The sequence below is a fragment of the Canis aureus genome, chromosome 3, assembly GCF_053574225.1.
Source record: "Canis aureus isolate CA01 chromosome 3, VMU_Caureus_v.1.0, whole genome shotgun sequence".
NCBI classification, from domain to species: Eukaryota; Metazoa; Chordata; class Mammalia; order Carnivora; family Canidae; genus Canis; species Canis aureus.
In genome coordinates this window covers 82817815-82889903 of record NC_135613.1, presented here as the reverse complement: position 1 = coordinate 82889903, position 72089 = coordinate 82817815, and the positions used below count along the sequence as shown (strand labels likewise).

The window sequence follows — 72089 nt, the reverse complement described above, 5'->3', positions numbered from 1 at the left end:
TGTCAGTTTGTTTTGTTTCTTAAATTCCAGATATGAATGAAATCATACTCTATCTGTCTTTGTCTGACTGACTTATTCCACTTAGCATTATACTCTCTAGCTCCAGCCATGTTGCAAATGGCGAGACTTCATTCTTTTTTATGGCTGAATAATATTATATATACAAATCATATTATATGTATATATTATATATCACACAAAGTTGCTCATCATCACTTATCTTCAGGGAAATGCAAATCAAAACTACAATGAGATATCACCTCACATAAATGTCGGGATGGCTAAAATTAATAGTACAAGAAACAACAGGTGCTGGTGAGGATGTGGAGACAAAGGAACCAGCCCTTATGGACTGTTGGTGGGAATGCAAACTGGTACAGCCACTGTGGAAAACAGGACAGAGGCTACGATTCAGCATTCACACCACTGGGTAGTTACCTAAAGAATACAAAATCATGGGACCCCTGGGTGGCTCTGTGGTTGGGCATCTGCCTTTGGCACTCAGCGTGGTCCCAGAGTCCTGGGATTGAGTCCCACATCGGGCTCCCTGCAGGGAGCCTGTTCTCCCTCTGCCTATGTCTCTGGTCTCTGCCTCTCTCTGTGTGTCTCTCATGAATAAATAAATAAAATCTAAAAAAAAAAAAAAGAATGCAAAAACACTAATTCCAAGGGATACATACACCCCTATGTTTAGAGCAGCATCATTTACGACAGCCAAGAGATGGAAGCAGCCTAAGAATCTATCAATTGATGAATGGATAAAGAAGAGGTGGCATATATAGGCAATGGCTTGTTTCTTTTAAACATTTAAAGTTTTACAGAAGGTAACTAGATAAGAATTTGTTTTGAAATAATCCCACTTGCTGCAGTATGGTGAATGGATTGGAGGGCTGGCCAGAGACCAGCAGGTAGTACCTGGAGCTGTCCTCAGTTCAGGAACAGAACGTACATCTTGTGAGCTTTGCCAACCAATTCCTTGTGAAGAGAAAATCAATGGGCCTTTAGATATTATGACTCTTCAAGTGAAGTGGGTGAGGGGCAGTCTAAGGACTCAGGTCCTCAGAAAAGAGTCTGTTAGTTGACTTTGCAGCATAGGGCCATTTGGAAAGGAAAATGTTAATAAGGTATGGATGGGACAGGGTTCTAATCAGGGAAAGTTTCAAGAGAATATGAAGAAGTTTGGGCTGCTCAGGGTCCTATTATATTAGATAATTTAGAATCTACACGTTAGCCTTATGTATTAATTAATTTGTTTTGCAGGTTTCAATTCTGCTTATGACAGCTCCCCCACCCCTTTAAAAAAAAATGAAAGTGAGTAGAGTACAAGAGGCAGTCATTAAACTGGTTTCCTTATTTTAAAATGATTTCTTTGGGTCCAAAGTGACCAAGATGTAAGGCCATTAAGGTTCTTGGAAAGTTGTCATTGATCAATGAAGTTTCTATATTATGCTTGCACAGGTCACATTGAGTGGCACAATGTAATCCATTCTAAAAACTTGATAAGAGATAATCTAATTTTTTCTTACAGCCTAATAGGACAGAGGATAGGGATTTAGAAGGCTTTTTATATTAAAAGAGTTCTCTTAAAGCTTTCTCTTGACTGAAAATAAGCAAAAAATGATGCAATGGAGTTCCAAATAACTCGATAATACAAAATCTCTCATATGATAAAATCTTGTTGGGATTATTAATAATAATGATAGCTAAGATTTATTGAATGCTAATTACATCTAAACTCCATGTCTCCATATGTCATCTTCACAATAAATTTATAATATAAGCCTTATTGTCTTTACATTTTACAAAGAGGCAAACTAAGATACAGAAACATCAAATTTGCCTCGAATCATTTGCCTCAATTATTATATGAGTTGGGTGTTATATGGAGCTGGTATATCAGCCATGTCAGTGTGTTATGGGAGCTCATGTGCTCCATTTCTCCTAGATTCATATTTTTCTCCCTTTACTCTGGCAAGCACAAGGTGAGTTACCCCACTGAGGCTCATAAGTGAGTGTTCTTTTGAACTGAAATAGTGTTGAGTAGACTTCCTGTATAACTATGGCCCCAGAAAGAGTTTTGGTGTATCCTTGAAGTTCTGCTTTCCAGGTTGTTTCTAAGCCAAGCAATCTCATGGCATTCTCTTGCTCATCAACGTGATACCATGCCTGAACCTCACGTAATGTACAAATATACACATGGGCAACAGATGAGCTCCAGCCATCAACCTGAGCTCTCAAAAACTTTCCTCAGGCAGCAAAGACAAATATCTCATATGGAACATTCCCCATTGAGAGACTAAAACTCTTTTTGCTTTATCCTCTTGTTGGTTTCTGGTGCAATGTGTACAGTTCACCTGCAGACTACCTATCTTCTAATTGAAATGATTCCAGGTTATCTATTTATTTGAACATTTAGACTGATATGATACTCATTTCAGTAACAAAAAAGGAAGAATCATTCTGAAAGTCACGTGAGTATGTGGTGATGGGAAGGAGAACACTGAGTTTAGTCAACCAGGACAATTAACTGAAAAAGAGACTTGGGGCAGAGAGAGACACTGCCCATCGAAATGCGCGAGACTGTCAAGGACTTCAGTATACCTCCCTCTTCTTGGGAAGGAGTTTAATTAAATACCCCTACATAATTGAATTTTGGCTAAAAACATTTAAAAGTTACAAGAAAATCCCCAAAGATTTGGAAATCCAAGACAGGCAAAGTTATAGCCACGTTAAAAGCACCCTCATGGATTGAACTTCTAACATGAGTCCACCCAAGAGATGAAAGTCATAGCATCTTTTCCAAGGCCACAGCCGAGTGCAGGCTCTGAGCCCATTTGTGCTGGGGGCTGCTACCTCCTTCTCCTAATCATTCACTCAGTTAGCCTATTCATCCATCATTCTAGAGATCAAGCAAATGTCTATCAGAAGTTTGGTCTTTGTCCCAGGAGAGCCCTTTTATGCTCTCTTCTTTCCCTCCCCACCACCCTCCCTCAGCTCCCTAACCTTCATGGACCTCCATGAATATTTTCCCATATTTTATTCCCTGCCACCATCCATGATGAGCCAGTCTCCTTGGCACTCATTCCATTTGGACAAAGGGCACTGTGGCCTAAGACTACTCGGTGATACACATTCCAGGGCTCACCTTCAACGCCACATCCACTACTCTTGCCTGGCCTGCTGGGCTATACTGGGGAGGTTACCTTCAAGGTAGGGGACTTAAGAGGCTGCAGCTTTGGTTTCATGTTCACATTACTGCTACCCTCCTGTCTCTTCTTGTCCCAGTCTAAGTTTCATTTCTGTTTTCTTTCTTTGCCTCTGGTTGGGGAATTGCTCTATGTAGTCAAAGGCCGTTTTGGTTTCTCATAATGAAAAGATGTAGTGCTGGACAAAAGGTGGATAAACTTTCAGGGAACTGCTGAGACATTGGGACAAGTCTCTTCTAATTCTATCACTGCCCATCTCACTTATAGATGGAAAATTGCTCTGTAGAGGGATAGTATCATGAGATTCACTTTATTAACACAAGTCCATCTCAGGAGCCCTAGTTGATGGTGGAAGTGGCTAAAATAGATGCCCAGTTCTAAGGGACCAAAAAATCAGAAAAGCTGAGCATAAGTTATTGAGGAATCTGCTAAGGCAAAGGGAAGAAAGGGGAAAATTATTTATGTCAATAGCGTGGCAATGCATTGTGTTAGGACTTCATCTAAAACTAATTAATACTCAGTCTAACATACTTTATCCTGTCAGTTACCCTGTCTGCAGGCTTCTCTTCCATCAGCTAATGGCTTGGTGATCCAGTGACTCTCAGTCTGGGGTTGAGGGGTTTATGCCACAAAGAACAGTGGAAAGGAGCAAATCACTAGAAAGAGATAAAAATGGGGGCATTGGAAGCACAGGGACTTCCTAGAAACGTCCCACAATTCTTTGACTCAAGAGAATTTTTATCGAATTCTTGAGCCAGGCCTATTGGAACTTTTATAGGATGTGTGTAACAGAAAGAGCCCAAAGCTCAGATCTGCAGCCACAGGCTGTGCCTCCAACTCTTTGGATCCCTAGGCAAAGACAAGTGATAATAGCTTGCTTTCAGGTGCTGAGCACTGCATTCCAGAGAGGTAAGCCGGATGTGTCTATTCCTGTCCCTGGTCTAAAGTGCAATTCCTTATTGATCCCCTTATAATCATTCATTTATTTACTTATTCATTCGACAAATATTTACTGATTACCTACTCTGTGCCAGACACTACTTTGGGTTCCACTGCTAGAATGGTAAATAAGACAAAGTCCCACCTCTTAAGAAGCATTTTGTGCTACACTGCTGCTGGCTTGACATTTATACAGCAACTTTCATATAGATTTGTCAACATCCATGTGGATGCCCTTGGCAGAATGGTTTTCCCCAAGCTCCAGCCACTCTTTCCTCACATTGGAAACTCTTTGTTGTCCAACTCTTCCCTGGTTCCCACTGCATAGCACCTAGCCTCTTTCCACAGCTGCTCCAACCAGTCATCTCTCTGACTGCTCTCCCCATCTGTTAGGTGGCTCTTGCTCTTCCTCTGTGCCATTGTTCCTGCCCAAGATTTATGTTTATAACCGACCAGTGCATCTCATCCATAGCATTCCACCTGCCCAGTTACACTGAAAACTTTCTGAATGCGGGGTCTAAGTCTTTTAATTCTTATGTATTGTTCTTGATCAACGAATCTAATAATGTAGCACAACTAATGTAGTCATAGAGGCAGGATCCCACTGCTACTCCCTTGCATTATGATATTTTCGCAGTCAGCTCTTCTGCTCATCAAGATCTGCCTAATAACTCCGTTTTGCTTCTTGCTTTCTCCTGGTAATTCTCAAATATCTGTACTTATTCACCACTGTATCCCCTGCATGCAGCAGAGTACCTGGCACTATAATGGGAACTTACTACGTTTCTTGATTCCCAGTGGACTGACTGATTGGCTGAGACAGAAGTAGCAATCTGCCCCGTCTGATGTGTGGCCAGTGTTTAGGAATATTGTGCTACATACAAGAATTCTGGGGCCTGCTTACTGAGTTATGCAAATGCCTATTGACTTATTCAGAGAAGCTGATGTTGGAGAAAAGACAGCTACCGAGGTACAGAGTGATGCTCAACAGGAGAGTCAGATGGTACCTGGTGCCCTCTGGAATGATTTGCTTTGCCTGAAGGGCCCAGATTGTGAATTTTTACATTTGACTTATAAAAACCAGAGAGGTGGAGGAAAGAGGAGGGGAGGGCGAGACAAACATGCTACACTGCTGGCTTGGAAGATTAAAGAAGAAACCACAAACAAAGGAATGCAAGTAACTTCTAAAATCTGGAAAAAGAAAGGAAACAGATTCTCCCTTAGAGCTTCCAGTGGGAATGAGGCCCTGCCAACACATTGGTTTTAGGACTTCTAATCTCCAGAATCATAAGATATTAAATTTGTTTTTGTTTGAATCACTAACTTTTGGTGATTTGTAATAGCAGCAATAGGAAATGAATATAAGGTAGCAGGGCCCAGGGAAGCCAGAGAGTTCTGAAACAATCTTAGGGTCTGGCAAAACACACATATAACCCAAAATGTCATATTAGAGTAGAACTGGATTGTTTCAGAAGAGGAGGGGATCCCTGCTATATAAGGCACAAATCGAGGTGCCAATTTTTCTAAATATCTGTAGGAAAAAAATTACTCTTGAGACAGAAGAGTAGAGAGCTTAAAACCCCATGCTAATTTTGACCACATAGACCTTGTCCTAAAAACCCCAAAAAAGACTTGAATGTGGGAGGGAGATTGAGCACGTAGTTTATATTCTCAAAATGAAAATTAAAGGAGGTACACAGATTCAGACCTACAAATACAGAGAATGAACTGGTAGTTGTTAGAGGGAAAGGGGTTTGGGGTGAGCCAAATGAGTGAAGGGGAGTGGGAGACACAACTTCCAGTTGTAAAATGAATAAATCATGGGGTAAAAGGCACAGCACAGAAAATATAGTCAGTGGTATTGTAATAGCATTGTATGGGTTCAGGTGGTAGCTACCCTTGTGGTGAACATAGCATAATGTATAGAATTGTCATATCACCATGTTGTGCACCAAAAACAATGTAATGTGTATCATCTATCCTCAAATTTAAAAAAAACAATAAAAATGTAAAATTTTAAAAAGGAGGTAGAGTGGGATCTATAAACAACTCTTTATGGGATATGATATGATACGTTCTTTTTTTTTTAAAATTTATTTGAGAGAGAGTGAGAGCAAGACCAGGAGGGCAGAGGAAGAGGCCGAGATCATTCAAAGCAGAATCTGCACCGAGCGCAGAGCCCAACTCGGAGCTCAATCTCAAGACCCTGAGATCAAGACCTGAGCCGAAACCAAGAGTCTGGCACTCAACCGACTGTGCCACCTCATTTGTTCCTTAAATCTCTCTTCCGTGGCTGTTATGGTATCTGGGCTAAAGGATTCTCTCCAATCTCCATAGTTTTGATATTGTTTACAGTATATCCCTTCTATAAAAATGTACTGTATTCAAACATTCAAAGTGCATAGACATCCGTTAAATAATGGAGGGTGATTTTCTTTATTAAAATAAAATCATGTGGTTCCTATGACTAGGTCTCCAAAATGCTATTTGATTGATACAATATCCAGTAAATGAGTTCCCAGCAGGAGCTGCTTCATCTCAAGCCCAGTGGGAAGTCCCTGAACCTCACTTAAAAGGGATATAGCAAATAGAGCCCAGAGCCAACAGGTTTGTTTAATTGACCCTGTTTCTATATAGCTCACATTCTTTTTTCTTTCTTTCTTTCTTTCTTTCTTTCTTTCTTTCTTTCTTTCTTTCTTTCTTTCTTCTTTCTTTCTTTCTTTCTTTCTTTCTTTCTTTCTTTCTTTCTTTCTTTTTCTTTTTTTTTTTTAGCTCAGTTTCCTTTCTATCCTTCCAGCCTCCCTTCAGGCAGTCCTGACAGTCACTACCCAGGAGTCCTGAGCTAACTTTACTTACATGTTTTTCTAAACACTTTACTGTTTAGGAGAGTTTTCATTTCACAGCAAAATAGAGCAGAAGGTACAGAGATTTCCCCCCATAGGAGTAGCCTGGACCGTTATCAACATCCCCCACCAGAGGGGTTCATTTGTTAGAACTAATGAACCTACATTGACACATCATTATTACCCAAAGTTCCTAGTTTACATTAGTGTTCATTCTCAGTGTTGTACGTTCTACTGGCTTGGACATATAATAACATGTATCCATTGTGATGGTATCATATAGAGTATTTCCACTGCCCTAAAAATGTTCTGTGGCTCATCCCTCACTTCTCTTGGCCTCTGGTAACCACTGATCTTTTATTGTCTCCACTTCCAGGATTCCTATAGTTAGAATCATATAACATGTAGCCTTTACAAACTGACTTCTTTCATTTAGTCACATGCATTTGGGGCTCCTCCACGTTCTTTCCTAGCCTGATAGCTTTCTTTCTTGTGCTGAGTAACGTTTCATTGTCTAGGTGTACTATGGTTTATTACCCATTCATCTACTGAAGTACAACTTGGTTGCATCCAGGTTTTGACAATTATGAACAATGCTGCTGAAAACATCCGTGTACGTATTTTTGTGTGAGCATGTTTCAACTCCCTTGGGTAAATACCAAGGAGCCTGATGGCGGCATCATATGGTAAGGGCACATTTAGTTTTGTAAGAGACTGTCAAACTGCATCCCAAAGTGGCTGTACCCTTTTATGTTCCCACCAGCAACGCATGAGAGTTCTTGTCGCATCAGGATTTGGTCTTGTCAGTGTTTTAGATTTTGGCCATTGTAACAGGTGTGCAGTGGTTTCCTATATGTTTTTGCCTTTACACCATAAACTTTTTAATGGTAGGGACTGTGTCTTGTCTTCTTTTGTATCCTAAATCATAAAGATAAGAAAAAATAAATCCTAAAGTCTGCTCAGCCTAATCTACTATGTTATTACCTGTGTGGTGATTTCCAAATTATTTTATATAGAAATTAATGCATTATGCACATAACCATTAACATGTAACCCCCTTGAGGGCAGGGACCTTCAAGTCATCTTTCTTAGAAGAAAGATGGAAGACCACTGTAGGCCCTTGGACGTGGAGAGAGAGGGCTCCTCTGTCAAAGAGTGGCCTTCTCCTCATTGGAGGTGCACGTAGCTGTTATGCAGACTACGCAGGCGCTGGGGGCAGGTGTTCCATGAGGTGGCCCCAAAACTCCATCCAACATCGTAATTCTATGACCTTTGTTGTTCAAGTGGCACCCTCCGAGAAGTTCTATCCTGCCAGGTCTTTGTTTATAAATGATACCAAAAGAATGCGAGATCCAGTGTGATCTGGAGAAAACCTGCCTTCAAATTCATCTCTTTCTGTTGCCCATCTTCGATGCTGTGTCTGGTCATAATAAAAAAACTCACTGTTCCTGTCATATAATCTGATCTCCTCCACCTTTAGGCTGGACTCATTGAGCAGAATGCAAACTTTTGGTCTGTCTTCACAGGCTGCCCCTCCCTGCTTCTTTCAGGACTCACCTTAGATACTATATCTTCTACGAAGCTCTTCCTGACCATACACGACCGTTCTAAGTTCCCATCATTTTCTGAGCTTCTCATGGTCACACCTTAATTTACTGTTCATTTGTGTTTGTCCAGGAGCCTGCAAGCTTCTGAAGGGCAGAGAGAGTCTTGTTCCTTCTCAATCCCCAGTCACCAGCATTACTACCTCGCCTATAGTAAATGTTCCATAAGCATTTATGGAACACATGCTTAAATACTTAAATTTAATGAATGAATGATTGAATGTGCAAATACATCAATTTAGTGCTCAACTTAAGCCCAGTTTTTAGCTCTACATCAATAATAGTTTAACAGATATGGAGAGAGAGAGAGAGAGAGAGAGAGAATTACGATTGAGAGCATTGTGTGCTGAGTTATAATTTCCTATTTTCATTCATAAAGGCCCACAGTTAAGCCTTCGGCTCACAGGCAGGAGGCCTGGGTGAAAGTGTCTGCACAGAAGCCTTGCCTTTTTCCTGAGTGAAGCTCCATAGCAGGAGCTTGGAAGAGTGTAAGAGCCTCTCTGCTCCCCCAGCACTGACTCCATGCCTGGACAAGGTGGGCAGCTTTCTCTGCCTGGTCTGGTTTTACAGGTCCCAGAATTTTGCTGGCAATTAATCTCTTCTGTCAGCATGCCCTTAGGCATATTACCTCTGCAACTAAAATCCAGGCCTTTCCCCATAGTAAGACTGTGTCTCCAGAAGTTCACATTTTGAACACAAAGCAGGGACCTAAAATGTTGTCACAATCAAGGTTTAAGGAAAATGGATTTGTCAGGCCTGGTTCCTATCGCCAGAGAACTGTGCCCTCCCAGAATGGATGACAGAGAGATTCTTGGGGAAGCATCTGATGTCAGGAGCTGTTTGGGCCTGAAGTATTGAAAACAGCTAGAGATGGAAGGTGCCTGTGTGAAACTCTGTGTTGTGTGAAGAAGCTCAAAGTCTCAGGTGTTCCCTGGGGAAGAAGGGAGAAAGTGAATGAGGACAAACCAACATCTCGGTTTTGTCATGGTGTGGTCCCGCTGACCCCCAAGATCGACTTTCCAAGTTGGGACACATTTTTCTTGGTATGTACAGGTTATGACAAAATATCTTGGTTTCTCTGTTTTCTTGTGAAGGTGTAAAGCTCTCTGTCTTCAGGGCGTGTCTCACCCCGTTGCCACAATTTAGAAGTGTAACATTCTGTCTGCACTTTTGAAAATAGAGTGAAGTTTTGTGGCTACATATTTTCTCCCAATTGTGTGTAAAGCAAACAAAAAAATACAGACTCAATGTTATGCAGGAAAGGCTTGAAGCAAACAAAAAACTATTGACCCACAGAGATTACTAATACGATATGGACACACAGTTTATTTCCACCAAGATGGGAAAAGCTCTGCTAAATCCTGCTCTGTGAAATATTTCACTCTTCTACCAGGAAGTTTCTTCCTGCTGCTTGGCATTGGAGGCACTGTCAATGGACATTTTTCTCTTAAAGCAGAAATGTTGATGAGATGTCAGGTCTTCATAATTAATAACCACAAATGATTGAAGCATCATCTCCATAAACTCCATGGAATTTACATTCCCTGTGAATTTCTGGGTTTATTGCCTCAGTTGTTAGGCTTACTTAATCATCCCCAAGAGTCCCTGCTACCTGTCTGTTCACTCATCTATGCCAACCAGACTTGAGAATTTGAGGAAGACATAATTTTCCTGTTGCTGACCTCATGCTCTGTTTCACTTACAGGAGTAGACTCAAAGTGATGGTTCTCATCAATCATTTGCTCTCCCATGGAACTTACTGGAAGATCAAGAAATGTTGCCTCTAATGTCTACTACAGAGTGAAAAATGTGCTTTTTATATTCTACTGTAACTATAACATACAGATAAAAAAAGTGACTAACTCTAGCTAAATTTTGAAAAAGGCACTTCAAAGCCTTTCAAGTACGTTCACACGTACTTTCTCCTTTGATTCCTCTAAGTTTGTAAAACAGCGCTGACTCCATTTCAGATATGAGAAAATGGAGGCCCCCCAAAAGTGAAGCAGCATGCACAAGGCCACACAGCTCACAGGGACTGAGCTGAAACCAAAACTTGACTGTAGATGGTATGCTTTTCTCACTCTTACAAGTAAGGGAGATAAAAGTGGGTTGGCCACCCAAGTGTTTATTATGATGCATTTCAGAATACCAGGCCAAAAATCAAAGAAACAACCCGCTCCCCCCTAAAGATCAAAGCATCCCCAAACACAAACCCCCAGAAAGAAGGAATTTTTTTTTTTTTCCTTCAAGGAGGCAAATAGAGATGGAGACCTGGCTGATTTCACATGGTAGTAGCACTTACCTCTGACTGGCCTCACGATCTCCCAGCTCTTCCTAAACCAAGGCTCTGGGGGCACTAATTAATCAGGCTTAAGGTCCTGGAATGTGTCTATTCTCCTATACCCACTGATTGCTGATTTAAAGATGTGAATCCACTTGATTATCTAACAGTTAAGGAGAAGCAAATCTAAATTTCAATGACACAGAGACGAGAGCCCAAGGTGACACCTAAGACTATAAGTGGCAATTAATTAGACAGATAGCATCTTACATTTGGAAGGGACCTTGCAGGTCTAATCCAATCTGGCTCCTCATATAGTAATCCTCCCACAGCAAGACTTCGCTCTAGGGATTGGAATTTCTGTGTGTCTTGCAGCAGCCATTGCACTATTACTAACTGGGATCTTGTGAGTAGTAGGTCTTGCCTCCATGGGATTGAATTCTATCCCAGTTTTTGACCCAGTTCTGCTCTCTGGCACCATAATGAATATGGTTACTTATGCATTTACACCCTCTTCCCAATATGTGAATTCAGCCCTCATGGCTTTCTTGAAACATCTCCTCTCTAGCAAAATACACTCAGCTTCTCCCACACTTTCCAATTCACTATTTTTAGGCCCTTTCTAGTTTCTTGCTTGGAACAACCCCTACCTATCCACTCATCCATCCGCCTTTTTACTGACATGTCCACGGCTGGATGGTGTCTGTTTCCCTACTTATCCTGACCCAATATTAACATACTTTCAATACCTTTACTGGTCATAAGCTCCATAGCAATGGGGCTATATATATGGTGGTTGGAGATAGCATCGTTCCCTCAGCTCTGTAACCCACTGGAGTTTACCAAATGAGAACTGGTTTTCTTCATGTAATTTACCTCAGAAGCCACACCACCAGCAAGGGGGCCAGAACCAGTTGTCAATGTACAGGCCACAACTAGTACACAATTGTCTCTTTGAACCAATTTTTGCTTCAATAAGCTTTTTATCTATCTAGTATTGCATCTCTTAAAATACAGAGGAAAAAAAAACAGGTAAGAGACTAGTTCGCTAGCAACTTTGACAAATAGCCTTTGAGGCAGACTGAGTGACATTCGGAAAGTTGGTAAAAGCCACCAGAGTCAAAGCAACTTCTCAAAAAAAAAAAAAAAAATTGTGGCTATGCTATGCTCAACCAGGCCACACCTGTTTTGAGAAACCACCAAGTGTTCTACAGATAAACAGAGATGCCAGTTCTGACAGTCTCTAAGGCAACCAGATACCGATCATCATCACACATGTGAGAGGCAGCAGTGACAAACATGAAGCCTCGTTCTCTCATCTACTCAATGGTGTGGCAGCAGATGGAGACAACTCTGCCTAGGGAGCCCATCACACATCCAAGTTCAGACTCTAAGGTCTAACTGTAGTGGGGAGAATCCTGCAGTTGGGGAAATAGCTGAAGGATCTGACCCCACCCCCTAAGCAGGCACCCTTTCACCTAAGGTGGACTTCAACATGGACTTCTGGGCAAAAAAGACAAAGAAGTAGCTCCTGTCAGTGTTCCCATTTGCTCACTTGCAAAATAAACAAAATGGGTATGTGGTTAGAATCTTGAGGGTGTAAGCTTGGTGAGAAGTCAGTGAATTTGGACACAAAGAGATCATTTATCTAATTTGGCTCCGTAGTGAATAGATTGGATTTTACTTAAGAAATCACCATCAAAATGCACCCAGGTCCCTCTTTTCTGAGCATTTATATCTATTAGAGATGTATGATATCACACTTTCTCATTTTGTGACATTTCCAACTTGTGATATTTTAACAAGAATGATGCAAATGAGCATTTTGCAAGAATTTGGCAGATGCAGGATAGATCCAGGAGTTGGCATGGGTGCTCATATGCTGCTTTCGAAATCATTTCATTGTGGTTACTTATGCCTGGGTTTTCTTGATCCCTAGACTTTGTGCTGCTCTGTCTTAATCGTTGGTGCCATTCCCACCCTTCCTGGTGTCATGTTCTGTACCTCGTTGGTACATAAGAAATAACTGTTGAACTGAATCACTATGTTGCTTTGAGGAGATAAGGCTCAAAGACAAGGTAAACTGAAATCTCATGGCTCAGGAAATGGGAAAACACACTGCAAAGATAGACTAATTAATGATTCAATGAACCTTGAAAAAAATAGAATCATAAATATCAATGACAAGTATTAGTTTATGAAGCTTAATTATAAACAGTGACAGAATAAATAAATTAATTGATCCAACTGGTCAGATAGCAACCATCTTTATTAAAAGGCCTGAGCAGGGTAAGAATAGTTCAACAGAGATGGGTGGAGGGCAAAATGTCTAGAATTAATCATGGTGGTAAATATAACCAGTTTTATATCAACACCAAGATGTGCATAGTAGAGACATCAAAATAAAATTCTAAATGTCACCTAGTCAGTGTTTATTTTATATTTTACTGCCACAAACTTATGAATAAGCAAAGAGACAAAACCAAAATCACACCAAGTCCTATCACCAAGAAATAAAATAGCTGTTTGAGTATTCTTTCTATATACATCCTCTGAGTTTGTCATTCTCTGCAAATAACACAATACATACCACACATATACACACATGCATACCTTTTTTAAAAAATTGGGCTAACATACATGTTTTGTAACTTGCTATTTCACTTGACAGTATAGCAGATCATGTTTGCCTGTTATTTAAATATTCTCTATTTTCATGACCATATACTATTTCATTATAATTATGTATCATACATATTATGTATTAATGGACATTTAGGCTGAGTCTAAGGTTTTTTCCCATTGTTTCTCTGTTATGCCTATTGTTAAGTCTTCTGGCAAATTTAAGCAATTTATTTTCTTGCTAGCCGCATGTCAATGGGCCTTTTATCTTCTACTCTAGGAGGAAGTGTGAACATAGCTTAAAAATGACATGATACACATCTTTCTAATAATTTAGGAACACTTACTATTGAAAACTAAGAAGGATTTAAGGGAAGTGACTTATTCATCACATCTGTCTACATTGATTAAACCCCTAGAGTTGATCGTTATAACCCTGAAACATTTTTTTAAACATAAGGTTTAGAATTAGTTTAGAATAGTATTATCCCAAGATATTTTTACATTACTCAAGGTTAAGTGAATATTATTACTTATGAGAAAAAAAATCCTCAAAATTATGAATTCTTATTTTTTAAAAGTGAAAATATGAGTAAAAATACTTATATTTGTAATTTCCATCAGGTTTTATCTCTGTTATCCTTCTCCAAAGATGTCCTATAAGCATCCTGGTTGTGTTTCATACCTGGGAGACTCTACTGGCTACTATTTCCAGTTTTGTCTTTTGCTTTTCTCCTTTGAAGCAGATGATGGTCCAGCTGATGAGAACACTAACAAGTGAGGTGAGGGCAAAGCTGTTCCCTTTGGGTTATCTAGTTTTGAGTAGAAGATCAGACTCTCCGCCACAGACCCAGGTCATCTGTTTCCCATCACCTAGTCAATGAAAGAAAAGATGGAGGTTGGATGGTTCAGGACAACTTGTCACCACAACTAGAAACAGTGCCTAGCTTAGAAGCTGAACTGACTTTGGGTCAGGAGTGTCATCCTGACATGCAAGATACAGCAGCTTTTTCACTCAACAGCTTCCTCATGGGTCTTTTACTCAAGTGCTTGGAAGTATGATAATCACGGCGTAGGCTTAGGGCTGGCAACCATATTGTGAAAACTAAGAAAAAGAAACTTTGTTTAGGATGGAGTCAGGAGGCCAGCAGGGGGAGCCCTACAACTCAATTGCAGACCCAACAGGAAGGGACGGATCTTGCAGGTGACTATTACTCTCTCAGTTGCAGGAAGGAAGGAATTTTTTCCTCCCCAGGCAACACCCCAACCAATAAGAGTCCGTCACAGCTCAGCCAATGAAAAGCAACTATACTTTGAAATCCTAGGTTACTCCAATGGACTTTTTGTTTTTAACAAATTTTTAAACAAGTTTTTAACAAACAACCTTCCCAATGTCCCCCTTTTTGTTTATAACAACATTCCCAATGTCCTCCCCTCTCTGTTCTTTGTTCCCTGGACTTGCTTATGGTTTTGCCAAAGTTTGTCTGTCCTAGATTGCAATTCTCTGCTATTTTTGAACAAAAGTATTTTTGCTGGTAAAATAACTGGCAGTTTTATTTTTAGGATTGACAATATTTAGATAGAAACAGCATAATTCTTACTTTAAAATGTCCTCGGGTGCCTGAATGACTTAGTCCCTTAAGCAGCCAACTCTCGATTTTGGATCAGGTGATGATCTTGGGGGTCCTGGGATTAAGTCTTGAGTTGGGCTCTGTGCTCACTAGGGAGTCTGCTTGAGGATTCTCTCTCTCCCCCTCTGAATGCTACTTGCATTCTCTTTCTGTCTCCCTAAAATAAATAAATAAATCTTTAAAAATAAATAAAATGTCCTCATTTGTAAAAGACAGAGTACTTGTTTTTATTTAATGAATGCTTCACTTCTTGAATTAGTGATAACAAGTTTAATGTAAAATAATCACTCCTAACACTGCCTTTCTTCCATCTCAGCTTTCTGGAAAGAGGGAGAGTTTATAGATGCTTGGGTCTGACTGTGTAGGTCTGAATCCTACTTCCTCCACCTATGAGTTGTGTGACCTTGGCAAGTCTCATAACTGCTCTGTGCCTCAGTTTCCCCATTTATACAAAGTGGATAATGATTGCTAGCATGATTATGAAGATGAAGTCAGTGAATCCATGTCCAGTGATTAGAACAGTACTTGCCATGTGCTAAATGCTCAATAAATGCTAGCTGCTATTGTTTTTGTTATTTCTCAGTTCTGAGTAATGTTTGGATGCACAACTTTGTGAAGGATTGTCATGGCAAACTTGGTGCTCAACGGCAGCTCACGTTGAGAGCGAGTCTAAGAATATTTACTGAAAGCTGTAATTCTAAACCCTGCAGGACCCCAAGGCATTAGCAAAGACTGTGGGAAATTTGTAGAGGGCACCAGAGAGTCATTGCTTTCACTTAAATAATTATTGCTTCACCAGCCTTTTCCCACCCATCAATGCAAGACAAATCCACAGAATAATAAAAAACATGCATGGCAGTTGGGTCAAGAAAGCAGAGTAGAGCAGAAATCATCAACAGACCCGCCCACGCTATTCAGCCTTTACCGAGATACCCTGAGTTACTGTTCCATCCCCCTCCCTCCTGTGACTAAATGAGCAGGCCACAAGCATGTGAGCACATGTACACACAAAATTCCCATACAACCCCTTAAAGGAGACCCTGTGCCTGACCACAGTGAGCTGTTTCCTCATGTCAAAGGAATGATTTCCCTGGTTCCAGGCTCTGGAAGGAAGCATGAGAGAAGATGGCTTCAGGAGAGGGATCACAATGTGGTCTTTCCTGAAATACTTAAATCTAGCTCTCCTTCCCTTTGTTTTCTCCTCTCTTACAGCTTATGCTGTAAGCCAGGACAGTACAAAAGTTGGTTTACTAAATTAGGTTAACTTAACTTATCCCCTTGGGTGTGTATAATTCCCTTCTTAACCCACATGTCATATGTTAATACAACAATCAACCATTTCTATGTTGGTCATTCCAAATGTTTAAGAGTGATTGTTCCTAGATTTATGTGACTACAGTAAACCAGTTGGAAAGGATCCCATTACAAAGTCAGGAATTCAAATCTTTTTCCTTAAGCATTTGTCAGGAAGTTTCTCTTCTCACCTATGTCTAGCTTCCTTTTTGATAGTAAAATGAGACAAATTAATGCTTCATTTTCAGCCATACTGATTGCCAGAGTAGTCAGCAAGATGGTGAGCACTTGAGAAAGGCCAGCATCGACTTGGGGCTGGTTTGTCCAGAAGGAGGAGAAACAATAGCCCTGGAGCCCAATCTTAGAGTTCAGTGGAGCAAACCATTCTTCCCTGAGCCCAATTCCAATTTCTGAATTATAAATGAACAGAATGTTCATGTGCATTTAGGCTTAGAAAGCAGAAGTCTTGGGTTTGGGTTCTATCTCTATACTCACTTAACCATGTACTTGGACAGATCATGACCCCTGAGATTGTCTGCTCATCTTTAGAACAGGTGCTGAAAATACCCACCTCCAGGTTTGTGGGGCTTAGGTGACGTCATGGATGTGAACCATCTTGTTGCTGTAAAGTGTAAAACAAATATGAAGAGTGCTTACTGCTGATTAGGACATATAGATGCAAAACACTAATACATATGATTTCACTTATCTGTGGAATCTAAAGAAAAACAACTGAACGAACAAACCACAACAACAGCAAAACAGACTCGCAAATGCTGAGAGCAAATGAGTGGTTGCCAAAGCAGTGGGGGTGGGAGATGAGTGACATAGGTAGAGGGGATTAGGAGGTACAGACTTCTAGTTATAAAATAAGTAAGTCACAAGGATGAAAAGTACAGCATAGGGAATATAATCAATAATATTGTAATAACTTTGTATGGTGACAGATGGTGACTACACTTCTGGTACAGAGCACTGTGTAATGTCCAAAACCTGACACTAACGTAACACTACGTGTCAACTATATGTCAACAAAAACTTTTAAAAATAAAACAAAACCAAACACGAAGGCCTAGAATTGAACACTGTTATCTCTTCTTGGAAAGTTCTGAAGGTGAAATCAGGCAATCTACAAATAGACTATGAACATTCTATTGCACTGAACATTGTAAGAGTACTGAGCTTAAGACCCAAATGGCACGTGGGAAATGAACACGTTGGGGAAAAGGGAGGAAATGCTCCTTTTCACAGCATTAAAAACATTCTCATTTGCCCTTTGTCAGTGGAGAACAATCCCAGTTTGATGCCTGTTAGCATCACAGCTGTCCCTCCTGATTGAAAAGTGTCCTGGCACATGCCTGCGGCCGTGCACACTCACTAGTAGACTTGGTTCTTTCCAAGGCCGCTTTACTAATCTCAGCAAACGTCCATGTTTTCTCAGGTTTCCAACTGGAGATGAAAAAGCTACTATATTTTTCTCTCTTTTATACTTTGAACTGCTTATAGGATTCCAATATCACCCTTTTCTGTTCCTTTGCTCTAAATAAAGAACTCAAGATTTTATCAGGTGCTAATCTTCATGACTCTCTGGAGAGGCCTAAGATTTGGAAAATGAGGCATGAATGTTTAAGCCTTTAGCAGAGAGACTTATCCAAGGTCACCAAGTGAGTAAAAGGAAAAAAATGGAACTCGTAGTGATCTGGTCTGGTCCTAAAGATCCCCCCAGGGGAAGCATCGCTGCATAAACACTTGCATGGCCAGTGTTTGAAAGAGCAGATGTTTTATCAAGCCTACTGTACAACGAGGCCCACCCTTGCCTATCTGTTCCTATCTGCTTTTATTATGCTTTGGGGCTCTAGCATGATAAGACCTCCCATATGGTACTTGTATTAACATTAAATAATGGCCATTGTATTGTGTATACTATCACCATAGAAATATTTACTTAGTTGAACACAGACACCGGTCAAGCATAGTGATTGAAAACAAGCTAATCATAAAAACCATTCATGCTCACATCTATTTATAAAATCTGTTTCACTTGTGCCAGTTAAGTATAGGCTTTGTTCTAAACAAACACACGCAAACCTTCTGCACATCCAGAGACATGAAAGGCACCCGCCTCCCCCTCTTCAGAAAGTCTGGCCATGGGGTGTGGCCTGTGTGTGAAATATCAGGCATGCATTCTGGGGCTCAGCAAGGCTCCTCTGAGGCTGGAGCTGCTGACCCTTGCTTTCAGGGTTCCTTTGTTTTCTCCCTTCTCTTGGGTCTCTCAGGCCATCGGTTCTCAAATTTGGGTGTGCTCAAAAGCAGCTGGGGTGTCTGTAATATCTTCAGTTTGTCTAGTTCCATACTAGAGATCCTCTCTGAGTTGCAGAGGAGATGAGGGTGTAGGAAATGGATTTTTAGGAAACACTCAGATGGTTCGTATTCCCTGCTTGAGAAATGGCCCTCTGGACTGGGTTCTCCTGGGACTCCTTTCCTCCTGCCCACCCCCTCCCCTACCCACAGCACTTGCCATGGGCTGGAGTTGGCATTACTGAGTGATACCTTTCCATGCCCTTGAATTTTATTTCAATCGGTACCAGCGATTTCCATAAATATATATTCCTTCAGTTGTGTACACCAAAACACGTGAGAACCTGGGTTTTGGAGTCAAGCAGTTTGAAATTGTCTCTGCAACTTACTAATCATATGGCCTTGTGCAAACTACAAAACCTCTCCAGGCCCCTCCACCATTTTTAATCCATAAAATTATAGGTTTACAGACACCTGGGTGGCTCAGTCAGTTAAGCAACTGCCTTTGGCTCAGGTCATGATCCCAGGGTCCTGGGATTGAGCCTGGTGTCGGGTTCCCTGCTCAGCAGGGAGTCTGCTTCTCCCTCTCCCACTGGCCTCTGCCCATACTCTCTTTCTTTTTCTCTCTCAAGTAAATAAATAATCTTAAAAATAAAAATACAATGGTAATAATAATAGCACCTGCTTCACTGAGTGGATGTGAGGACGATGGTCATAATGCGTGTGGAAATTAGTGCCTGGCACACAGTCTGTGCTGTTAGCATCTCTGTTTCAGAAATAAAGTTGAATCGAGCTGTCCTTTTGGATCAAAGTGTTTAGGAAAATGCCACCTGAGGGAATGTGGTATAGTGCAAAGGACAGAGAAGACCTGTGTTGATTCCTGGCACTGCTACCAAAGGCTTGAGTGACCTTGGGCTGGTCCTTCTTCTCTGGAAGAATCTATAAAACGTTATCTGTGAAATTATAGGTCTAGAGCAGTGATTTGCGAGCATCATGAGCAGGGAATTCCTTGTGAATATCAATAAAATAGTAAAATACCTGTTTGTGGGGCAGCCTGGGTGGTTCAGTGGCTTAGCGCCACCTTCGGGCCGGGGCGGGATCCTGGAGACCTGGGATCGAGTCCCACGTCGGGCTCCCTGCGTGGAGCCTGCTTCTCCCTCTGCCTGTGTCTCTGCCTCTCTCTCTCTGTGTCTCTCATGAATAAATAAATAAAATCTTAAAAAAAAATACCTGTTTGTGTTTATATGCACAGCATTCATAGACCTACAGTGACAAAGCTTTCTGTATATTTTCTTAATTAAAAAAATGGATTTATATTAGTTAACCTCAGCTCATTTACATGTGTTTGGGGAATAGTCCTGCTTCTTTTGTATGAGAGATATTATGGCCTTGCTCCACATGGACTCACTCAAAGTCAAACCCCCTCCTATGGCTTCATTCCAAGTGGCACCAGCCCACGTGGACACAGTCAACCTGGCACCAACTCACATGGGCTGAGTCAAAGTGGCACCCACTCAAATAAACTCTGTCCAAGTGTCACCAGCCCACAAGGCCTTGGTCCAAATGGCTCCCACTCATGCAGCCTTGGGTTGCCTGGCTTGGTTCTCACAGTACCCTCTTGCTCCCTCTCAGACAACAGACAGTGTTTGGCAAGTCATGTAATAATACTGGGGTCCCAGTAGTCACAGTCTGTCAGAATGGGAGCCACTGGTCCAGATGGCTGTGTGTGTTTTGTTCACTTGTTTGTTGGTGTGTGTGTGTGTGTGTGTGGTTTTTTTGTTTGTTTGTTTGTTTTTGTTTTTGTTTTTTATAAAATCCATTCGGTAAGAAGGTAGATCTGGAAGCTGCTCTAGATAAGCAGGGGTTGGGGTCTATTTAAGAGCTCCTCTTTCTCTCCCCCAACTCTTAATCTTCAGCCGGAAAGGATTTGCAAGGCAGCTCTGTTTACTCAGTAAATAGTTGCTGAGCACCTACTGCAGCAGGACTGTTCTAGATGCTTGGGGTATGTCAGGGAACAAAATTTCATGCCTTGCTGGGGAATGCATGCCTCTGAGGTCACAGTTTGGAGATCACTGGGTCTCTCAGTGATGACCTTAGTCTCTTGGGTTAGGATCCCTGGGAAGACCCAGGATAAAAAAGGGGAAGCTTGCTTTCGTCCACCTGTTTTTCTCCTTTACCTCCTCTCACCCCTTTCCAGTTGCTTCGTTCTGTACCCTGCACATTTTTACAGAGCCAGCAGCTGAGTTTGTGACTGTGGACAAGCCAGAGTTTAGTTTCCTCATTTGCAAGAAGAGGGGCTGGGACTCTAGAGCTCCAGTCCTCTTCCAGCTCTGTAATTGAGTCTAATTAACTCAACAGAAATAACACCACCCCATTTAGCCCAACTGTCTCCTCATCCTCCTCCCATATACGCAAATAAACACTTGGTGGTGTCTTAGAAACAAGCCAAGCAATGTTAGCATAACTTTGAAGCTATGTTGGTTAGCAGAGTTCAGTACGACTTCTCTCTTTAGATGCCAATCTTTCAGCAGACACTCAAGAACCTTTCTTTCCTTAGGCCTGGCCAAGGATCCATGGAGAGTGACAACTATGGAGGCCAAGGGAATAGCATCAGGAACTACTGGGATGCTTGGGTCTTTGATGCAGAGCGAACAGAGACAAAAAGTCCTCCCCAACCCGCAGCCCCCATGACGCTGTCTTTTACTAGTTTTGCTCATGTGGCATTCAAATGCGAGTGGGAACTGTGTTCCCGGCACATGGTAGACGCTCAAGGAATATTTGTTGGGTGAGTGAGTAGACTCTTATCTAGTCCTTTTTTCACATGGTTGTACCCACCCTTTACCAGCTGGCTCTGCTTTGGGAAGGAATACACACTATGTTGGGCAGAGTAACCTGCAAAAGAAGTTGAGAATAGACTAAAGTCAACCATGTCTCTGCGCCACATTGTACCATGTTCTTCTTCCTTTTTGCTGGTATTCGTACACTTACCCGCCTTCAACATCTGACAAAGCAGCCAAGGCCTTTCTGTTGTAGATGATCCTCTAAGGGAAAGAAATCTTCAGCAAGGACTTTGTGGAAAGTCAGCAGGAGAAGAGAAGTTCCAAAATGGTGGTAATATGCCTAATCCACCCTGCTGTGGCAAGTGGGAAGTTTGGGGGGACCACAGGCCAGCCTCCTACACTTGATGTTCACCTGCCACCAGGATTCAGCATCTGGGCAGCTTCCACCCCTCCTCTACCTGGCACTTCCAAGGGAGCCTTTCTTAAATGATCCTGTCTGGAAGAGGAATCTGATATATAAACCCATGGAGCAGGCCTTAGTGAATGCAAAGTGGTTACATTAAGGATTGGGGTTCTGTTTATTGACAGGGTCATGGCCTCTCCTGGTTATGACCCCCGAGGGACCCCCGGCATGGAAACGGGATTTGTAACGTAACACTAACAATAACACACTAGAGACAGCCGTGACAGGGCCCGTTTCTCCTACATGCTGCAGCTGGCTCCCCAGGATGAAGACAGAACAGGGAGCAGACAGGGCAAGCAAGGGGGCAGGAGACAAAGGGGCAGGCGTGGAGTCCGTGTGCCTGGAGGTCCCCAGCCAGGAGGCCAGCAGGGGCTTCCATGATCCCTGCAGTTGGAGGTTTCGCCCAGCTCCTGACACCTGTATCACTCAGACCTCTCTGGATGGTGCTGTTGGCTCTGGATGCCCACTCCCTCTCAGCCAGCTCCCGGCCTCAACACGGAACCCTCCACAGACCACCCCCCACCCCCCAGCAAGCAAACCTGCTCTCAATCCACTACACCACGACTCCCTATCCTTTCTGAACATGTATTATTTTCTCTCAGGCCCTGGAGAGGTAATAAGGCGGAACACAAAAAAAGGAAGAATGGGGACCTTCGAAATCCCAGGGATTTTTTCAGTCCATGGAGAAGCGGGGAGAAAACTGGAAGAGGAATTCTTGCTTCTTGGGGCAGGGTTTGGGGGGCTGCAAATCCTTTCTGGTGAGGCAAAAGGGGTCCCTGAAATTGAATCATATCGGTAACCCTCCCCTCTAGTGTTTCATCGTTGGTATGTCTTTTCTGGTCTGCATGACAGGAGAAATCCCTGTGACCTGTAGGGCCGGACACAGGACAATTTCCTGGTTGGCCACTGAGTGGAGGGTTTAGAAGAATAGCCATCATCTCTGCTCTTTTTCCCATCAGATCTGTACTTCAGCCCTCACCCATCCAACAGGCAAGAAGCACCGGTGAGTGGACATTCTAGAATAACCTGGCATTCATTCAGTGGTGGTTTCCAGAGGAAATAGTTGGGAGCCTTTTTGTCCATCGTGCACTCTGGGAGTGTCGATTTCCTTGAACTGAGGCGTCATGAACAAGAACAGCCTCGGCAGCAGCCCCTCAGTGGTCTCCCCACTGAGGCCTTCCCTTCCTGAAATCCTCCAGTATCTCAAGTTTCCAAGAGTTTTCCTTTCTGATGCCTGCGTTTAACCAAGCCTGGTGTCCCAGAGGTCCCCCCCGCCCCCACCGGGGGCTAGCTCTTCTTTGACCACATGGTGTTGTCTGCTTAGTGGAGAAGCCAACCAACTCAATGCTGTGTGTGAAGAATTTTTAAAACCCCCCAGAGAATGTCGCCTTGAACTTGCATACTACACACTTAGCATCACATTCACATGATGAGGTGGTAATGACGGCCTGACCATTTGTCACTAGGAGCGGGGCACACCCAGGCTTCACAGACAAAGTGAGGGATCTTCCTGTATCGCTCTTTTGCCATCTCACTGGCTTCCCATACTTGATGATCAGAATTTAAACTGAGTAAGTTTTCTCCTGGCCTTTTGGTTACTATGTGGAGATTTAGACCAGGGTACTACATTTTATGTCTCTGGTCAGCTCAATTTCTAGATGAGGAAGAGGTGGTCGATGACTGAATGTGACTTTAAATTCTTCCAAATGGGGGGATCCCTGGGTGGTTCAGTGGTTTAGCGCTGCCTTTGGCTCAGGGCGTGATCCTGGAGTCCTGGGATTGAGTCCCACATTGGGCTCCCTGCATGGGGTCTGCTTCTCCCTCTGCCTGTGTCTCTGCCTCTCTCTCGCTCTCTCTCTCTCTCTCTCTCTATCTCTCATGAATAAATAAATAAAATCTTTAAATAAATAAATAAATAAATAAATAAATAAACAAATAAATTCTTCCAAATGGATGTCTTAGTATGCAACAAACTCCCCCCTTACTCTTGAACACTTCCTAGTCCCCCATAGCTCACAGATGTGTTTTCTGTGTATATTTGACCCATATAAAGTATCATCTTGGGCAGCCCCGGTGGCTAGCGGTTTAGTGCTGCCATCAGCCCAGGGTGTGGTCCGGGAGACCAGGGATCAAGTCCCACGTCGGGCTCCCTGCATGGAACCTGCTTCTCCCTCTGCCTGTGTCTCTGCCTCTCTCTTTCTCTCTGTGTGTCTCTCTCTCATGAATAAATAAATAAAATCTTTAAAGAAAAAAGTATCGTCTTGCATCCTACTTTGCACTCTTGTATCTTATCATTGTTCATTAGTTCATGGCCATTTCTTATTTCCCTCAAACAATGGTACAGCCCCTGAGGGCAGAGGCTTTAGGAATGCTGGCACCGTGTTCCCCAGGTTGGGCCATTCATGCTTCTTCTCAGCACGTGCGTCATGGCCACATGGGAATATCATTGTGGCTTGAAATTCAGTGTTTGTTCAGAGCCAGGCATTCTCATAAAGGCAGCCAAAGAAGAGCGTCCTGGATCACTTACAAGTAATTTAGATATTATTTTCCTAATCTTTGCATGAAAACTCCATGATTTCTGTCTCATACTTGGGTCCATTTTTTTTTTTTTGTCCCCTCTCTCTCAACTCTTTCTGTCTGTCCCTTACCCTTTTCTCCCCCTTCCCTCTCTGTTTTACAAAAGTAGAGACAAAAGTTACCGGAAGTCTCAATTGTCAGACTTCAAAGTCTTTGCTAAACATTTGACATTTGATGGTGTGTCCCCCTCCCTTCCTCCTCACCCCCATCTCGCTTGCATGGGCACAAGTCTCAGAGAGATAACCATATCAGGCAGATTAAATGAAGCTTGTTTCCTTCTAAATTTGCGTCCTCCCACACAGCGTGGCTCTGTGCCCTGGGGTTGGTAGTGCACCTCGGTGCACCAAGACCTCTATTGACTTTTAGGTGGAGGCAGTGGGCTAGAAATGGTAGAAGAAGCTGGATTCTCCAGACAGAAATCATGGACCTTTTGCATCAGAAAGATCCTAACAGAAAGTCTTGTCCAACATTCCCGTTTTCTGGATGAGGAAACCATGGCCTGGAGAGCTCAACAAACTGTCTCAAATCAGAATTAGATAACCAATACATAGCGCAGCCACTAGAAGCCAGAAGTCCCCTAATATCCAGTCTGCTGTTCTTTCTACATCCACATAAAGGCTGAGAAACTACAAACTTCAGCAATAACACTGAAAGTTCAGGGTGGGCTTCTCCAGTATCCAAGTAGACAAAACTGTCCCATGAGTTCATCAGGGTGACACAGAGAATTTATCCTCTGGCAACCTACCCTGGAAGACACCTAGAATAGCTGCTTCCTACGTGGCTCGGGGTCTGCCAAAGGGGGAAGTGGCTGGTTCTCTCTCTGTAGAGCGCGTGTGCATGCCAGATTCTCCCATGTGTTGTGTGGTGTTGCCCAGGACATGAGTGACACCTACAGCCTGCTTCCAACCCACTGGAGATGGGTTGGGTTTAATGCTGAGGCATCATGACAATCCCAACCAGGAGAGGGAAGCTGGAGGCACCGGAAATAGGGCTGGGGTCCTAAGGCAGAAGAGTACACAGCTCCCTACTGGGAAGTGCACAGTGTTGTCTCAAATGCCCTTCAGGAGGACAGAGATTCCACTTCTGGAATCTTTTACTTTAGTTCTATAGGGGATTTTAGAATGGACTCTATAGAGAAATAAGAATGACTCCAACAATGGCAACTCCTTACTAGAAATTGGAAGATTAGATAGGGGTAATAGTTGGAGGAGGGAAATGGAGAGACACCCACCCCCCTAAATCTTGGCTGTCTCCATTCTCTTCCTTCTAGCAGGTTTGTGAGCATACACATGCGCGCGCGCACACACACACACACACACACACACCTGTTTCCCCTCGTGCTGCCTGGAAGACAACCAGAGGTTGGCAAGCCCTCATTCATCTGCCACCAACTGGCTGAAGTAAATCTGTCATGCAGAGCTGCATGTTCCCTGTCACCTGTGTGGGCACCTAAAGAGCATTAGCTCAGTGGGGATGTCCATAGCTTCCAGCCAGCCTTCTGCTTTTATAAGGTTTGGTGAATCTCGCCCACCAGAGGCCTCATGGGCACCTGTAGCTCTCACATGTAAATTAGTTTTGTGCTTTTTAAAAGTCTGTTCATGTCCCATACTCCCAGCTTCCAGGGACCTTCTGAGGTAGGAGAACCTCCCACTTGATCACCACTCTGCCTGTGTGCTTCCCAGTCAGAGAGGACAATTTTTCAGAAAACTATTTTTAGAAATAGTAACCTCAGAATAAACACAGCACACCAGATGCTGGTGTTTTTCTGGGGCAACTGAGCTGAGGATCATTTGTTTAAAGAGAAAGGTAAAACAGTCAACATTGCAAGGGCGATGCTTTGCAGACTGCTGGGTTTTACTCCCTCTAGTGGCAAGATTTTAGAACACATGACTCCCCCTTGACCCAGACTATTAAGACTTCATTGTGGGCAGAAGTTTTACGTGAACTTGATTTTATATCTAGGCTTCTAGTTTGAAGAGTAAGGACAGATTGAGCCCTAATTTGATGGGTACAAAATGTGTTAAACATATCAGGGCAATCTGCCTATTTTCCTTATTTCTGGAAGGATTGATTGCTAAATAAAACTATATGCTGAAAATGAGGTTTTAGTAATACTGCTGGGTACTTCTGTTTAAACAAAATCTATTCCTTAAGCAGAATATGCATATAATAGAGGAAACTGATAAGGTAAATTGCATAGCATACACCTCTTTCCTAAGTGCAGGCCAGTGGTTCTGCTAGCTCCAAAAAGTACAGGATAAAAAAGAACAAGTTAGAGGTGGGGATTGTCAGCCCAATATTGTAACAAGAACACAACAAAACAATAACAGAAAAACTCTCTGACTGTAAGATTTAAGAGGCTAGAGACAACTTACCTAAAGTCACCAAGGTTTTCCTTTTCAGGAAGCTTTAATTATATTTCTTACAATCATTTATTTTTTCTTGTTAAACTTGGTTCCAGCCTGCAAAAAGACAACAGAAGAAACTAAATGAGTTTTATAGACCTCAGGTCTAAGATTCAACAGTGCAGTGCTGTACGAGTTTTCTGGCTCAGAGAAAGCTGAGAGTGGAAAGGTCTTCGCTGGCCTGAAGCCCTTAGTCCTCAAATCAGAGCTGCTCCTCAGTGTGGAAAGAGCAGATGGACAGTTCTCTAGTTACATTATAAATGACTGGGTTTCTCCTACAACTTGGCTATGGCTTACTAGTATCTGGGTGACAGAGTAAAACCAACATGACTGTGGCTGACAGGAGGGAAAACATGTGCAGTAATTGATCAGTCAAATCATGTTCATATCTCAGCCCATTTTGAGTCACTTTTTGTAAATTATGGAACTGTATTCATTCATGCAACAGAAAGCATTCCATTCACAAACAGTTCAGCTGAGCTGACAATTGATTCATTATGAGTTCTTTGCTGAAAGGCGCACTAGTTTTCCAGAGTAACAGCCTCTTCTTTGACTGTCTTTTTCTCTCTATTCATGTTCACCATTTTTGCATATTTTTACTCATAAACTTATCTAACTTTTAGCAGCTACTGGTAGAGAAACCTGCAAATCCATTCCTCCATGGCCAGCAAGTTCCAAACGATGCATTTCTCCTCTGAAATGGATAGTCACAAAGAGAATGTTGGTGTCTGCTCTCCTACACACACTGCTGAGCTTCCCTTTGTTGCCGTAGAAAGGAAGAGATACACACCGTTTGACACTGGGAATCATCATCAGTTGAGAACTACTGACCTTAGAAGAGGTGTTGAGATTGGGAGAGATTTCTTTTTCTTTTTTTCTTTTTTATCATTCATTGTTTTTTCCCCATTTATAGTTTTCAAGAACTAATTCTAGAAGACTTTTGCTATAGGGTAGCTTTTAAGGATCAGTAATGAACAAAAATCAAATTCCTGTCTTCAAGTAACTTATATTCTAGTACATGTGTGGGAAGGAGACAGAGTAAACACAAAGAATATACACCACAAGGTTCCTGATAGTGATAAACATCATGAAGGAAATAAAACAAGGTGGTGAGCAAGAGAGTGGCTAGATCAGGTTTGACAAGGGAGTGTGAGGCCCCTGGAGAGTCCTGAAAGCTGGATCTTGTGTTTAGCTCCATCATGAATCTAAGCAGATGAGAGAAATTGCCATGGTGGTGGTGCTCTGAGGAGGTGTTGAAAAGGAGAATGACTCTATCCAGGCCCTGTTTCCTGTGACAGTGGTCTCTGCGTAGAATATAGGGAAAGGAGAAAGACCACAGGAACCAATAAATTCATTTGGAGATTGTTGCAATTATCAAGAAAATAGATAATAGAAACCTGAGGTTGGTGGTGGCAGTGGGAATGGGAAGGACGGACTGCAAATGAGGAATTCAGAGAAGAATTTATTTGATTTGGGGTTTAACAGATGATAAAAAAATAAAACCTTGTATGATTTTTCCACGTGCAGATGTTGAAACAAATTAAACACTACTATTAACTCAACTCTATGAAAACAGGATTGCTTTAACACATGAAAAGGTAGAGAAAACATGGTTTCAGAATGAAGGGCAGGCAATCTTTTAGATTGATACACTTTAATTTTGTATATTACTAACTAGACTGTCTTATTTTTCTCATTGCATCACAGACCAGGTCTAATATGGTTCTAAGACCAGTATTTTGTAAACTGTGGGTTTCAGGCTTACCTGAACATGTGATGGGCTATGAGACTGGAAGAAAAAAAAAAGTGATGTAGAAGATCACTCCAAAATTTTGTACTTGGATGAACAAATATTTGAGGGAGTCATTAATAAGAATTAGGAAGAAGAGGAGGTAGGTTTGGATCAAGAGTAATAAGTCTGGATTGAAAGCTGATACTAAGATGTTGGAGGTGCCTCCCTGAGAAAAGGTTTAGTGAATAGTTGTAGCCATAGTATTGAGATGAAGGTTAAGAGTTAGGGCCACAAAAATAGATTTTTGTAATCGTTCAAATGAAAATAATTGAAGTCATTGGGGTGGGCACAATCTCTAAGGGAAAAATGAAGAAGAGGAGGGGACTAAACCCAGACCATTGGAGAAAATCACCAGGCAGACATTAGCCACAGCTCAAAGGACACTGGAACCCAAAGACTCGAGGGGATGAGGGAAGCAGAGAGCCAGATGACAAACAGTAAACTGGTTATAAGAAAATTGGGGTCCAGACTGTAGACATCACCTTTTTAAGTGTAAAAGGAAGGGCTGAACACATTTCATATGTGAGTAAGATAAAGGGAAGATACATTTTTTTTTAGAATGGTGGATATCTGGACATATGTATAGGGAAGAGAAAATTCATGATACACGAGGAAAAAATTAAAAAATGGAAATGCCAAGAGAATCTTGGTGGGTATGTGGATAAATATATTCTGAAGGTAAAGGGGATCACCTTATTCCTTTGAGAAGGAAGATCTCATGGATGAAGATGCTGAGATATCAAAGCAACAATAAGAGTACAGTCACAGGGAAGAGAAAAGTGGGAAGTAAACCATAATAGATGATTTCATTCATGTGCTATAAGAGGTGAGGAAGGACTAGGGTTTCAAAGGATGAAAACAGTTTACTATAGCCCTGTGGAAATTTGGTAAGTACTTAACAAGTTAAGCTGAAAAAGCATAACCAAGAAGGACTGAGGGATCAACTGTCTTTAAATAGCTTGTGTTTATTATGGACCCAATCAGCACCGTGTTATAATTTCTTGGGCTATGCTGGGCTGTTGAGGGGGGAGACAAAGAGAAAGCAAGAGACAGAAATTAGCACTAGAAGCAAGCAAAATGTCAAAAGAATTTGAAGTGTCCTGAATTTTAGAGAGAGAAACACTGATAGGGCGACATCTGGCCAGAGGTGGGTGGAAGAACTAGGAAATTAGAGAGATGTTGAGGGCCAACAGGTCACAATAACGGGAAGCCAAGTTCAAGGGATTTCAGCAAAGAGCCTTGTGGTGCTTTAGTGTAGTCAGAAAGGAGGAGGCCTAACATTAAGATTAATTCCACAAAAATACTTTGCTCATCATCTATGTGCCTAACTGTTGTGGTTGACAAGACATGTGAGGTCCCTGCCTTTATGGGTTTATATTCTTCTAGTAGTGAAAGCAGAAGGCAGGACAGGACAGAAATTAAAACAAACAAAAAAATGGGGAAAACATCAGGTGGTGGTGACTGGTGATTGCAAGTGGCTGTGGTTGCCATACACTGGGTGGGAAAAGAAGGTCTCTGGGAAAGCCATTTAAGAAAAGATCTGAAGGATTAGATGGAGGTGGCCACGTGATAAGAGTTCACAAGACATGGTTATGTTTATGGTGTGGAGAACACAAGGAAGAGAGGCATCAAGGATAACTCCTAAATGTCCTAAATAAATACAATCTTTAAAAAAAAAATAATTCTCTGCCGCATAAAGCTTAGCATGTCAAATGGGCCATCCTGAAAATAAAGATGTTCTAAGCATGAAGAGATCATAGTGAAGGCCAACGAGGGTTGTGAAGGTCGAAGAATATTAAGAGTAAAAAACTTCAGGTTGCAAATATGCTCCTTACTCAATATCCTTGAAGTTGTTATAGATGACAGCAGGATATCAGTTGAAAAAAAGAACTTGGAGAAGGAAGAGAAATTTCAAGGAATAACTGCGACTTTTCCTTTCTTTTTTCTTTTTTTAAGTTTTATTTATTTATTCATGAGAGACACAGAGACAGAGGCAGAGACCCAGGCAGAGGGAAAGGCAGGCTCCATGCAGGGAGCCCAACGTGGGACTCAATCTTGGGGACCCTAGGATCATGCCCCAGGCCAAAGGCAGGTGCTAAACTGCTGAGCCACCCAGGCATCCCTAACTGTGACTTTTCTTGATGACATCCTAAAAGGTAGTGGTTGGTGAGGAAAAGGATCTATAGATAGTTGATAAATAGATGATAGATAGATATAATATACGTGTATGTATACATGTATATATGTACGATATTTATATGTAAAGCAGTTGAAAATAGTAGTTGATGGAGACATAAATAACTCTACTTGATAATAATTACAATAAGATTTTAGCAATTGAGCAAAATGCTCATTAGCATAGAATGTATAAGAGAATAACTAAAATGTAGGCAGTGAGCAAACCTGTGATAGATGACAGCATTATTGTCTAATTAAATATAACCATCTTCTGAGTCAGAGTATTAAGAGATATAGCCAGGATACATTAGCAGTAGTCACAGTAGTAGCATTAAAGGATCTAAGAAGATCCAACGTTGCAATTCTTACAAGTTCAACCTAAGATTTCCTCCTTCCTGCATCTACTTGTGCGTGTGTGTGTTTGTGTGTGTGTTCTCAGCACGGTTTTTGGCTACTAGTTCCCTAAGTAAACATGTGAATCTAATGAAATTTGCTGAATTTCAAGCAGCCACACGTGTAGGAAAGCTGCCCAAGTTGGATATTTGTGGAATACTGATTTTCCATACATATCAACATTTGGTAATTATCATCAGAACTATTCATGCACATTTAAAAGTGGAAATAAAATTAAGAGAGATTCAACAGGGACCTCAGATGACCTATTGGGTAACACTTAGGAGTAATCAGTCCTTTCAATGAATGCATAGCCATTGAGCCCTGTGTGACTAGTCACTCTCCTTAGCTCACTTCTGGGAATATTCGTAAAAGAAACATCTGCTGTTTCTTCTTTAAAACCCCACACATAGGGTGGGATGGTACTTCTCTAACTAGTGAACTACAAGCGAATCATAATAAATATGTTTCAAAATTGACACTAAGTCTGTATCTGTCACCTTTCATAATTTTGTTAAGTTTCTCAAAACCTAATTCTTCATATTTTAAAAATCTCTTTCAAAGGCTTAGCATATAGGTTTTAAATAATACACACTGATCAAGAATATTAGTTATTGATTGCTGTGTGACAAATCCTAGCTCTGAAAACAATAAATACTTATTTTCTGTGGATTTATGTGAATCAGGAATCTGGAAAAGGCTTAGTTAGCCACATGGTTATGGCCCAGGGTCTATCTTAAGGCTAGAACCAAAGTGTTGGCAAGGGTGTAGATATCTCAAGGTTCAACCTAAGGAGGACCCTACTTCTAAGATTGCACACGTGGCTGTTGGCAGCCCCCACTTCCCTGTCACATGGGTCTCTCCACAGAGCTAACTCAACATGGTAGCTAGCTTCTCCCAAGGAGAAGTGATCCAAGAGAGATGGGAGAGAGAACCTAAGATAAAGACCAGAGTGTACTTATAACCTAATCATGGGAGTGACATCCCATCATTGCTACAGTATTCTATTCATTAAAAACAAATTAATGGCCCTACCTAACATTGAAGGAAAAGAGAATATGCAAGAGTGTGAATATCAATAAAGGACCACTGGAGACCATTTTACAGACTTCCAACCATATGTAATGAGTCATACTAGCTTTCTGTTCCAGATGGGGAGACTAATTCAGTTAGAATATTAATTTGTCCAAATCCTTGCCTCTCACAAAAGGAGTGAAAGTGATTGTAAAATTTGCAAAACATATCTGATAAGGGACTATTTTCTAAAATATTAAAACTCAACAATAAGAAAACTACTTAATTAAAAATTAGGACAGAGATTTTAACCAAAAAATTATACAGATGACAAACATATGAAAGGATGATCCACATCAATGTCATTAGGGAAATGCAAATGAAAAGAACAAGGAGTTACCACTGCCCACCTGTTAAAAAGGCCAAAGTCTTTGGGGCAGCTTGGTGGCACAAACAATTAAGTGTATGATTCTTGGTTTCAGTTCAAGTTATGAGCTTAGTTAGGGTCATGAGACTGAGCCCCATGTCAGGCTCTGTGCTCAGCATGGAGTCTGCTTAGACTCTCTCTCCCCCTCTCTCTCTCTGTCCCTTCCTACCCTCTAAAAATAAATAGATCTTTTAAGAAAGATAGAAAGATAGGCCGAAGTCCAGAACACTAAATATATCAAATGCTGATTAAATTGTGGGACAATAGGAATTCTCAGGCTTGCTGGTAGGAATGCAAAATAGTAAAACTACTATGGAAGACAGTCGTCGGTATTTATTTATTTATTTATTTATTTATTTATTTATTTAAATTTATTTTTACACAACAAAAATACTCTTACTATGTGATCTAGCTATCATGTTCCTTGGATTTACCCAAAGGAGTTGAAAACTTATGTCCACCCAAAAACCTAACTAGGAATATTTACAGCAGCTTTAATTACAATTGCCAAAACTTGAAAACAATCAAGGTGTCCTCCAGTGAGTGAATAAATTGGTATCTCCAGAAAATGTAACATTATTCAGCATTAGAAACAAATTAGTTACCAAACCATGAAAAGACATGTAGGAACCTTAAATGTATATTACTAAGTGAAAGAGGTTTACCTGAAAAGACCACACATGGGATGATCCCAACTGCATGACATCCTAGAGAAGGCAAAATTTTGGGAACACTATAAAGATCAGTGGTTGTTAGGGTCTGGGAGGGACGGAGGGAGGGAGGGCTGAATAGATGGAGCATAATGAATTTTTAGGGCAGTGAAAATATTCTTTATGATACTATAATGTCGGGTACCTGTCATTATACATTTTCCCAGACCCATAGAATGTACAACACTGAAAGTGAGCCCTATAGGAAACCATGAACTTTGGGTGATAATGATGTGTCAGTTCTAACAAATGCAGCACTCTGGTGGAGGATATTGATAATAAAGGAGGCTGTGCATGTGTAGGGACAGGAGGTAAGTGGGAAACTTTTGCACCTTCCTCTTAATTTTTCTGTGAAGCTAAAACTGCTCTAAAAAATTAAGTTTTTTAAAAAAGATATCCAAAGGGAAAACAAAATGCAAATATAGATTAGACTGAATCCAAAAGTTCATGTATTTCCCAGCACATCAAACTGCAATATAATAGTATTATATTGATGGTCACATGTAAAATTGTATTTAAACTGTTAAAATAACTCAATATGGTTATGAAAATAGCTTACAAGTCTGCCTCTCTAGATCCTTATTTATCCAAAAGCATTTGCCAAAGACCCACTCTATGTCATATACTTTTATGACTACTGTCAATCAAAAGTGTTAAAACAAAGTCTCTACCATTGAGGAATTTTTTAAAAAGATTCTATTTATTTATTTATAGTGTGTGTGTGTGTGTGTGTGTGTGTGTGTGTGTGAGTGGGGGGAGGACAAAGGGAGAGGGAGAGAGAGAATCTCAAGCAGATTCCTTGATGAGCACAGATCCTGACATGGGGCTAGACCTCATGAACCTGAGATAATGACCTTGAGATCATGACCTGAGCTGAAATCAAGAGTCAGATGCTGAGGTGCCTGGGTGGCTCAGTGGGTTAATTGCCTGCTTCTGGCTCAGGTCATGATCCCAGGGTACTGGGATCTCGTCTCCCTCTGACCCTCTCCTTGCTCATGATCTCTCTTTCTCTCAAATAAATAAATAAATAAATAAATAAATAAATAAATAAAATAAAAAAGGTAAGATGCTTAATCAACTGAACCATCCAAGTACCCCATCGAGTCATTTATAATTCAACAAGGAAAAAAAAAACAATGACCAGATAATAACAATACAAAATGATATATAGAACAGAACTATAGAACCCAGAAAAGAGATAGAATAACTGCCTTAAGTTGCACATGGGTATGACTTCTGAGATGGGGGAGGGTGTGCCTTAGTAAATAAATAAGAACCAAGGAGGAAGGGTAGAGGTAACTGATATTCCAAGTAGAGACAAAAGTATGCTGAAAAATATGTTCTCAGGATAGCTTAGTGGCTTAAAAGTGTGTGTGTGTTTTTTTTACATCCATTCCTTATTAGCTATGTAACTTTGGGAAAATTTTCAACTTCTGACTCAGTATCCTCATCTTTAAAATGGAGTATAAGAACAAAACCTGCCTCATGTTATTACCATAAAGATAAAAGAGAATACAAAGAGCTTAGATAAATGAGAATATAAAGAACTAGCACATATTAAACCCTCAAGAATGTTAGTTATCATCTGGAAGTGTATGACTTTTTGACACAATATTTTGGGGGATATGTTACTACAGAAAATTAATCTCTAATTGTGGAATTTCAAGTACCTTATCAGGATTTTTGCTAAGGATTTTAGACTCAGTAGATGTAGGAATCCCTCTGACTCTGTTCCAAAGCTATAGGACTTTAAGATATATTTTTAAAGTTTTGCATATATAACATATCCAGACTTAAAGACCAGAAATGGAAGCTTTTATGTCAGAAATGAAGAACAAATCCACTCTGATAGTGATGACAGGAAGCTGGTGCTACATAGCCAATGAGATAAACCAAACTGATTGCAAGCTACTAAGGGTTCAAGATTAAACACTGATAGGGAATGAGAGCTGAAGGTTATGAGGGTGAGGGAGGAAAAGAGCTGTTGGTCAGAGGGTCCAAATCTCCAGTTTGGTAAATAAATTCTGGGTAATTGAATGTACTTTATGATGACTATAGTTAACAGATCTGCATTATATGTACATGAAATATGTCAAGAGAGTAGATCTTAAGTGTTTTCACACACACATAAAATTGTAATTATGTAAGGTGATGAGTGGGTTAACTAACCTTATTGTGGTAATCTTTTCATCATAAAACATATATCAGATCATTACATTGTACACCTTAAATGTATACAATGTAAATATAATAGACTCTTATGTCAATTATATATAAATAAAGATGAGGGAAAACTATCCCATATGGATTCATCACCACCTGTGACTCTGCACAATTCTTATGGAAGATAGTATCCACAGAAGATAACACTTAGGTAAAAACTGTTAACACATACAAAGAAATCTAACATAGTTGAGTCTTGTTATTCACCATAGTTACATTTTATAAAGTCACCACAAACACTGAATTAGTGAATACTGAATCATTGCCTTTAGGGGAAATGAAAGGGTTCCTGTAAGCCTCTGATCACAACTCTTATGCCAACTGATCAAGTCATAACTTAGTTTTATGTATGTTTCTGTTTAAAGAAAATGTATTTAATATATATTGTTCTTTAAAATTGAGCTCATAGCCAACAGCACTATAACTCATACCTGATGAAGCTTTTCTAACAGATGTATTTCTCCTTAAGGCACATCATTGCCTTCTTGCACTTGGGAGTACTAGACAGCACTTCAGCACACACTCGAGGTGATTTTTTTTTTAATTTTTATTTATTTACGATAGTCACAGAGAGAGAGAGAGAGAGGCAGAGACATAGGCAGAGGGAGAAGCAGGCTCCATGCACCGGGAGCCCGATGTGGGATTCGATCCTGGGTCTCCAGAATCGCGCCCTGGGCCAAAGGCAGGCGTCAAACCGCTGCGCCACCCAGGGATCCCTCGAGGTGATTTTAAACAAAGAAGTCACTACCTAGAAAGACACACATAAAAGAAAAAGGCAAAAAAAAAAGTGGTACTAAATATACTATGAAAAGGACACATTTGTAATATGAGAGCCAAAACAAGACAAAGTGAGGCATCACTTTGTTCAACCTCAGCTGGAAACATCATATGCATGCCTAAAAATGACTGCAAAACTACCTCAATATTGATTTGGGGGTTGCAAATTAATTTTAGCAAATAGGTGAATTTATAAATACAGAATCTGCAATTAATTAGGACTGGCTGTACTTAAAAATACAGTCTACTAAAAAAAATACAGTCTACTGATCCATAAACTTATCATAATTTATACTTAAATAATTTATACTTAAATACCTAGAGAATTTATACTTAAATACCTAGAATAATTTATACTTAAATAATTTATACTTAAATACCTAGAGAATAATTTATACTTAAATACCTAGAGATAGAGATTTTATGATAGGCCTAAAACACTGGAAGAAATAGAATGCACAAGATAAATACATGATTATAAAAAGTTAATAAGCTGATATAGAAAAGAACCGCAAAAGATATAAAAGTTGAAAAATATGGGGCGCCTGGTTGGGTTAGTAAAGCATTTGCCTTTGGCTCTGATTATGATCTCAGCGTCCTGGGACGCACACTGGGCTCTCTGCTCAGCAAGGAGTCTGCTTCTCCCTCTCTCTTTGCCCCTCCTCCTCACTCATGATTTCTCTTTCTCTCAAGTAAATAAAATATATTTTTTAAAAGTTTTAAAAAGCTGAAAAATATTGTCATTGAAAATAGGTGGGTTGGGGGAATCCCTGGGTAGCGCAGCGGTTTGGCGCCTGCCTTTGGCCCAGGACGCGATCCTGGAGACCCGGGATCGAATCCCACGTCGGGCTCCCGGTGCATGGAGCCTGCTTCTCTCTCTGCCTGTGTCTCTGCCTCTCTCTCTCTCTCTCTCTCTCTCTCTGATGACTATCATAAATAAATAAAATTAAAAAAAAAAAAAAGAAAATAGGTGGGTTGGAAAAAGAGTAAAAAAATGATTACAAATGGCAAAAGAAGGAAAGTTGAAACCTAAACTTTAGGAAAATATCCAAATACTCATGAAAAAAGATATTAAAAATTAAATTGAAGTTAAGAAATATGTAACATAGAAAATCTATCAATATTTCAAAGAAGTTCCAGAAAGAGAATACAGAGATTGGGGAAGAGGCAATACTTGGAAAGATAAATGATGAAAATTTTCCAGAAATGAAGAAATCATAAGTACTAACATCTATAAAGTACATAAAAATAGAGATAAATTTTTAAAAAATTCCACCACACACATCATAATCAGATAGGAGAATATTAAATATAAAGAAAATATTAATATATATATTAATATAAAACAAATATTAAAAGTTACTATGAAAAAGCATAAATATTGCCTAAAAAGGGAAAACATAAAATTTCTCATAAAAAAACCTCTGGGTAATAGAAGAAAATGAAATATATTTAAGGTGTAAATAATTTTGAACAAAATACGATTCTATACCTAGCTAATCTAGCTTTTAAGAATGAGGGGGAACCTGGAATTGGTGGTATAATGGTAAGCATACTTGCCTCCTAAGATTAAGGAAATAATAAACACATTTTTTAGACGTCTAAGGACTCATAATGCTTCGATGAAAGAACTATTCAAAGTCATAGTTTAGCCAGAAGGAAATAAATCAAGAAGAGAAAAAATAGACTACATGGTGGATATAGAACAATGGTAATAGAATCATGGTCAACAAAAATATTGGCAAAACATATTAATGAACCCAAAATAATATTGACTCTAAAAAATAATGGTTTGTGTTTAAAATCAGAAAAAACTTGAAAATATTAGATTGAACATGATTTACAGGATGCAAAAAGAGGAAAGTAACTATATACCAAGGTCATTATCTTCTTCATGGGAGAAGTAACAATTTATTTTTGTTAGAAAAAGTCTAAGTTCAGATTGTTAAATCTTTAAAGATAAACTCCGATAGAATAGAAATGGAGCACACATTTTCCAAATCAGCAGAAGAAAAAAAGAAACAAAGAAAATTATATTTAACTTCCAGTCAAGATGTACTATAATTTCATAATCTAAGTAGGCTCTTATGTTGCTAGCATCTAGCAATGATGGATAAAATTAAAATAACAAAAAGGAGGAAAATATATTAAACATTTTAAAATAGGGTCTAGAAATTAACAAGAATACAAACCAACTAATAGTGAGTGGGGCTGAGAGTTTGGCAGCTGTTCCACCTGAAAGCCTGGGGTGGGATAGGAAACATTTTTCATCATCTTTTTGAGCTGATTTTGCATATGAAGCATTATAACTGCTCCATATTTGTGGGTGCCAGAGCCTTGTTTATAATTTGACTTGAGATGCTTGAGCCAAACTTATGAAAGAACAATGAATAAAAGTAGCTCCATCTGCTGTTTTTGATTTAAGGATGAGTATGGCAGTCTCTATCTTTGAACCAGGCACAGAGCCAAGTTGTTTATTGCCTCACTGACTAGGTTAGAAATTTCATCAGTATCATAGTGGAACAGAGTGTATGAACCAATAATATAAGACCTATTTCTTCAGAGGGGTTTCAAGGGCCTGCATGGACCTAAGCCCCAAACTGCTAGGCAACAAGAATGTGATGGATGAAGGAAAATATAAAGCACATTGATTTTTCTTATTTTCAGGGGAGAATAAGAATAGGCATATCAAAAAATAAAACCTTGCTTAACAAAAATGTATGGCTATGTACATTAAAAATATAAGGGTAAGTTTTCACTTCCTGGTAAAATGGAGTGATTTGTAGCAAATTAATTTTTCTAATAAAGTACAACTAAAAAGCCATATTACCAAAAAAACAAAACAACGTTGCTTAAAGGTATCAGGTCACTGTGATGTAGCAAAGCTGAGAGGGAAGAAGATTCTAGAGAAGAGAGAACTGTATGGAAGTAGCTATTTTGTTCTGGGAATTATTTCCTGCTTCCGATGCAGATAAACTTATTGTTTATCTGAAATTCAAATTTCACCGTATGTCCTGAATTGTACTTGGCAAACCTAAGCTGGACTCGGGGGAGAGGTATTGTTGGGGACTGAGTAATCACCAGAGCTTTAGGCTCATGTAACAAAATGGAGAACTTAAGCCACCTGGTTCACTCCTTGGTATATTTGCTGAATTCTGAATCTGCATGGGGGTGGGAGGCTAAAGAGCTAAGTCAGCAATCTCTTAAAAGAAGAGAATTTTCCACCTTTACTAGTGAAGAGACAGAGACCAAGGTAAGAGACCTGGTGGAAAGACTAGCTCTCAGCTGAACCTTGGTGGGTTACACAGCAGGAGAAAGGTGAAATGAAGGTACACTGAGCCTTACCAAATTTTGCAAGTCTGAAATCACTCAATTCCTAGCTGAGCTGATCAGCCCGGCTCATATTTTATTTGCCTAGCATTCACAGAAAGGCTTAGGTGATCTGTATGGACTCTGTCTGCCTGTCAGAAAAAAAATACTCTCTTGGAAAGAGATAACACTATTCAGAGCAGTAGAAACAGATCCAAAGTGATTCAGACATTAGAGTCACCTGGCCAGGGCTATAAAATAACTATGATTAATATGTTAAAGAAGAATGGAGGATAAATAGAGAATTTCAGCAGAGGATTTACTTGAATCTATGAGTAAGAATCAGGTGGAAATTCTAGAACTGAAATATATAATAACCAAAATTAACAATACAGTACATGGGTTTAATAGAAAACTAGACAGGAAAGCACGGGATCTGGGAACCAGCAGACGGAGCAGCAGAAAGTATATAGTTTGAATGCCAGCCAGAAGGTAGGATGGGAAATAAAGAAAGCATAAGAGATATGAGGTGTATACTAAGGAGGATTGGGATACCCACAGTCAGAATCCCAGAGGGACAGGCAGGGAGAATGAGAGACAGAAATATATTTGAAGAAACCTCAGCAGAGCAGTTTCAAAGACTAACAAAGTACGTCAAAGCACAGATTCAAAACATTTAGCAAACTCTATTCATAATTTTTTTAGGTACATGATATTAAAATTTCTCTAAAATAAAGCCAAGAGAAAAATTTAAAAGCCAAGAGTACAAATACATACTTTACTTTCAAAAGAACCAAAGTAAGAATAATGACTAGCATGTCCCAAGAAAGATAAAACCCAAGAGACAATAGGTGATATCTTCAAGATACCAAAAGAGAAAAAAAAAATGTTTCCTGTTCTAGAATTCTCTATTTGGTAAAAAATATACTTTAAAAACGGAGATGAATAAAATCCTTCTCAGGCACACAGATACAATAAATCAAAAAGCTTCTTCTTAGGCAAAAATTCAAATGTCTCAACTTGAAGCAGAAGTCACAAGATACAAACCTAAAAAGATTATGCAGATGAAAACAATGGAGTATCAGAAATAAGTCTATGGATAAATGAGTTGGGAGGTTTTAATAGGACCCTGGCCCTGAGTCAGATCCAAGAACTTCAGTATAATCCAGGAAATGGGAGGAAAACCCAAAAAGAATGCAGGTTGATTTTTCACCCACCAAGTGAGATAGAGCTTCAGAGTTATCATAGTATAATTTGTATAAAATAGCCCCCTTACTCTCAAAATGGCTTCAAGGGTTTTTCCCATATTGGACATCATAATATGTTCATTAGTTTATTCTTGTTCAACTGATGTTAGATTCAGACAACAACAACAAAAAAACTGCATTTGTTTTTCACCAAAAAAAGTACTATTGGCCACAGAGTTTTTACCAAAGAGAACCTCCGGAGCCCAGATCTCATTGTCCCGAAGCCAATATTTTTGGCATTATGTTCTTTAAAAGTGATTTACTTATTTAAAATGGATGATTTGTCTCTAATAAACCCATATTTTCCAGGTTATCATAGTCCTTTTAAATCCTAAATGTGTGCCATTTGCTATATTAGTTATTCCTCTGAACTGTGTGTGATGCGCTGTGTTCATACCTTCTGTTTTCTGAGTAAGTGGTAACATTGTTGGAGAATTCAAGGTCATGGACCAAGCTCTCTGACAAACCATGTATTATTCACGAACACTTACTATGTATGTGATCTCCTACTGTTTCACCAATAATCCTTCCCTGAAAAGAAAGTCATTTTTTCCTGAAAAGGGCCTTTCCATATCTGAATTTAGTTCCCTTAGAGTTGTTTCATCCATAGCTCTCTGCTGTCTTAAAACTTGTGATTTTTTTAATTCAATTTTTTTTCCCATAATGGACACTTTGGGAATGATGGTTTGGTGTTGTCTTCTACAGTCTTGCTGAATGTAGCACTATCATGTATGTATGAATTTTTCTCATTGGTTTAGCAACATTTTTAAATGCTAGTGATATCTAATGTGTGTGAGGATACAGAGAAAGGGCAAGTTGATATACATATCAACTTGGTGAGAGTACAAATCAATAAAACATTTTAAGAAGGCAACTTGGATTATCTTTCAGAATTTAAAATATGCTTACTCTTTACCCGAAAACTCCACTTCAAGGAATTTATCCCATGCATATGTAGCGCATGTACACAAAGAGTGATATAAAGGATGGGGAGCCTGGGTCGCTCAGTCGGTGAAGCATCTGCCTTCAGCTCAGGTCATGATCCTGGGTCCTGGGATGGGGCTCCCTGCTCAGTGGGGAGCCTGCTTCTCCCTCTCCTGCTGCCCGGTCCCCTGCTCGTGTTCTCTCTCTCTCAAATAAATAAAATATTTTTAAAAAAAGTTTTACAAAGGTATTTTCACGACCAAATCAGGAAACAACCTTGAATTGAGGAAGCTTAGACAAATTGCAAGTCTTTCATACCCTGTGACCACTGAAAAATCTGAGATGGGTGAAGAGACTGAAGACATAATCAAATGAACAGAGCAAGTCTTAGAAATATGTTTGATTCTATTCATGTAAATATAAAATTTTAATATATTTGTGCGTGTGTGTGTGTGTGGTTGTGCGGGTGTGGGTGTGTGGAGAATAATTGAAGTGTTAGAGCATTCGAATTAGACTTGTAAAATCACTATGTTGTGCACCTGAACCTAATGTCACATTGGGTATCAGCTATGCTCAAATAAAATATATATGTATCTATAAATGTATATATGTATTTTTAAGAACATAAGGTTGAACTGTGTGATTTTAAAGATTTTTTTTTTGTATTTTTATTTATTTGAGAGAGTGAGTGAGAGTGAGAGGGTGTAGGCAAGCAGGGGGAGGGGCAGAGGGAGAGGGAGAAGCAGGCTTCCTGCTGAGCAGGGAGCCCCATGTGGGGCTGAATCCAAGGACCCTGGGGTCATGACCCAAGCCAAAGGCAGACTCTCAACTGCCTGAGCCACCCGGGCACCCCTGTATATAAATTAATACTAAAAAAAAGAAATAATCACACAGACTTGTTAGTGATACTTACCTATCAGGATTGGAATGGTTCAGAGAAGACTTCTTTTTAATTCTATACTCATATCTTGAAACTTTTCAATAAGAGTTTCTTATTTAACAATTGAGTAATGTTATGTATATGAAAAAGAGAAAAATCAGCAAAATAGAGTAATATAACAATTTTCAAGAGAAAAGTTTTAATTTTTGGAAATAACTGAGGAAATACCAAAGAAACCAACCGATTTAATTGCTTAGATGTTAAAACCTATGAAAATAGCTCAAAGGAAAGGCAAAAAACTATATTTGAGACAAATATGAAAAATCATTATAACATAATATATTGTAAAATATAAAACACAATCTGAAAAAGAAACTTTAAGACTCCCATAATGTACAAAATTTATAAAGGCATATTTAAAAAGTTTAAAATTGGACAATGTTAGCCTCCATAACACCACTTATATACACATAAGACCTCTGAATTCTATTGTATATGTATTAAAATTTCCATGAAATTAAATTAGAGCCATAATTCGCAGGGCCACCAAAATAACCATAAAATAATGCTGATGTCAAAATAAATTGTCATCACTTCACAGTGCAGTTTTGTAGCCTCTGTCTAGGTCCATATAGTGTTTATAACTTTTGATGTCCTCAACCCATTTTGGGGAATGTGTTCAAATAAACTTTTCCAAGAAATAAAGAGAAAACCGATATACCTTATATGTTCATTTCAGAGTGATTTATAACCAAAAAAAGTTCAATAATAATGAATGCTTAAGTTAGCACATATCTATGTGGTAGGATATTATGTATTCATTTAAAATTATGCATGTTGAATCTAGAAAGTTTTTAAAAACATAATATTAATATACTAAAAAAATTATAGAGCAGCATTTAAAAATGTAGGCCTACCACCTACAAATCCAAAAAAAAAAAAAAAAGCATACACTTGTGTTGGTAAGAACTGGGAAGGAAGGAACAAAAATGCAAGGACAGGATCAGTTAGGATGATAGGCTTATTAGCAATGCGGTATTCTCTTTGAAAGTGCCTTTAACAGAATAGATATTTACAATCACAATAGAGTAACAGAAATTCATGTGTGGCTTTTGTGTTGTGAGATTGATGGTAAATCTATTGTTAAAGAATCTCAGGTGTTTTTGTTTTTTTTTCTTTTGAAAATAAAGCATATCTGTATCCCTAACCTTTTAGGAACTTACTAATTTCCTGTCGCTTTCACAAGATTACACATTGCATTATAGACCATCACTGCTCCAAATTCTTTCTATTCCCTAGGAAGAAATTATTCTAGGCACGAATCTACTAAAAATGGCTCAAAGCTCCTCAGTTCTTTTCTCTCTTATTTAAATTTCTTACCATGGTTTTTTAAGTATCTTTTTTTTTTTTTTTCAGTTTAAGCATCATTCTTCTGGAAGAAAATGCTGTTTATGTAGTTTTGCCTTTTTTCTGCTTATGATAACATTATATTATGGCTCCCAACTAGTTACCTTTCACATCATCTTCCTGTTCCAAATATAGCTTGAAAAGCCCGTTTTGTTTTCTTGGGCCTTAACCTTCCTGATTCTATTGTTATCAGTGTCTGACATGCTGCTACCCATGATTCTGCACCCCTCCGTTCAGTTCATTGTTGGTATGTAGCCTTTTTTTTTTTAAACTAAATTTCTTATAAGGTGATTTGCATAGGTACATTGAATTTGTTAGTATCTCTCCTCCTTAATTAACCTTATAGCATTTCATTAAGGGAGTGTTCTAACATTCTTGACCTTTTTTTTTTTTTTAAATTCAATTTCAGGCATTCATATCAAATCTGATTTCTGAAGTTTTTGGAAGAGGATCCAGTAGAGAAACAAAAGAGAAAGTGGAGAGGAAAGAGTAATCACAAATAAAATGAGGCAGAAAGTAAAAGTAACCAAACATAGTGATCTTTTCAACTCCTTTCTAGTGAGAATTGGAATACAAATGTAAGTCTGAAGAACATTTGAGTGAATTGTTCCAGAAACAGACTTATGTTCAAATCTGAAAATGGAATACATTTTGTACATGAGAGAGAAGTCAAACAGCTCTCTTCCCTCCTAGAGAACTAAACCAATTTCAGTTTAGAAAGAAACAACAGAAATAATGAATTGCTAAGCAACAGAGATCCTGTTTACATGCAAATACTGGTAGTAATAACAAAAAAAAACACAGTGCAAAAATAACACAGGAACTATGATCTGAAAGCAAAATTGCCTATAATAAAATATTTGTGTTTTGTCTTGGAATTATTTGGGTTTCCACAAGTCAACAGCTATTTACGTTGACACCATATGAATTAATCTGCCTCAAAGCTAAGCTGACATTTAGTAACCTGCCATCTGTCTAGGAAGGAAGTTTATTCTGACAAAGACAAAGGCCAAAAAGGTGTTTGTGTATCAGCTTATCTTTTCAAAGGAACTTACCCAGAAGGCCAGCTTTGTGGTGCTTCAGACCTTTCTTATAACTCTCAAAATTTAAGGAACATTTAAATATTAAATATTTCTACTAGGATGTTGGCTCTTTATATCTATTTATTTATTTTCTACTAGAGTAGACTTTTTATCTTCCAATGGAATGCACAGATGCTAAGTCATTTATCCTAAATAAATTTACATATTAATTTCAGAGTAGTTCTACTATCCTAATTTAAGACAAGTGTATAGGGTCTCATATTTAGGATGCTGCTGCTATTGATAAAGGACATTTGGGGCACCTGATAGTTCAGTCAGTTAAGCATCTGACTCTGGATATCAGCTGAGATCAGGATCTCAGTGTTGTGAGATTGATCCCTGTGTTAAGCTCCATGCTGAGTGTGGAGCCTGCTCAAGATTCTCTTTCTCCCTCTGCCCCTTACCTCTTCCTACTCTCTCTCTAAAAAAAAAAAAAAAAAAAAAAAAAAAAAAAGAAAGAAAGAAAGAAAGAAAAGAAATAAGAAAAGAAAAGAAATGGAAAATATAGAACCTTGAAGTGGCTGGTCCTGACTCAAATTACACTTGAATTTTTAAATCTTTAAGAATAATTTATATTCTCCACCCCCACCATTATAATAAAAACTTCTTGAAGAAAAAAGAAAGCTTTTGAAAATTATTTTTTTAGCCATTATATTGCCAGGCTTTGCAAATTATTGGTATATAATAAATACTTATTAACCAAATCCTCAGTTCATTGGCTAACCTCCTAGTGCAAAAAATGTGCTATGTCTCATTCACATACTTATTCATATACTTAGTAACTACTTACTGACCACCTACTATGTGCCAGGCAATGTGTGAAAAACTGTACACTTATCAGTCTAAGATTTTAATGGAGAGGACAGAAAATCAAAGAATAATTAAGAATAAATGATTAAGATAAGTTATTATGGAAGCATACAACAGACATCTCAGGGAGAAAGAGATCTCTAAGCCAAGATCTCAAGAATAAGTAGCAGCTATTCAAGTACAAATGATGGGAACATATGGAGGAGGAGTGACATAAACACTACAGACAAGTTTAAACGGTATGTGTGAAGTCCAAAGAATGAGAGATCATGACACGTTTGAGAAATGGAGGCAAGTTATGCATGGCTAGAGCTTAGAGAAGTGGGTGAAAGAGTGGGGGAGGCCGGGTTATTGACTGTTTTGCAAGTCATTTTTCTTTTGAAAACAATACACACTTCCCTAAGTGTCTAAGTTTTTATTATTTTTTTATTTTTATTTTTTTAGTGTCTAAGTTTTTAAAGCAAAATATATTGCATTCATCCACAAATCCAGAGAGATTAGTTATGTTCAGATTCAGACTGTTTTTAAGACTTTCTTAAGTTTTTAGGGGGATCCCTGGGTGGCTCAGTGGTTTAGCACGTGCCTTCGGCCTGGAGCGTGGTCCTGGAGTCCCGGGGATCAAGTCCCACATCAGGCTTCCTGCATGGGGCCTGCTTCTCCCTCTGCCTGTGTCTCTGCCTCTCTCTCTCTCTCTCTGTGTGTGTCCCTCAAGAATAAATAAATAAAATCTTAAAAAAAAAGTTTTTAGAATGACCAAATTAGTGACATTTTTCTAATATTATTGTCTAGTTAACAATTAGCAGATTATTAAGACTTTGTTTTAAGAGAAGTTTTAGTTTCACATCAAAACTGAGAGGAATGTGCTAGGAGTTTCCATATACTTCTTGCCCCAACTCATGAATAACCCTTCCCATTATTAATATCCCCCACCAGAATGGTACCTTATTTACAGTTGATTAAACTGCTTTGATTGGCACATCATAATCACTCTAGGTCCGTAGTTTACATCACAGTTTATTCATGGTGTTAGACATTCTATGGGTTTGGATAAAGGTATGATGACGCGTGTCCTGCATGGTATCATACTAAAAACCCTCTGTGCTCTACATAATCGTACCTTCCCACCACCCCAACCTTTGGCAATTTCTGATCTTCTTCCTGTCTCCATGGTTTTGCCTTTTCCAGAAATGTCAGGGTTGGAATCATACAGCATGCAGCTTTCTCAGATTCACTTCTTTCACTTAGTAATAAGCTTTTAAGTTTCTTCCATGTTTCTTCATGGCTCCATAGCTCATTTCATCCAAGCTCTGAATAGAATACTGTCTGCACATACCAGAATGTATTTATCCACTCACCTACTCAAGGACATCCAAGTTTTGACAATTATGAATAAAGCTGCTATATGTGTGCAGGTTTCATTTTGTTTTGTCTTTATTGTGACATAAGTTTCCAACACCTTTGGGTAAATATCAAGAAAGCAATTGCTGGATCATATGGTAAGAATATGTTTAATTTTGTAGCAAACTTCCAAAGTTTCCTCCTAGTAGCAGTTTCATTTTGCATTTTCACCAGCAATGAATTAGAACTCCTGCTGCTCTACTTTCTCAACAGCATGTGATGCTGTCAATTTTCTGATTTTTGTTCCTTCTAATAGGTGTGCAGTGGTATCTAATTGTTGTTTTAATTTGCATTTCCCTGATGACATATACTATGGAGCACCGTTTCATATGCTTATTTGCCATCTGTATATTTTCTCTTTTGATATGTCTTTTAAGATCTTCAGCCCACTTTTTCATTGTTTGTTTTCTTTATTGAGTTTTCAGAGTTCTTTGTGTATTTTCAATAATAGTCTATCAGATGCATATACTTATGCTTTTCTTTTTCTGTTTATCATAATTTTATAAAACTTTCCACATGGTCAATCTTACCTGAAAATGTTGCAACTCCAATTTCCTCCTAAAGACTTCCCTCAGAGAAACTACAATCCTCCTTTTACAATTTAGACTGGTTTTTTCTCATTGCACAGCTGTCATCCTGATAACATGTTTTTGTTTTTAAGATTATTTATTTATTTATCATTTATTTATTTGAGAGTGTTTGTGTGTGTGTGTAAATGGCAGGAGAATCTCAAGCAAACTCCCTGCTGAGCATGGAGACTGACTTGGGGCTTGATCTCATGATCCTGAGATCAGGACCTAAGCAGAAACCAAGAGTCAGACGCTTAACTGCACCAGTGTGATTTTTATCATTTTTGGACTCTCTCTTACTGTTCTTTTTTATCAGATGAACACATTCATTCACTTTCTTAATATAATTTTTTGTTTTGTTGGGACACATTTCCAGAAACCTTTCCAAAAAAGTAGGAATGGAAATTTTTAGTTAGTTCACTCATTTGTTTTTAGATTTATTTATATGTGAAGATATTGTTCTTTTCCCCTCACATGTGTTAGGTTAGTAGTTATAGAATTTTAGTCTAAAACCAATTTCACTCAAAATCTTGAAGGCCTGTTCTAATGCCATTCAACTTACAATAGTGCTATTGAGAAGCCTGATGATATTTCATTTGTGATTTAAGGCTGTGAATATTTTTCTGCATATATTTCCTCTCTCTGTAAGATTTTATTTTATTTTTTTAATTTTTTATTGGTGTTCAATTTACTAACATACAGAATAACCCCAAGTGCCCGTCACCCATTCACTCCCACCCCCCGCCCTCCTCCCCTTCTACCACCCCTAGTTCGTTTCCCAGAGTTAGCAGTCTTTACGTTCTGTCTCCCTTTCTGATATTTCCCACACATTTCTTCTCCCTTCCCTTATATTCCCTTTCACTATTATTTATATTCCCCAAATGATTGAGAACATATAATGTTTGTCCTTCTCCGACTGACTTACTTCACTCAGCATAATACCCTCCAGTTCCATCCACGTTGAAGCAAATGGTGGGTATTTGTCATTTCTAATAGCTGAGTAATATTCCATTGTATAGATTTTAGAACTTCTTTTTATCCTTGATAAAATGAAGTTTTATGATGGTGTACATTGGTTTGTATGTCATCGTCATGCAGGGGTCATGCTAATCTCTGTGTCATTCCAATTTTAGTGTATGTGCTGCCCAAGTGAGCATGATGTACATTGGTTTGGATACCTTTCTTTCTTTCTTTCTTTCTTTCTTTCTTTCTTTCTTTCTTTCTTTCTTTCTTTCTTTCTTCTTTCTTTCTTTCTTTCTTTCTTTCTTTTTTTCTTTCTTCTTTCTTTTTCTTTTTCTTTCCTTCTTTCTAAGGGATCAGGGGAAGGAGCAGAAAAAGAGAATCTTAAGCAGGCTCCATGCCCAGCATGGAGCTGTATATGGTGCTTGATCTCATGACCATGAGATTATGACTTGAACTGAAATCAAAAGTCAGATGCTTAACTGACTGAGTCACCCAGACACCCCAGGATCATGACCTTAACCAAAGACAGACACTGAACCACTGAGCCATCCAGGTGCCCCCTATCCATTCATCTACTGATGGACACTTGGGTTGTTTCCATATCTTGGCTATTATAAATACTGTTGAAATAAACACTGGAGGGCATATATCTTTTTGAACTAATGTTTTCAAGATAATTTTAAGTTTTGATTTTGTGTATTGAATTTTTAAGAGCTTTTTATTATTCTTCAGTATTTCTTGTTTTATTGTATTCTGTTTTTGTTTCATGGATGCAAGCCTCTTGAGTCTCAGAAAATTTTCTGAGACTAGATTTTTAATTTGAGGCTCATGGAGCTTATATTTTGGTGTCTGAGGGTGATAGACACATAATAAGCAAAATAAATTATACTATTCGAAATATTAGAACATATGTAGCATATTTAGGTGCTAAATATATGTATATATATATGTTTATAAATAATATAATAGTGGTAGGTAAAATTAATGAGATAAGATAATAAAATGAAATTTGATTTCCAGCCCCACATCAGGAGTTCCACTATTCCATAACTCAGTGAAAATTGTGAAAATTATAAAAACTAACCATTTAAGGCTTCTGTTATTTATTCTGAAAGAAATAAAGGAAAAAAAGAAAAAAAAAAGAAATAAAAAAACACATTTATTTAAGAAAATCTAAGGAAATACTTTAAGAAAGGCAAGCATCTGTTACTTTGAACCAAGACTACTCCTCTCCCACCTGCCTACCAGTAAGGCAGAGACTCCACTCCAGATTATTGCAGCCAAGAATGCACCATTCCTTATTTACCCAGCTCCCAGCCAGAGGGCTTCATTCCCTGAAGAAGGACAACATCAGCATTTCTCATCCTGCTGCTAACTACCTGTTGTTGAGGCTGGGTCCTTGGGGAGTGTAAATGAGAGTAGGGCTCCTTTCTTCCGCTGAATCCCCACTCATAGAATGGAGGTTCAACACTGGGCATGGCATAATGACAATATTGGGGCCCAGATGGTCCTTCCCATTTTTGAGTCAGTGGAGGCTTGCCAGGGGAGGCAAGATGAGAATACCAACAGGCTACTAACCTCTCTCCACTAACTATTCAGAGCCTAGAGTGAGAATGTCACCCAGACAAATGACTGCCATAATCTTTACCCCCAGGTCCAGAACCTCGGCTCAGAGATTTTGTCTAGAAGAAGAATCAAGCCATAAAACAGGTACTTCTTGATTTTTTTCCCTAAAGGAATTGATTGCATTTGCAACACAACATAGAACAGTGTAATTCTACTGACACCTTCAAGAACAGTGACAACTGTGGCAAAAGAAAATTGGAAGGAGATTCATGAATCTAATGAAGATTGAGTTTAGACTATAGTATGGCTAGTTTACATGAGAGAAATTGTGAATAAGACAGCTGGAGTCAGAACAAATATCACCTCAAAAAATATTCCTTCAGAGGAGTCACAATTTATTTGGGTTAATTTAAAGAACAATATATATCCTAGGGAAATGTTGAAAACAGTAGAATTAGTAGGCAATTGGTGATGTTTAATGGCACAGTTTGGGCAGGGAAAGAGTTTAAGAGAAACCTAGCAGTACCACTGTCATCCCACAGTGACTATGAGAGTAACCAAAAATGTACCTCACTGAGACACAATATCAGAGTCTTAACACTGTGGGGATGAGGGAGTAAACCTCACTGAAATAATTCAGGCAGGAACTAAACAGAAACAAACTTGAGGAAGGGAGAATTCAAAGTTGGTACAATAAATCATCTAAAATATTTTCTAACAAAAAAATCATGAGATGTGCAAAGAAATAATAAAATATGACCCAAACATCACAATAAAAGCAGGCAATAGAAATTTATGAGCCATCAGATATTAGATTTTTTTTTTTTAGATATTAGATTTAACAGGAAAAGTTTTAAAGTAGCAATTATAAATGTGTTCACAGAACTAGGGGAAAGCAAAATTAAAGAATTTAAGGAAGCTAAAAGAAAATACCTCATCAAATAAATAATATCAATTAAGAAATAGAAATTATTAAAGCACCAAATAGAAACTCTGGAGTTTAAAAGCATGGTAACTGAACTAAAAAAAAAAAATTATTAGAGGGGCTGAATGGTAGATTTAAACTGGCAGAAGAAAGAATTAGCAAACTTAAAGATAGATTGATAGAGATTATGAGAGCTGAAGAACAATGAGCAACAGAGGAATGAAGAAAAATGAGCCTCAAAACGTTATAGACTTGGGGGACACTATTAAGTGCATCAACATACACATAATGGGAGTTCCAGAAGGCTAGCAGAGAGAGAGAGAGAGAGAGAGAGAGAGAGAATTAAAAATACTTGAAAAACTGATAGCTGAAAACTCCCTAAATTTATTTAAAAACATTTATATCACACCCAGGAAGCAAAAATGAAGTCAAGATCCATAACCATATACATCATAATTTTTTAAAAAAATTTCAGGGATCCCTGGGTGACTCAACGGTTTAGCCCCTGCCTTTGGGCCAGGACAGGGTCCTGGAGATCCGGGATCGAGTCCCGAGTTGGGTTCCTGGCATGGAGCCTGCTTCTCTCTCTCTCCCTCCCTCTCTGTCTATCATGAATATATAAATAAATCTTTAAAAAAAAAAGTTCTGAGTCAAAGATAAGGCGAATATTTTGAAAGTAGCAAGGAAAAAAATACTTATGAGGGAATCTCAAGATTAATAGCTAACTTCTCAGCTAAAACAATGGAGAAAGAACAGTGGGATAGAATATTTAAAGCACTCAAAGAAAAAAGTTATAAATGAAGAATTCTATAAGCCGCAAAACTATTGTTAAAAATGAAGGAGAAATAAACACTTTCCATATAAGAAAGACTGAGAGAACTTGATGCTAACAGATCTACCTTACAACAAATACTAAAGGTTAATTTCTTTCAGCTGAAAGCAAGTGACCCCCTATGGTAATTCAAATGCACAGAAATAAACAAAAGCAGCAGTAAACAGAAAATTGAAAGCATCCATGTAATTATAAAAACACTAAAAATACTCTTTTTCTCTAAACTGATTGGAAATGCAATTGTATAACATATGTATATAATATATTCTTAGGCTAATAACATATACATGGACTTTATGTCTATGTGCATGTAATATACATGTCTATGCATGTACATGTCTATATGTCTATGTACATGCAATGTATGTATACATTACATAGAAATGTAATATAGGGCAGCCCTGGTGGTGGAGCGGTTTAGTGCCACCTGCAGTCCAGGGTGTGATCCTGGAGACCCAGAATCGAGTCCCAGGTCAGGCTCCCTGCATGGAGCCTGCTTCTCCCTCTTCCTATGTCTCTGTCTCTCTTTCTCTCTCTCTGAATAAATAAATCTTAAAAAAAAAATCAGGCTAAGAAATGTAAAATATGTGCAGTGTATTTGCCAATAATAATACAAAGGAAGCGTCTAGGAGAAAAATTGTAATAGACTAGGAAATGATGACAGATGGTAGTGATTATAAAAATGTATAACAATTGCTGGGTTTGTAATATTAATAGATGGAATATATATAATGTAACAAAAAGGAAGAAGGGACAATAGAGATATATAGGTATAATATATCAGCATATTACTAGAATTAAGTTGGTATATATTTTAAGCTGATTTTCACAATTTAAGACATATATAGTAGACTTTAGAACAACCACTAAAGAAAATACAAAAATCTATTAAAAAAGATCATTAATTGAATTAAAATACTACATTAGAAAATATTCACTAAATGCAAAATAAAGCAGCAGTTATGCCTGTAAATGATTATATTGAAACTGATGAAGGATCTCAAGTCAATAATCTAACCTTTCATATAGAATAGCAAACTAAATATAAAGCAAGAGAAAGAAGGAAAAATAAAGATTAAAGCAAAAATTAATTTTTAAAAAATTTTTTTTATTGGTGTTCAATTTACTAACATACAGAATAACCCCCAGTGCCCGTCACCCATTCACTCCCACCCCCCGAAAAATTAATTTTTAAAAAGAACTGAAAAATGATGGGGAAAATCAATAAAATCAAAGGCTGTTTTTTTTAAAAGGTCAACAAAATTGACAAAAGTTTACTTAATTTGACCTAAAAAAACGAAAAGATTCAAATTATTAAAATTGGAAATGGAGACATAACTACTAACCTAAGAAAAATTAAAAGGATTACAAAAATATTATAAATGATTGTATACCAATATATTAGATAAATTGGATGAAATAGACAACTTCTTATAAAGACAAAAACTACCAAAACCAACTCAAGAAAAAATAAACAATCTGAATAGACGTATAACAAGGGAAGAGATGAGACAAAACAAAACAAAAACTGCCCACAAATAAAGACCTATTATAGATAGCTTTGCCATTAATTCTACCAAATTTTAAAAGAAGAATTAATTCCAATTCTTTACAAACACTTCCAAAAGATCAAAGACATGGAAAGATTTTGCAACTTATTCTATTATTCTTATAACAAAACCAAAGACATCACAAGAAAACAAAACTACAGAACAATATCTCTTATGAATATGGAGGCAAACATTCTAAACAAAATATTTGTAAACTTAATCCAGCATCATATAAAAAGAATTATTCACCCTGACCAAATGGGATTTATCTTTGTGATGCAAATTGATTTTCATCTGAAAAATCTATTCATGTAATATTTCTTATTAATTGAACAAGAAACAGAATTCACATTATCATCTCAGTAGATGCAGAAAAATATTTGACAAAATCTAAAGCTCTTTCATGATAAAAAACAGTAAAGGAAGTAAGAATATGGGAAATCTTCCTCAACCTGCTAAAGAGCATCAATAAAAAACCCACAGCAAACATTTAATGTTGAAAGACTGGTTGATTTATCCTTCAGAATGGGAACAAGACAAGTTCCATCCAGAGAAATTAGGCAAGAAAAATAAATAATTATTTCAAATTTTAAAATAAATAAAACTATTTCTATTCACAGATGGCCTGATATTTTGTATGGAAAATCTTAGGAATCCACCAAATATTAGAATTAATGGATGTGTTCAGCAAAAATCAATTGCTTTGTTATGTACTTGCTTTGAACAAGAAGATTAAATAAATGAAGAAATTGATTCCATTAACATTAGCATCAAAATGAATAAAATACTTAGGAATAAATTTAATAAAAACAGTATTAAATTTATATTCTGGAAAACTATAATATATTGTTTAAAGAAGTTAAAGACATCTAAATAAATACAAAGACATCTCACGCTCATATGTTGGAAGTCTTAATGTTGCTATGATGACAATACTCCTTAAACTGATTTTCAGATTTAACACAATTACAATAATCCCAGCTCACTTCTTTGTAGAAATTGACAAGCTGATTCTAAAATCTATGCTGAATTACAAGGATGCAAAAAATCCAAAACAATTATGAAAAAGGAAAATAAATTGAGAAGACTCACATATCCTGATCAAAATTCATATAGATCAACAGTAATCCAGACAGTGTGGTACTGGAAGAAGGGTATGTGTGTGTGTGTGTGTGTGTGTGTGTATAAAACTGGGAGTCCAGATACAAAACCACATATCTATGGTTGATTTGATTGATTGATTGATTTTCAATCAAGATAGAAATTGATTGATTGATTGATTGATTCAATAAAGATTTTCAATAAAGATAGAAATACTGTTGATTTTCAATAAAGATAGAAATACTGTTCAATATTGAATGAATAGTGTTTTCAACAAATGGTCCTGGGATAACTGGATAAGCACAAGCAAAAGAATGCAGTTGGACCCTTATTTACACTATATAGAAAATCATAATAAAAATTACATATTATGTGTTATTCACATTATTAAGCATAAGAGCAAAAACTTTTATACAACTCCTGGAAGAAAGCTTAGGGATAAATCTTCATGACCTTGAATTTGCAAAAATTTCTCAAGTATGACACCATAAGCATAGGCAACAACAACAACAGCAAAAATAGATTAATTGGACTTGATCAAAACCAGATTTACACCTCAAAGGGCACCACCCAGAAAATAGAAAGACAATATGCAGGATGGGAGAAAATATTTGCAGATCATATGCCTGATTTAGATACAAGGCATAGATCATATGCCTTGTATCTAAAAATATAGAAATCTCTAATGATACTAAGAAGACAGTTAACTCAATTAAAACATGGATAAAGAATCTAAGTAGTCATTTCTCCTAAGATACACAAGTGATCAATAAGCATATGCAATAAACACATAAAAAAGATGTTCAGTATCATTAGTTATCAGAAAAATGCAAATCAAAACCACAAGGAGTTACCCCTAGGATGACTAGAATAAAAATGAAACTTGAATACATTATGCTAAGTGCAAAAAGCCAGTCACAAAGGACCACGCACTATACGATCTCATTCTTATGAGCAGGGAAATCTGTAGACTCAGAAAGTAAATTCACAGTTGCTTCAGGCTGGAATGGGGGAAAGGCAGATAAGAGAGTGATATTTAGAGGGCACAGAACTTCTTTTTTGAAGTAATGAAATATTCAAAATAGACCGTGGTGATGCTGCATCTACTTGTGAATATAACAAAAATTATTTAATTATCTTAAAAAGGGCAAATTTATGATCTATGGATTATACCAAAACTCGAATTAAAAAAATAACAGGAAATGTTTGTGCTTAGGTAAGGTCCCACTGAAAAAGTAACCTTTGACAAAAAAGAAGAAAATGAAGAAGTTGAGATATTTACATATCTCCAAGAAGACTGTTCCAAGTGCAAAACCCCTAAAATACAAAGTAAAAGACTGTCAATCTGCCTTATCTTTTGCATAATGTAATTCAGTGCTATTTTTGGATTATACTAATTTGAACAATAAACTTGCTTTATACATAAGCCAGTTTGGGGGAGATTTCCTATTATTTACAACCAAAAGGATACTAAGCACTACTATGAATTTTGTACTGAAAGTCATATGTTGTAATTAATAGACACAAATATGTGAAATGGTTCTTGTCAAAGAGGTAGGGTTGAAAGCAAAGTCCCGGATCCCTGGGTTGCTCAGCTGTTTAGCGTCTGCCTTCGGCCCAGGGTGTGATCCCGGAGTCCGGGGATCAAGTCCCACATCAGGCTCCCTGCATGAGGCCTGCTTCTCCCTCTGACTATGTCTCTGCCTCTCTCTCTCTCTCTCTCACTGTGTGCCTATCATAAATAAATAAAAAATTTAAAAAAAATGAAGGAAAGCAAAGTCCTCTATATTTGAGGATTGATTCCTAAAACACATAGCTCTGAAAGCCAGTACCTCTTGGGTTCTCAAGATCCCCAAGATTAGCAAACAAAGAAACAGTTTTTTTTTTTTTAATTTGTTTTTCTTAGAGGTGGATGAGGGGCAGCGGGAGAGGGAGAGAGAAAATCTTAAGCAGTCTCCAGGCCCAGTGAGGAGCTGGAAGCCTGATGCAGGACTCAATCTCACCACCCTGAGATCATGACCTGAGCTAAAATTAAGAGTCAGATGCTTCACTGACTGAGCCACCCAGGCGTCCCACAAAGAAACTGTTTTTAACGAGTCCCTGAAGACTCATGGCTAGAGCTCAGAGCTCAATGAAGAGGGAGCAGACAAAAATACTCATGTCCCAATATTTCCTATTGAGTATTTTAAAAGCTGCAGCCTGGGGCACCTGGGTGGCTCAGAGGTTGAGCTTCTACCTTCAGCTCAGGTCGTGATTCCAGGATCCTGGGATCAAGTCCCGCATCCGACTCCCCAAGGGAAGCCTCTTCTCTCTCTGCCTGGGTCTCTGCTTCTCTCTCTCTCTCTCTCTCTCTCTCTCTCACAAATAAGTAAAAATATTAAAGAGGAAAAGAATAAGCTGCAGCCTGAGGGTCAGGCTCTGAATTTTGACTCATCTAGGGACAAACTGCTCTCCACCCTGCAGACCGGGGAATCTAGCAGACACCATCTCCCCAATCTCCCTGTAACCTGCTCCGATTCACCAATATCTACCTGGAACAAATGCATACATACATATGGGCATCCCAGCTTTTGGGGCTGCCACCCAGAGGGCACTTCCTTAATCACCTGGCTCTGATGACCAGTAGACTTTGTAATATATCTGATAAATAGTTAAAATCTATTATATTCAAGAAACTCCTATAACTTAATAGCAAACGAACAAACCTCAAAAACCTAATTTAACACTAGATCTAATAGATTTTTTTTTCCAAAAAAGACATACGAATGACCAACTGTATATGAAAAGGTACTCAACATTATTAATCACCAAGGAAAGGCAAATAAAAATCACAATGAGATAGCACCATACACCTGTTAGGATGGTTGTTTTCAAAAAGTCAAAGTATAGTAAGTGTTGGTGAGGATGTGAAGAAAAGAGAACCCTTGTACACTGTTGGCGGAATGTAAGCTGGTATAGCTACTATGGAAAATAGCATGGAGATTCCTCAAGAAGTTGAAAATGGAATTTACCATATGATCCAGCAAAGCCACTATTGATTATATCTATCCACAGGAAATGAAATCAGGCTACCAAAGTGATATTTGCACTCCCTGTGCTCTTTGCAGCATTATTCACAATAGCCAAGGTATGGAAGCAGCCTGAGCTCACCAATGGATGAAGAGATAAAGAAAAGGTGGTACATATGCTCAATGAGATACTATTCAGCCACAAAAAAAGTAGAGAATGAATCCTGTCATTTGCAAAAAAAAAAAAAAAAAAAAAATGCATGAAGCTGGAAGGCATTATGCTAAATGAAATTAACCAAAGAAAGATAAGTACTCCATGATCTCCTTCATATTTAGAATCTAAAAAAGTCAAAATCGGGATCCCTGGGTGGCACAGCGGTTTGGCGCCTGCCTTTGGCCCAGGGCGCGATCCTGGAGACCCGGGATCGAATCCCACATTGGGCTCCCGGTGCATGGAGCCTGCTTCTCCCTCTGCCTGTGTCTCTGCCTCTCTCTCTCTCTCTCTCTCTCTGTGACTATCATAAATAAAAATTAAAAAAAAAATAAAAAAGTCAAAATCACAAACAGTAAAACACTGTTTACCATGTGCTGAGAGTTGGGGGAAATGGGAAGAAATTGGTCGAAAGATATAAACTTTTGGTTATGAGTAAGTTCTAGGGAATTAATGTATGCAGTGGTGACTATGGTTAATAATGTATTGCAAAAAAATAATGTATTGCATACTTAAAATTTGGTGAAAGAGTAGATTTTAAATGCTTTCACCCCACTAGAAAAAAAAAGTAACTGTTAGATAAAAGATTTGTTAATTAGCTCTCTGTGGTGATCATTTCATGATAGATACATATATTAAAATGTCGCATTTTATATCTTATAAATATACAGTTTTATTTGTCAATTATACCTCCCTAACACTACAGAAAAAATAAAACATGTATTAAATTTGAAATAAAAAAAAATGGAGTGTGGAATTTAGCCTTAAGTTCCAGAAAGTAAATGAAAAGTTTCTCCCCCTCTCTTTATGGCACCTTTCTCTCTGTTTGTCTCCTTATCTCTGTCTTTGTCTCTGTCTCTGCCTGTCTCTCCTGTTGGAATTAGGGTTTTTGAATTTCACCAGTGTTTTGTTTTGTTTTGTTTTGTTTTGTTTCTGTTTGCTTGTAGTCTTTCTCTGTAGCAAGAACTGAGCTATTTATGGAGAAGTCAACTAGAGCAATTCCCTAAGGCACAGCAGAAAGATTTTTGTTGGTCCCTATAGACCTTGAATCTCCACGAAGCCCAGTGGGATATTAAAGTGGGAGTGGGTGATATTTTGAACTTCACAACCATATAAGTTATGATGGACTGAAGATATGGGTCATTGGATCCAAACTTCCTCAGGAATATAAATATCTTGAATATGCAAAGGATACTTGATCATGCAAAATGTGGACTTGGGGAGCTACTGAGTGACTCAGTCTGGCCATACTGTTGACTTCTTTCCAAAATAGGAGGAGGCTGGAAATACCAAAACCAGCTTCAGTTTAAGGACACGTCAGGAAACTCTAAAAAAAAGAGAATGTATGTATCCTCATACTCTGACTACCTAGCTTAAACATGAGATGCATAGACTTTGGAATCCTCCCCCTCCCCCCCAAAAAAAATGAGGGATGCCTGGCTAGCTCAGTGGTTGAGTGTCTGCCTTGGGCTCAGGGCATGACCAGGGTCCTGGAATCGAGTCCTGCATCAGGCTCCCCATAGGGAGCCTGCTTCTCCATCTGCCTGTGTCTCTGCCTGTCTCTGTGTGTCTCTAATCAATAAATACATAAAATCTTTAAAAAGAGAGAAAGAGAAAGAGAGAGAGAGAGAGAGAGAGCTGTGTGTCCTTCCCGAAGTTATGGGGATAACTTTGGGAAGGCCTTTGCTAACATGACTGAGAATGGAAATAATCATATATTGGATCTGAATGTATTGTTTCGTTACCCCATGCAGTGGAGCTCTGTGTGTCCCCAGGTGGCTGGATGTGTCCAAGTCTGTAAGGGTTGAGAAGTGATTTTGGAGAACTGGAAAAACATTTTAATGCGAGATATGTGCCCTGAATGACTCTGTTTTCTACTTTTGGTAACTTACTTTACCTCAGGGATCAGAGTTGAGATTTGGACCTTTCCCATTACTTACTGTCTCTCTAGCTCCTATTCCATGCAGTTCCCACAGATACTAAGACCAGTCGGCTTGGGCTCATTGTTGCTTTTTCCATGCTTCAGGAGCCCAAGAGACATCAAAACCTAGATATCATGGAGTCCTCTATCCTGCGTTTTCCCCAAACATATGCTGAATAAAGAAATTCTAAAATGTGTTTTCATGGGTTATTTATTCTGTTTCTTCTCTTCTCCCCTTTCTACTTAAATTATGACTAATGTTAGCTCCAAAGCACATAAATGCCAGTGATTTTGCTCTTCATATGCTGCATTTCTATTGACTTTAAAATTAATCTGATCATTCGAAAATCTGCCAAACCAAGCCCTGAGGAATAAAGAAATAAGAGGCAATCCTAAATGGGGGAGGGTGGGCATCCAGGGCTGCTAAGAGAGCACTTCCCCCAGGTGTGACTATATTAAAGCCGTATTTCACTTTAATAGGGAAGGACTGGGGAGGAATTGGGGGGCAAGTGGCCCCTCCTGATGCATGGGACTCCATTTGGGCTAATAAAAGACCACTTAGCTATGAGGTCTCGTTACAGTTAAATTGTCTCTAAACAGTCGGTTGCTTGGTAAACCTCAAGAGTACACCAGCTGGAGCATGTGTGGTTGGGGGGAGCTGAGGTCCGCCCCTGGCCCTGGAGCCAGAGTAATGCAGTGACCCTTGTAAATCTAGCTGCATAGGGGGTGCTGCTGAACGTCCCTTTGGTCCCTTCTCTCCGCAGAGGACCCACAGCTGAGACATTGATCTGCTGTACAGCTCAGGACAACCTATCTTTTTCCTTTCTCATATTATTCTTCCCGAGTGTTGTTTCAAGATCCTGTTAGCCTCTTTAAATGACCCGAGGCTTGCCCTTTCTGTCTTTACTTCCTGAAGCAGCTCAGAGAAGAGACAATATTTACTATTTGAAATAGTTCAATTGAACTTGCTATGAAGCCTGAGCGCAACGACTTTGCTTGTAGACTATCCTTTTGCAACAGACAGTTTGGAAATTCTGACATCTGTGCTGTCACCACGATCAAGATAGTGAACATTTCCATAATATCAAAAAATTGTTCTTAACCCTTTGCGGTCCCTCTCTCTGGCTCCTCCACACCGTTAGCCCAGCCTGGTCCTAGACAGACAGTGATTCATTTTCTGTCATCATATGTTGCATTTCCTAGACTTTCCATTTGAGTGGAACGATACAGCATCTACTCTTTACTATCTGAATTCTTTAAATAAATGCAATTATTTTAAGATTCAACTCTGTTGTAAAGTGCATCAAGAGGGGATGCTTTTTTTTTTTAATTGCTGAACTGTGTTCTATTATACAAGCAACAGTTTGTTTACCCATTTACCTATTATCCAATAAAGATGTGGGTTGATTCCTGTTTGGGACTAAATATTAAGCTGCTATAAACATGTGTGGGCAAAAATCTTTGTATGAACATGTGCTTTCAGTTCTTTGGAGTAAACACTTTGGAGCGAAATGGTTGTACATACATTCGATTTTGACGAAATTGCCAAACTGTTTTTCCAAAGTAGTTGTACCATGTCTCCTTTCTACCAACAGTGTATAGAAATTCTAGTTTTTCCACTTGTTGCTGTAGTGTTGGTGAAGTGTCCATTCACTTCTTTTCTTTTTACTATTATTGTTATTTTTGTTTTGTTTTGTTACTATTGAGTTTGGAAGTCCTTTATGGTTCTGAGTGCAAGTATGGTATCAGATACATGATTTGCAGATATCTCCACAAATATCTGAGGCTTGTCTTCCCATTCTCTTGAAGGTACCTGTCAAAAAGTAGAACTTTTTAGGTGAAATAAGGTAAAGGGCATAAAAGGTACAAACTTCCAATTATAAAACAAACGGGGCATGGTGATACCCTGTACAGCACAGGAAATATAGTTAATAATATGTAACAACTTGTATGGTAACAGAGGGTAGCTAGATGTATCATGGTGATCACTTCCTAATGAATTTAAATGTTAAATCCCTGAGTTGTGTACCTGAAACTAACACAATACTGTGTCAACTACAGTTCAACCAAAAAAAGCAGAACTTTTAAATTTTAATGAAGTCTAATTTATCAATTTGTTACTTCATGAATCATGCTTTTGATGTTGTAAGTCAGAAATATTTAACTCATACTCACAAAGGTTTTCTCCTATGTTTTGTTGCCAAAGTCGTACAGTTGTAGGTTTTATATTTGGTACATCATTCACTGACATAATTTTTTAATCTGGAATGAGGTATAGATGAAAGTCTTTCCTTTTCTCTTTTCCTTTTTCTCTCCCTCTCTCTCTTTCTTCCACCCCCCTCTGTGCTTCTAATTCTTTTCTTTTTCTTTCTTCTCACATTAACATTGAATTATTTCAGAATCTTTTCTTTTCTTTTTTCTTTTTTTTTTCAGAATCTTTTCTTAAAATGTTTATCCCTTTCTCACTGGATTTCCTTTGCACCTTTGTTGAAAATCAGTTATTCACATTTGTGTGGTTCTGTTTCTGGACTCTAGTCTCTTTCATTGTTCTATCTATCTTGATGCCAATACTACATCATCTTAACTAATTAATATTTATACTTTATAGTATTTTTTTTAATTTTTTTTTAAGTTTTTATTTATTTATGATAGTCACACAGAGAGAAAGAGAGGCAGAGACACAGGCAGAGGGAGAAGCAGGCTCCATGCACCGGGAGCCCGATGTGGGATTCAATCCCGGGTCTCCAGGATCGCGCCCTGGGCCAAAGGCAGGCGCCAAACCGCTGCGCCACCCAGGGATCCCTATACTTTATAGTATAATACTTAATACTATGACATAACTTTATAAGTCTTTAAATCAGGTCATGTTAATGCCTCTAACTTTGTTTTTCTTTTTTAAAGTTGTTTTAGCTATTCTAGATCCTTTGTATATCCATTTGAATTTTAGAATCAGTTTGGCAGTTTTTACCAAAAAATCCCATTGGGGTTTTGACTGAGATAGCAATAAATTTCAATTTAGCGGTGACCTGACATCTTTTGGCCCATAACTAATGTGTAACTGTCTACTTATTTAGAAATCCTTGATCTTCTATCAGCAACGTTTTATAGTTTTCTTTTTAGTTTTATATATATATATATATACAAGTCTTGTGTTTTTTACCAATGTATCCAAAAGTATTTCAAATATTTGATGCTATCGTAAATGATATTTCCTTTAAAATTTCAATTACTGCAATTACTGATGATTTGTTTTTAGTACATAAAAGTACAATTAATTTTTGTGTATTGATCTCGCATCCTACAAACTTGCTGCAAATCTACAAAATTGTTTAACTTTTTAGTTCTAATCGCTTTTTCATAGATCCTCTCAAATTTAATATGTGGTAATTATATCATTTGAGAATAAAAAACAATTTTACTTCTTCCTTTCTAATCTGAATATTTTCTTTTACATTATGGTGCTGCCTAGAATCTTCAGTATATTGTTGCTGAAAGGTGAAGAGAATGGAGATTCTTATCCTGTTATTGATCTTAGGAGGAAAGCATACAATATTTCACCACTAAGAGTGATGTTAGCTGTCAGTTTTTCACAATTGTGGGATTTCCCTTCTATTTCTAGTTAGCCAAATTTTTATCCTTGAGATAAAATGGTGTTGGATTTTGTAAAGTGCTTTCTCAACATATTTTTAGGTGATTGTATTGTTTATCTTATATAGACTGTAAATATGGGAATAATACTGATCAATTTTTTTTAATGTCAAATCAACTTTCTATTCTTGGGATAAACCTCACTTATATTATCCTGTTTATATTGTTGAATTTGATTTGCTAAAATTTTGTCTAGAATTTTGCATTTATGCTTGTGAGGAATAAATAATCAATCTATTGTTTTCTTTTCTTGTAATGTCTTTGTCTGGTTTTGGTATCAGGATAATGTTGATCTCATTGGATGAATGGAAAGTGTACATTCCCGTTCAGTTTTATGGAAATGTTTGTGTAGAATTTCTTTCTTAAATGCTTTGATTCATGGTTAAAAAATTTTTAAGCTGATTTTTAAGCACAGATCAAATTTCTTCAATAGATATAGGACTACTTGTGTTATGTATTTCTTCTTGAGACAATTTAGTAGTGTGTTTCTTTCAAGTAATTTGTCCATTTTACTGAAATTTTCAAATTTATGAGCATAAAATTGTTCATATTTTCTTATACTTTTAATATTGGTAGAATCTGTAGTGATATTATCTACTTTATTACTGATAATTATGAATTTGTATCTTGCTCTTTTTTACTAATAAGACTGGTGTTTTAAAATGTAGATTTTATCATTATTTAGATATAGTAAGGCTGATAGATCAAGACATGATTACCATTGAAAAGACTTGTTACAATTCTCAAGAGCAGTGGGAACATCACCCCAATAAAGGGCTATATATGAAAGCACCAGGATGGGTCAGGAGGCAGAAGAACCAAGGTAGAAATATGGGCAAGAGCCTTTCTTGGGGTTTCTGCAGAAAAAAATAGACAAAGTCAAGCAAGTAAATTTAGGATTGGAAACTGAATAATTTCAACAGGTTCTGGGATTAAGAACCATCTCTACTTGTCTGATATCAGGCCTTGTGCTGATTAGGGTGGGAGAATAATGGTCCTTTATAATAGTGTGAGTCCTTTTCCCTGTAAAATGAGAGTTGAGGTTTGGGTTCCTGATTAGTTGTTTTGCATGTGACAGGTGTACTCTCAGATGAATTGTTTACTATCCCCAGGAATTGGGTGGCCCAGGGAGGGGCAATCTCTCAGGGCTGGCAAAGCCTTGAGTCAAAGCATCAGAAACAGAAAATAAAAAGACATGATTCATAGGCTATAGGTATATCAATTTTATTAAATTTCTCAAAGAACCAAAAAAAAATTTCTCAAAGAACCAGATTTTATTTTTATTAATTTTCCCTATTGTTTTTCTGTGTTCTGTTCCATCCATTTTTGTTTTGATCTTTATTATTTTCTGTCTTATGCTTTGTATTTTAATTTGGTCTTTTTCTCTAGCTTCTTAAGGTGGAAACAGGATATTCATTTTAGACCCTTTATTTCTTTCCTTTTTTTTTTTTTTTAAAAAAAGATCTTATTTATTTATTTTAGAGATAGAGAGAGCGCACATGTGGGGAGAGGAGCAGAGGAGAGAAACAAGTGGACTTCTCACTGAGCACAGAGCTGACACAGGGCTTAATCCCAGGACCCTGAGATCATGACCTACACCGAAATCAAGAGTCGGATTTTCAACCAATTGACCCACACAGGCTCCCCAAGACCCTTTTCTTTTTGAAGATAGGTACTTATCAGTATATAATTCTCTTCTTTATCCATGATTATTATTATTATTTTTTGCTTTGAAGTCTGTTCTGTTTGAAATTAATATAGCTACTACTGTTTTTTTTTTTTTGATTAGTGATACCATGGTGTAGGCATCTCCATCCATCCATTTCCTTTTTTTCTTTCTGTTTTCTTTTTTCTTTTCTTTTCTTTTCTTTTCTTTTCTTTTCTTTTCTTTTCTTTTCTTTTCTTTTTCTTTCTAGATAGATAGATAGATAGATAGATAGATAGATAGATAGATAGAAAGAGTTGGGGGGAGGGGCAGAGAGAGAGAAGGAGAAAGAGAATCTAGGCATGGAGCCTGATGCAGGGCTCAATCTCACAATCCTGAGATCATGACCTGAGCTGAAATCAAGAATTGGATACTTGAACAACTGAGCTACCCTGGCACCCTTCCATCCATTTGCTTTTTAATCCTTATATCACAAGTGGGTTTTTTGTAGACAACATGTAGTTGGGTCTTAATTTTGATTCACTCCAGTATTCTATGTCTTCTAATTGGTGCATTTAGACCATTTATATTCAAAGTGATAAAAGATACAGTTGGATTATTATTTTCCATATGCATTAGTGTTATCTATTTGTAGTCCTTGTTTTACAATTGAATTTTTTCTTCTTTCTTAACATACCATTTATACTTTTTGAAAACTTCTTTTAGGTTGTCTTAGAACTTGCAATATGAATTCACAGCTAATCCAAGTCCACTTTCAAATGACACTATACCATGCTACAGGTAGTATGAGTATCTTATAATAACAGAATAATCTTAATTTCTCCTTCCCTTCCTTTGTATCACTGCTATCATTCATTTCATTTACATATAAGCATACATAAGTATGTGTGTATGTGTGTGTGTGTATGATAAATATATAAGCATACATAATCAAATACACTGTTGGTATTTTTTTTTAACAGACTGTTACCTATTTGGTCAATTGAGAATAAGAAAAATAAACGTTTTTATTTTACCTTCACTTATTCCTTCTTTTTTAAAAACATATTTTATTTATTTATTTATTCATGAGATACAGAGAGAGAGAGAGAGAGAGAGAGAGAGGCAGAGACACAGGCAGAGGGAGAAGCAGGCTCCATGCAGGGAGCCCGAATTGGGACTTGATCCCGGGTCTCTAGGATCACACCCTGGGCTGAAGGCAGGCACTAAACCGCTGAGCCACCCAGGGATCCCCTATTTATTACTTCTTTGATGCTCTTTCTTTTTGTACATCTGGCCTTCTGAACTACATTGTTTTACTTCTCTCTGAAGAAATTCTTTTAACATTTTTTTAAAGTCAGGTTAACTGACAACAAATTCCCTTAATTTTATTTTGGTCTCAGAACGTCTTTATTTTTCTGTCATTTTCAAAAAATAATTTTACAGATATAGAATTCTAGTTTGTGGGTTTTTCCTTTCAACACTTCTGTGCTCTCTTTTTGCATGTTTTCTGAGGATAAGTTGGATTCAATTATTATCTTCATTCCTCTACAGATAATGTTTTTTTCCTCTGACTTCTTTCAGGAATTTTCCTTTATATTTGATTTTCTCAAGTAGATTAAAAATCATTTGCCTAGGTTTAGTTTATACGGTATTTTCCTACTCACATTTCTCTAAGCTTTCTGAATTTGTGGCTGGTGTCTGATATTAATTTGGAAGAAATTCTGTCTATTGTTTCAAATATTTCTTCTGTTCCTTTCTTTCTTCTCCTTCTGGTATTCCCATTATATATGTTACACCTTTCATAATTGTCCCCCAGTCCTTGGATAATCTGTTATGTTGTTTTTGTCTATTCCCTTTTAATTTTTCCAAGATTCTATTGATATGTCATCTAGCTCAGAGGTACTTTCCTCTGCTGTGTCTAGTCTACTAATAAGCCTATCAAAGGCATTCTTTATTTCTGCTACAGTGCTTTTCATCTTTAGAATTTCTTTTTTTTCTTAGTATTTCTCTCTGCTTACTTTGCCCATCTACTCTTGTATGCTGCCTACTTTATCTATTAGAGCCCTTAGCATATTAATCTTTGCTACTTTAAATTTCCAGTCTGATAATTCCAACATTCCTGGTTCTGATGCTCTTCCCCTGTTTCTTCAAATCATGCGTTTCTAATTTTATTTAATATTTCTTATAATTTTTTTTATTACTGGACATAATGTACTGGGTAAAAGGAAATGCAATTATAAGGTCTTTGGCAATGTGGTAGTAAGGTGTTGGAGTGGGAACTGTCTATAGTTCCATGATTAGATCTCATCTTTTAGAGAGCCTATTCCTCTGGACTATAAATTTCATAGATGTTTCATAGGTTTTTTTCTTCTTCTTCTTCTTCTCCCTCTTAGGTGAGACAGGATGGCTAGAGCCAGCTGGAGGTATATCCCTTTCCAAGTCAGTTAAGCTCTAATAATAACTCATCAGGTTACATTCTGGCTGACCTGAGGGCAGATCTTGTTAAGAAAAGTAGATGTTCAAAATGGTTCCTTTTCCTCTCCCCTTGCCAGACATGAGGGGATTTTCTCCATTATTTATTGTGGAAACCTGGTTGAGCTTCTGGAGATAAATGTCACAATATTGTACCCACCTTCCCCTCCCTTTCAGCAACCCACCACTAGGTCCTCCTGGAGTTTTTAACTCTCAGTATTGTCCACACTAAACCTCCAGCAATTTGTGATTACAGTTTAGATTTTCCTCTACCAACAATGGTTCCTTTGGTAGTATCCATTCTTGAGTGTTTGGTATGCTGTGACTCTCTGTATCTGCCTGACTGTCCAACCTTGCAGACAGCAGTTTGCTCTGTGTTCTCTCTTCTTTTATGTTTATTTTTTAGCTTATTCCATTTTTCCCCCTTATTGGAATGTAGTGGTGACTCCAACTTACATGTGGAACTCAATATTGCATTTTTTAATTCTAAAATTTCCATTTAGTTCTACTTCTCTAGAGATTTAATGTTTTTCTTTTTAAACTCATTAAAAGAATGTTTTCCTTTATTTCATGGAGCATACTTGTATAGCTGCTTTAAATCTTTGTCTGTTTATCCAATATCTGTGTCATCTTTGGATTGGCTTCTAGTAACTTCTTTAGCGTGGATTGCATTTTCCTGATTTGTTATATGTTGAGCAGTTTGTATTATGTCCTGAATATTATGAATGTTATATTCTGGATTATGATATACACCTTGAAAAGTTTAAACATTTTTATTTATCAAGCAATTATCTTGGTGGACCTAAATTATAAAATTTGTCTCTTGGTATTCAGCTCAAATAGCAATTCAGTTATTTTATTATAAGCCAAATTGCTTGCTTTCTGCCCTATGTATGCACATTTAAAGAGTCATCCAGAGTCTTCACAGAATCAATACACAGGATTTGGGTTTTATTTATCTGGCTCTTTCTATTCTATAACCCACCACCACCACCACCACCCTTTACAATGGCTCTAGTTGCACATAAATCTGTTTTCTTGCTTTTCAAGTTACAATCATAGCAGGTTTTTGTGTAGGAATCTAAGTTTCCTAAGATATTGTGCAGACTGAAGCTATTAAAATGTAAGCAACACAAATAGTAAATCCACCCTATTCTGGTCTATTCTTTCAAATTTTGGGTGTCTTTCAAACTTTTCTTCAGGTAGTTGTTTTCAGTATTTTGCTCAATTTTAGGCTGTTATAAGCAAGATGCTTGTTGGTCTGTTTGGCCATACCAGAAGTAGAATTTATAATTTGATTATTTAAAAAGTTGTCTGAAAAAAAGATAAAAACTTGTCTGAGTACTTTTGTCTTTAAACTAGAAATTTTAATCTATTTTCACAAATGATGTATTTGGATTTGTTCACATTATTTCACACCCTCCTTTTACTTTTTCTTTTATTTTCTTTATTTTCCTTTTTTTCTTAATTTCCCCTGTGACTTTGGAAGTAGCACACTTCATTTCTTCTTATTTAATCATTATTTTAACATTTTTAGCATACATAGTACACTTGAAAGTTAATTGATCTCTATACCCTCCTCAAAATGTACAAAAACTCTCAGGACACTTTCACTTTGAATTTTTTTCTGTCCTTCGTTCATATAGTTTTACATATTCCACAAGGTGATTGATATTATTTATTATCATCAGTGTTTACTCAATGCTTATTTTTACCTTTTAAACTTCTCACCACTGCTCTTTTTTTGTTCTAGGTTCAGTTTTCTTCTTAAAATCTTCACACATACATACACACACTTTCAGTGAGTTATTTCTTTTTAAATTTTTTACTTTATTCTCACTTGAATGATAGTGTACCTGGGTATAAAATTCTAGACTGAGTTTTGCAATATTTTTTCATCATGAAGAAGTCTCTAACAGTTTCTTATAGGGGTTTATTTATTTATTTATTTATTTATTTATTTTTTTATTTATGATAGTCAGAGAGAGAGAGAGAGAGAGAGGCAGAGACACAGGCAGAGGGAGAAGCAGGCTCCATGCACCGGGAGCCCGACGTGGGATTCGATCCCGGGTCTCCAGGATCGCGCCCTGGGCCAAAGGCAGGCGCCAAACCACTGCGCCACCCAGGGATCCCGGGGTTTATTTTTTTGAGTAAATTGTTTTTCTGTTAGGCTGCTCTTATAATTTTTTACTTCTTTTTCTTTTTAGGTGAGTATTGTTTACCTTGACTTATCTTTGAGTGTAGTTATTTTCACTTTTTTTTCTCAGGATTTGGGTGTACTATACTTCTTGAACTTGATTATTTAGATATTTCATCATTTAAAAAATTTCACTGCCATTATCTTCATGAATATTTCCTCTCTTCCTTTCTTTCCTGTTTTGCCCTGTATTCCTAGAAGATATATTTTAGTACTTCTTATCCCAGCTTTCCTGTTTCTTATCTTCTCTCTCAATTTCTTTCATGTTTTTCTTCTCTTCATTTCTTATTGCTCTATTATGAGTTATTTATTCATATTTATCATATAATCTATTGGTTCTATATTCCTTTTAGTCTAATATGATTTTCAGCCATTTATTAGGTATTTTTCAATGACTCTTTTTAATTTCTAGAACTTATAGTTTATTCTTTGTTGTACCTTCCAGGTTTAAAAGAAATGGGATTTTTTGTACATTTTTTAGACTATTTCTTTAATGCTAAACTTCAGAACTACATTAACAAATTTTGGTTATTATTTCATATTAAATAAGATTTGTCTTGCTTTAAAAAAATAATAACACTTCATGGCATATTTTTATTTGGGTTCTCTGATCAGGGAACTGCTCTACTGATATCTATTTTACATAGTGAGGTTCCAATTATACTTCAAATATGTCTTCTTATTATGTTATATTTTTCCTTTATTGTGATTACCACAGGTCGCAAATATAAACTAATATATGAGGTCATTTATAATGTTAAGATGCTTTACATTGTAAGTAACTTAAAAATATGGCTCTAATCTTTTCCAAAATAATGATGGTTTCTTGTTTGTTTTTGTTTCTGTGTAGCTAAGTAGGTATAGTAAGGGTTCCTCATCCTTTCATTGTAAGGAGCTTCTTGGTCATCTAATCACATTGCCCCTGTTCTGATTTCTGGGAGGATATCTCTTATCAAATATCCACATTGACAACAATTGATAGGGACATTAGGAAGGATACAGCCTTCCTGTTTTAATGATCTACGGCCTTTTTAAAAGATTTTATTTATTTATTCATAAGAGACACAGAGAAAGAGGCAGAGACACAGGCAGAGGGAGAAACAGTCTCTCTTCAGGGGGCCTGATGCAGAACTTGATCTCAGGACCCTAAGATCAAGACCTGAGCCAAAGGCAGACACTCAACTAGCTCAACTATCGAGCCACCCAGGTGCCCTGATCTACTTCCTTTTGATCTGAGTTTAGGGACTTGGAAATTGCTAGTGGCCAAGAAAACATGGCCAGGTTTCAGATTTTATTTACTCAGTGAAAAACTCAGTGGCTTACAATGAAAAAAATTTGTTTTCTTCTCTACGAATCTGTAATAAATAGGTACAGCTCTGTTTCACACCATAAGCTTCAGAATATTTTCCAGTCTACTTGGCGTCTTATTTTGGTTCCTTGGTCCCTGGATGAATTGCTGTCAGTGGTTACTTTGGATCTGGTTTCTAATGGTATTTCAGGAGCTTCAGAACCCAAATTATAGAAGTAATTTAAGGCATCCTCTAGTGTCACAGACACTAATATTTCATTGGCTATAGCAAGTTGCCCAGCCAACACCCAATATTAGTAAGAAGAAGGCTGTTTTGCTATTAGTGAAAGGGTACTACTAAGTTACTTTGTAAAAGATATGTATGAAAATCCATGTCACAGTGGTCGGTGATCCAGTCAACCAAAGAAAATGATATTGAAAGGAATAGCTTTTTCCTTTTGACCTTTTGCCAGAACTTATACTGATCATAAAATTGGTGGGCTTATTTTCCTACATGTTACATTTTCTCCCAGCTTTAAAGTTACTCTTCCAATATAATTTGAATAAGAATCTCTCAATTATATATAGTCTTATTACATGCAGTTTTGTTGTCTATAGTTATAGCTCAGCTGTATGTAGTTTTAATTATATGTACTCTTGTTGTCATGAAGCTTATT

General features: G+C 38.0%; 1 long non-coding RNA gene and 1 other non-coding gene across 2 annotated transcripts; one reads left to right on the top strand and one right to left on the bottom strand.

Moving 5' to 3' along the window:
• The first annotated feature begins 44362 nt into the window (after positions 1–44362).
• LOC144306032 (uncharacterized) lies at positions 44363–54608 on the top strand. The gene is made up of 3 exons (XR_013373059.1): positions 44363–44470; positions 50700–50755; positions 54539–54608. It is a non-coding gene; the product is annotated as an uncharacterized LOC144306032 (long non-coding RNA).
• Positions 49136–49239, bottom strand: LOC144311609 (U6 spliceosomal RNA). Its single transcript, XR_013377206.1, has one exon. It is a non-coding gene; the product is annotated as a U6 spliceosomal RNA (small nuclear RNA).
• Positions 54609–72089: the final 17481 nt, after the last annotated feature.